General features: G+C 59.7%; 5 protein-coding genes across 13 annotated transcripts; 1 reads left to right on the top strand and 4 right to left on the bottom strand.

Moving 5' to 3' along the window:
• Window positions 1-9,536: 9,536 nt before the first annotated feature.
• ENTREP3 (endosomal transmembrane epsin interactor 3) lies at window positions 9,537-15,941 on the bottom strand. Of its 3 annotated transcripts, none has more exons than XM_059146425.1 (12): window positions 15,164-15,941; window positions 14,896-14,952; window positions 14,595-14,705; window positions 14,380-14,499; window positions 14,110-14,217; window positions 13,421-13,593; window positions 13,180-13,306; window positions 12,765-12,834; window positions 12,053-12,625; window positions 11,426-11,494; window positions 11,086-11,339; window positions 9,537-10,994 (listed from the first exon to the last, which is right to left on the bottom strand). In XM_059146425.1, the coding sequence occupies exons 1-12, from the start codon at window positions 15,386-15,388 to the stop codon at window positions 10,821-10,823; spliced, it is 2,061 nt and encodes a 686-aa protein (XP_059002408.1). In that variant the 5' UTR covers window positions 15,389-15,941; the 3' UTR covers window positions 9,537-10,820. The 3 variants fall into 3 exon arrangements, with proteins under 3 accessions (XP_059002408.1, XP_059002410.1, XP_059002409.1); XM_059146427.1 differs by having other exon boundaries at window positions 11,086-11,306; XM_059146426.1 differs by having other exon boundaries at window positions 13,180-13,279; window positions 15,164-15,940.
• Window positions 15,942-16,423: 482 nt separating this feature from the next.
• SCAMP3 (secretory carrier membrane protein 3) lies at window positions 16,424-21,064 on the bottom strand. The gene is made up of 9 exons (XM_059146442.1): window positions 20,869-21,064; window positions 20,465-20,542; window positions 19,722-19,844; window positions 19,516-19,636; window positions 18,629-18,757; window positions 17,871-18,030; window positions 17,667-17,768; window positions 17,009-17,126; window positions 16,424-16,880 (listed from the first exon to the last, which is right to left on the bottom strand). Exons 1-9 carry the CDS (start codon window positions 20,932-20,934, stop codon window positions 16,734-16,736), a joined length of 1,044 nt encoding a protein of 347 aa, XP_059002425.1. The 5' UTR covers window positions 20,935-21,064; the 3' UTR covers window positions 16,424-16,733.
• Window positions 21,065-21,518: 454 nt separating this feature from the next.
• On the bottom strand, window positions 21,519-30,571 carry CLK2 (CDC like kinase 2). Of its 6 annotated transcripts, none has more exons than XM_059146435.1 (13): window positions 30,270-30,571; window positions 28,548-28,717; window positions 27,633-27,861; window positions 26,869-26,956; window positions 26,453-26,519; window positions 25,951-26,067; window positions 25,008-25,174; window positions 24,182-24,276; window positions 23,531-23,660; window positions 23,337-23,419; window positions 23,124-23,203; window positions 22,837-22,927; window positions 21,519-22,052 (listed from the first exon to the last, which is right to left on the bottom strand). In XM_059146435.1, exons 2-13 carry the CDS (start codon window positions 28,715-28,717, stop codon window positions 21,867-21,869), a joined length of 1,503 nt encoding a protein of 500 aa, XP_059002418.1. In that variant the 5' UTR covers window positions 30,270-30,571; the 3' UTR covers window positions 21,519-21,866. The 6 variants fall into 6 exon arrangements, with proteins under 6 accessions (XP_059002418.1, XP_059002419.1, XP_059002420.1 ...); XM_059146436.1 differs by having other exon boundaries at window positions 26,869-26,953; XM_059146437.1 differs by having other exon boundaries at window positions 27,633-27,858; window positions 30,270-30,570.
• A 1,689-nt stretch (window positions 30,572-32,260) lies between these two features.
• On the top strand, window positions 32,261-41,745 carry HCN3 (hyperpolarization activated cyclic nucleotide gated potassium channel 3). Its single transcript, XM_059146424.1, has 8 exons — window positions 32,261-32,671; window positions 35,765-36,194; window positions 37,046-37,207; window positions 37,518-37,736; window positions 38,131-38,277; window positions 38,623-38,863; window positions 39,630-39,794; window positions 40,212-41,745. Exons 1-8 carry the CDS (start codon window positions 32,388-32,390, stop codon window positions 40,907-40,909), a joined length of 2,346 nt encoding a protein of 781 aa, XP_059002407.1. The 5' UTR covers window positions 32,261-32,387; the 3' UTR covers window positions 40,910-41,745.
• On the bottom strand, window positions 41,733-49,760 carry PKLR (pyruvate kinase L/R). Of its 2 annotated transcripts, none has more exons than XM_059146428.1 (11): window positions 49,618-49,760; window positions 48,419-48,601; window positions 46,475-46,566; window positions 46,237-46,368; window positions 45,937-46,123; window positions 45,302-45,572; window positions 45,030-45,180; window positions 44,589-44,741; window positions 44,342-44,508; window positions 43,502-43,683; window positions 41,733-42,914 (listed from the first exon to the last, which is right to left on the bottom strand). In XM_059146428.1, the coding sequence occupies exons 1-11, from the start codon at window positions 49,715-49,717 to the stop codon at window positions 42,808-42,810; spliced, it is 1,725 nt and encodes a 574-aa protein (XP_059002411.1). In that variant the 5' UTR covers window positions 49,718-49,760; the 3' UTR covers window positions 41,733-42,807. The 2 variants fall into 2 exon arrangements, with proteins under 2 accessions (XP_059002411.1, XP_059002412.1); XM_059146429.1 differs by lacking the exon at window positions 49,618-49,760 and adding an exon at window positions 49,052-49,097 and having other exon boundaries at window positions 41,735-42,914.
• Window positions 49,761-56,417: the final 6,657 nt, after the last annotated feature.

Here is a 56,417-nt window from a genome sequence, read left to right as displayed (position 1 = left end):
GTTCTTACCCTTCACTTTGTAAAAATTCTCCCGCAGGGGGCGCCCGCCCGGCCCAGGCAGTGGAGCCTGTGAGTCTCGATCTCGGGGTCGTAGGTTCGAGCCCCAAGCCCTGTGAAGAGATTGCTAAAGAAAAATAAATTAATACAATAAAATAAAAAATCTTTAAGAATGAAAAATAAATAATATTGGTTATAATAAGAGTTCGTATTTATGGAGTACTTATTCCGTGCTACTTTATGGGTTTTTTATTTTTTTATTTTTTTTTAAAGATTTTATTTATTTATTTGACAGAGAGAGATCACAAGTAGGCAGAGAGGCAGGCAGAGAGAGAGAGGGAAGCAGGCTCCCTGCTGAGCAGAGAGCCCGATGCGGGACTCGATCCCAGGACCCTGAGATCATGACCCGAGCCGAAGGCAGCAGCCTAACCCACTGAGCCACCCAGGTGCCCCTTTATGGATTTTTAAAAAGATTTTACTTATTTGAGGGGTGCCTGGGTGGCTCAGTGGGTTAAAGCCTCTGCCTTTGGCTCAGGTCATGATCCCAGCACCCTGGAATCGAGCCCCGCATCAGGCTCTCTGGTCAGCAGGGAGCCTGCTTCCTCCTCTCTGTCTGCTTCTCTGCCTACTTGTGATCTCTCTCTGTCAAATAAATAAATAAAATCATATATATATATATATATATATATATATATATATATATATATATATATTTTTTTTTTTTTTTTTTTAACTTATTCGACAGAGAGTACCAGCAGGGGGAGCGGCGCGGAGAGGGGGAAGCATACCCTTGCTAAGCAGGGAGCTGGACGTGAGGCTCGATCCCAGGACCCAGAGATCATGAACTGAGCGGGAGGCAGATGCTAAACCCACTGAGCCCCCAGGCACCCCCTGTGCTACTTCATGTTCACCGTCTCCTTTGGTTCTCACAAGGCTTATACTACAACTTCCCCCGTCTTACGTTATTTATTGATTGGATTCTATTTACCTAATTATTTTAGAGACAGAGAGAGAGTTGTGGGCGCCTCAACAGGCTCCCTACTGAGCCCAGATCCTGATGCGGGGCTTGATCCCATGACCCCGAGATCATCACCTGAGCCAAAATCACAAGTCAGGCACTTAATGGACTGAGTCACCCAGGTACCCCCCATTTCACCCATTTTAAGGACGAGGAACTTAAGACTCTGAAAGGTCATTAAATTGCCCAAAGTAGGGGCGCCTGCGTGCCTCACAGGGTTAAGCCTTTGCCTTCCATTCAGGTTGTGATCTCAGGGTCCTGGCATCAGGCCCCACATCCGGCCCTCTGCTAAGCGGGGAGCCTGATTCCTCCTCTTTCTCTCTCTCTACCTGCCTCTGTCTCTGCCTACTTGTGATCTGTCTGTCAAATAAATAAATAAATAAATAAATATTTTAAAATAAATAAATAAATAGAATCTTTAAAAAAAAAAATTGCCCAAGGGCACCTGGGTGGCTCAGTGGGTTAAAGCCTCCGCCTTCGGCCCAGGTCATGATCCCAGGGTCTTGGGATCCAGCCCGGCGTCAGGTGCTCAGCTCAGCGGGGAGCCTGCTTCCTTTCCTCTCTCTCGGCCTCTCTGCCTGCTTGTGATCTGTCTGTCTGTTAAATAAATAATAAAATTTTTTTAAAAATTGCCGAAAGTCCAGTGGCCACTCAGTAGTAGAAGCTGGATTCATGTCCAGAATCCCACGACACACAGCACGTATGTCCTGAGTGCCTCTGGTGTGCCACACTCTGTGCCAGGTGCTGGTTATTTTCAAAAGTCGGAACTGTTGCCATTGCTTTAGGTCATCACAAGGTGAAGCCCAAGTCGGCTTCTGATGCTGCGCGGAAGCATCTCAGGGTCCTTTTCTCCAAAACCGTCGGACAAGGCCTGAGGCTGCATAGTGAACCTGCCTCGGGAATTCCCCAGCAGCAGGACCGACAGACTCTCGGTTGGGAGGGGCAGCTTAGCTGCAGCCTGAGCCCTCCCCCTGCCCCCAGCAAATATTTCCTAACCCGTGCTTCTTTCCTGAGCTGGAATGAATGTAAAGATAAGAGAACTCACTTATAGGGCACCTGGGTAGCTCAGTTAGTTCAATGCCTGCCTTTGGCTAGGGCCCTGATCTCAGGGTCCTGGGATTGAGTCCCATGTTAGGCTCCTCTGCTTCTCCATCTGCCTGCAGCTCCCCACCTCCCCCCCAGCTCTCTTTCTCAAATAAATAAAATCTTCTTTTTAAAGAACTTACTTCCACATATACTTTAAAATAATCAATACAGTTACCTTAATTGGAATAAAAAGAAAGAATAATGGGACAAATTTGGGGGGGGGGACAAATTTTTATTATAAAATATGTTTTCAATAAGTGAATGCTTAGGCCCCATCATCTAGAAGACATAATGTAGTCAGATCTTGCAGAAACCAAATGGAATAAATTGGGATTTAATAGAAGCAAAACAGAGCACAAGTTAACAAATAATTTATAGGGGCACCTGGGTGGCTCAGTGGGTTAACCCTCTTGGGGTCCTGGGATCGAGCCCCACATCAGGCTCTATGCTCAGCGGGGCCTGCTTTCACCTCTCTATCTGCCTGCTGTATCTTAATCCTTTAAATTCTTTAAATATTGGGGCGCCTGGGTGGCTCAGTGGATTAAGCCGCTGCCTTCGGCTCAGGTCATGATCTCAGTGTCCTGGGATCGAGCCCCGCATCAGGCTATTTGCTCAGCAGAAGCCTGCTTCTCTCTCTCTCTCTCTCTCTGCCTGACTCTCCGCCTACTTGTGATCTCTCTCTCTGTCAAATGAATGAATAAAATCTTTAAAAATAAATAAATAAATAAATAAATTCTTTAAATATTAAGTTTTATATTTATTATATCATATATATTAAATATATTAAAAACAAATTTATTAAAATTTAAATATTAAAAATTAATATATTTAAATTCTTAAAATAATTTACATGTAATATATGTCATTTTCACAATATGTAATTATCATTGTGCTACAAAAACATAAAACATATGTTAAATCACAATGTTTAAGGGGCCCCTGACTAGCTCAGTCAGGGGACTGTGCAACTCTTGATGTTGGGGTTGTAAGTTCAGACCCCACATTGGGTACAGAGACGACTTAAAAATAAAATCTTCAGGGGCACCTGGGTGGCTCAGTGGGTTAAGCCGCTGTCTTCGGCTCAGGTCATGATCTCGGGGTCCTGGGATCAAGTCCCGAATCGGGCTCTCTGCTCAGCAGGGAGCCTGCTTCCCCCTCTCTCTCTCTGCCTGCCTCTTCGACTACTTGTGATTTCTCTCTGTCAAATAAATAAATAAAATCTTTAAAAAATAAAATAAAATAAAATAAAATCTTCAGACGTCTGGGGGGCTCAGTCGGTAAGGCAGCTGCCTTCAGCCTGGGTCCTGGAATCCCAGGGTCCTGGAATCCAGCCTCACAGGGCTGCTGCTCAACAGGGAGCCAGCTTCTCCTCCAGCCACTCCCCCCGCTTGTGCTCGCTCTCTCTCTGACAAATAAATAAATAAAATCTTTGAAAAAAAATTTTTTTAAGTAAGAATTGGCTTTAAAAAAATAAAAATAAAAGAATAAAATCTTTAAAAAGGGGGGAGGTGCCTGGGTGGCTCAGTGGGTTATAGTCTCTGCCTTCAGCTCAGGTCATGATCTCAGGGTTCTGGGTTAGGGCTAGGGTTAAAAAAAGAAGAAGAAGAAGAAGAAGAAGAGGGACTTTTGTGGTATGCAGACTACACCTCAATGAAGCGCGTAAGAGAATCCCAGCTGGCTCGGTGCTTTTGCAGGACCCCCCAGGACACCGCCGCTCTTCTCAAGCAGTGTGTACTCTCCCGGTAAACCGCGGAGAGCACAGATCCAGTAATTTCGGGTTGACGCACTGTCTCTGCGCTTCCTTCTCCATGATGATCTTCTAAATTACGGGGCTTCCCCGCAAAAGTCCTCATGTAAAACGTCCTTTTATTATGAGATGATACAGTCCTGCCTGAATTTTATTCTGGTTTTTATTTTGACTATGTCGTTGAGCAGAACATCCCAAAGCCAGGTCGCAGGAGCGATGGACTTTCGCCGCGCGGGACAGTGAGGCGCGGGCCCGGGTGCCCGCCCTCTGCGCTCCCGCCTCCGCGTCCGCAGAAGGCCTCCTGAGGGCGGTCCCCACGAGAGACAGCAGTTTTCGGAGCGTCCCCTAGGGGGCGACGGAGGCCCGCCCGTGACGGGGGGCGCGCGAGGGGGCCGCAGACACGCACTCCTCGGCCGCCTTCGCACCGCACTTTTGAAGGACGTACCTCAAGTTCCAGAGAGGACGTCCGGGGACGTCCGGGATGCAGGCCCTGGCGCTGGAGGTGGCAGGGACCGAGCCACGGGCTCCTTGCCCTGGAGGCCTCAGACCAGCTCCCAAGAGGGGGGACGCGTTCCCAGCCCCAGGTCACCAGCACTGTCAGGTCCAAGACAGGCCTTTTCTCATTCCACACTCACTAGGCTGTGGCTTCATCCTTGGGTTCATGTGATGAAACAACCCCTTTGCCCCCAGCCTCACTGCGATATAACTGATATATCACAGTGGATGAGCTCGGGGTGACCATGCGAGGATTGGACATGGGTATATACTGCAACATGATGACAGCAATAAAGTCTGATTAACCAACTCTTCAGAGACACCCAGAGCCTTCCTGGTGAGGCCCGGGGCAGTGGGAAAGTACCTGTACCCTGCAGGTTATCCTCTAAGTTCTCTCGAGAACGGCAGCCAGGCTTTCCTAAGTGCTCATCGCAGCCACGCACCCCACAACTGCACAGGCGACACTCTCCAACATCGTAAGCGGCAGAGTCGAGCCTCGGTTCAGGGCTGTCCCACTCGAAAGGCCAGGCAGCACCCCCCCAACACACCCCCCACTCCCCGGTACTCAGCCCTGTGCCACCAGTCTCCTGGAAAGCTGGTACAAGACTGCGGAGCCAATTTCTTTGAAACCTCAAAGCTCTTCCATCAGAGGCGAGTGCACAGTGGGCCTCGCTGCCTGCTGAATGAATGCGTTAGGTTAGCAAGGCTTCTTCAAGGCTCTTCCAGGCTCGGAAGCTCAGTGTTTCGTGCTGTCCTGGGTGTGGGCTGAAGCAAAGGAGTCCAGGGCTGGGGGCAGGAGGGGGCTCAATGAACACTGACCAGCCCGCACCATCTAACAGAGAGATGCGGTTGAGGCCACGGGAAGGACGGGTTCACACACCGAGTACCCATGAACTTGTCTGCAGGTCCGGTCCTGCTCCGAGCCTCCCGTGCAAGGTTGGGATGAGGCTCACAGAAGATAAGGATGTCCGTGAACCATTAAGTTCCATGGAAAACTCATGGAGGAATCTGTACTTTATTGCAACTCAGCCTCCGGGGACGGTCCCAGGAGTCCTCGGCCCCAATGCCCTCCGTCCACCTTTGCTCCCCGCAGCTGCCACCATTCCTCTCGTCCGCTTAAAGCAAGACAAGATGGAAGAGTGTTGTAGTGAGGCCCTGGGACTATTCAGGCCTTAAATCCTTGCTCCTTTACTCACTAGACCTGAGATACTGGGAAGAGACTTGACGTCTCAGAGCTTTGGTTTCCTCATCTCCAAAAAACTCTTGCCTCAAGCGTTGTTGCGAGGGTTTAATGCAACAATACCCACAATACGAGGGAGCAGGGACCGAGTTGCCACATCTCACACTGCCTGTATCCCACAAGCCATCTCTGGACCCTCTCTGCTCCAGAACTGCTCCTGCCAAGGTCACTATTTTTTTTTTTTTAATATTTTTATTTATTTGACCACAAGTAGGCAGAGAGGCAGGCAGAGAGAGAAGAGGAAGCAGGCTCCCCGCTGAGCAGAGAGCCCGATGTGGGGCTCGATCCCAGGACCCTGGGATCATGACCTGAGCCGAAAGCAGAGGCTTTAACCCACTGAGCCACCCAGGCGCCCCCCAAGGTCACTATTGATCTCTGCGTTGCTGAGTCCAGTGAGCAATGTTCCGTCGTTATCTGATGGATTCTTCACCTCAATGGACACACTACTCCCCCATTCTTGAAACACACTCTTGTTTTCATGACTCCACACTCTTCTTCAGCTGTGCCTTCTCCTTTGCGGCATTACCACTTCTTTCTATGGGTGTCCTTTTGGGGTTTGTCATAGACTTCTCCTCTTGTGTCGTACTCTCTCCGGGAGACAATCCCATGGCTTTGATTACTTCTTAGTTGCTGTTGGTTCCAAACTCTCCACCTCCAATCCCAATCTTTCTCCTGGGATTGACTCTGTGACGGCACTCTGCCCTCCAGACCTGTGCTCTGGGCGTCTCATGGACAGGTCAGCAAGACCATCATGAGATGGTTCTCTTCTCCAGCCAAATTCACTCTTCCCCCTGTGTTCTCTTCCCCCATGAATGCCGCCCCTTCCTCCCAGAACTGGGGCTCATCCTTGACTCTGTCCTCTCTCCGTACCCAAATCCCCATTATTTCTTCTCTAAACTCCCAAAACATCTCTCTTGGTCTCCTAACCTCCAGTTTTCTCTTCCAGTCTATCCCCCCCCCAAATTGGATGTTCTAACTAAAATACAAATTCTGGGGTGCCTGGGTGGCTCAGTGGGTTAAGCTGCTGCCTTCGGCTCAGGTCATGATCTCAGAGTCCTGGGATCGAGTCTCGCATCGGGCTCTCTGCTCAGCAGGGAGCCTGCTTCCCTCTCTCTCTGCCTGCCTCTCCATCTACTTGTGATTTCTCTCTGTCAAATAAATAAATAAATAAAATCTTTTAAAAAATAATAAAATAAAATAAAATACAAATTCTGAAGGATCCTCTCTCTTTCTCGCCTAAAATCCATTAGTGATTCCACACTACCCTTAAGAGAGGTTGTGGGACCTTGCCCCACCCTCATTTGTCACCTGCCCATTTGCACCTTATGCTCTAACCACATTCCTCCAGTAGGCCATATTTCATCTCACCTTTTCATATTTCATGCTCTCCCTTTGGCCATGAGTACTTTCTTCTTCTCGTCTCTTGAAAAACAAAAACAAAAAAGGGAACAGCTACTCATTTTCATCACGGAAGCCTGAGTCCCTGCCATCAGAATCATCTTCCTGACACTTCTGACTGGGTAGGAGGCATCCTTGCTATGTGCTCCCCAATTCACCTATCCAACAAATAGTAATTGAACATCTGCTATGTGCCAGACTCTCTTCTAGGTCCTGGGGATACAGTACTGAATGGGATGATAAAGTCCTTGGCCCCAGGGGCTTATATTCAAGTGGGGATGGAACACAAAAAACCTAGCTTCAGATGGCCATGAGAATTACGAAGCAAAATAAAGGGCAGAGTGTGCTGGACAGAACCAGGGAGCGGACGAGTAAGGAGTCTGGAGGCAAAGGTTGGTTGCCAGAGTCTCTGGGCCTTGGTGACCACAGCAGTGAGTCTAAGTTTTGTTCTAAGATGGAAATTCACTGGAGAGTTTGGTGCAGGGACGTGCCAAGATTAGATTTATATTTTCAAAATATCACTTTGGCTGCTGTGTAGAAATCAGACTGCGAAGGGGAGACCAGCCTCCTCCTCCTCGTTCTCCAACTCTTCCGCGTGCAACGCTCCTCCCTCCCGTCGGACCCCTTAGTGCTGGGGCTTGTGGCCTGAGCTCGAGCCCTACAGGGCCGGTGCAGTACACACAGCTGCAGTGACTCGTACCAGGGGTTGCTTTGACCGTGGCTCAGCCCACTAGGGTAGGGACCGCTGTGTCCCGGTGCCCCGCCCCGTCCCGGGAGGCTCTGGGTTCCCCGTTTCCGCCCTCCCACGGCGCCCCATCCCCCTCCGACACCCCCCCCCCCGAGTCCCCGGCCCCGCCCCACCGCCGGAGGCTGTCTAATCCTCCGCCCCGCCCCACCCCGCAGCGTTCCCTGCGGCGCGGGGTCCCGGACCCCGTTCCATCCCGGCGGCCCCCGCCGTGGCTGGCGCCGGCTCCTTGCTCAGTGGGAGCTTGTCCAATGGCTACAGAATGGATACATTTATACGAATGATACAGACTTTCTCCGCACCCCACGTGGATGGAGAGAGTTTAAAGATTTCATCCCCCGCGCCCGGGGGCTCGGTGGGCTCAGCGTCCGCCTTCGGCTCAGGTCCGGATCCCCGGGCTGTGAGGTCGAGCGCCGCACCCGCTCCCTGCTCGGCGGGGCCCGCTCCTCCCTCTGCCCCACCCCGCTGTTCTCTCTCCGGGAGCCTCAGAGGCCATTCCTACTATTAACAAGAACGAACGCAGAGAGCGGAGAGCGAGTCCGACCGCGCGACACCCAGCACGCCTACCGCCGAGGCGAACGGGGAGCCCCGCACCGCCCGCACTGCGGAGAGGCCGGGCGAGGACACCGCCCAGCCCAGCCCGAGCCCAGCCCGCGAGCAGCCCCGCCACGCGCCGCGCAGCCCGTCCACGCGCAGCCCCTCGATGCGCAGCCGCGGGCGGAGTCTCGAATCGCGGGGGGGAGGGGGGGACGGGACGCCGGCCCCTTCCGCACGCCTATTGGTCGTCCTGGGGACCGACTACTCTCGCTGACCAGCCGAGTCCAGGTGCGGCGCAAGCGTCGTCTGGAGCCTACGCGAACAAGGGCGCGGACGGCGAGAAGTGCGCATGCGCCTGGGCGTCCAGCGGCCGTAACGGGCGGGGCCGGGGGCTTCCCGCCGGGGAGGCGCCCGTCGAGGCGGCGCTGCGTCCGCGAGCACGCTCCTCCGGGGGCCTCGGGTCAGGGAACGTTCAGTGCTCGGAAGCTGCCTCGCTGGGAAGCCCCGTCTCAGCTCCTCCTACCCCGTGCTGTGGGCCGGCCGCGCCCTGACCCGCCCTGCGGCTGCTGAATTAAAGGCCGGGCCGCCCGACGCCGTCCGCGGGCTGCGCGCCTCCCCCGCCGGCCCTCCGGTCTGCCCCCGGTAGCCCGCTGGTAGAGCCGGCCAGTGACTAGACTGGCACGCGGCGATCCTGGTCCTCGCGAGTGCTCGGCGGGGAGCGCCGCGGCACTGACCCAGTGACCGGGAGCCCTGCGCGGAGGCGCGGAGGGCGCCTCCGCAGGGCGCCGCGGGCCGAGCAGGTGCCGAGCCCTGGCGTGAGGCCGGGTGGCTGCAGCGGCGTGAGACGGGCCGTGCCTGACCACGGTCTGCTCAGGAGCCTGCAGCGGACTCCCGGGCCAGCGGGAGGCCGGCGGACTGCGGCAGAACCTTGCGGCGACGTGACTTTCGCTCTACCGAGCGGAGAAGAGAGGTTTAGGAAGGAGACCAGTCGGAAGGCTGGGAGAGGGGGGCTCGAGCCTGTCTAGGTAGCTGGTGAGGACTGGGTGCGTTGGAGGAGGGAAAGCATAAAACCAGGATGATTCCCAAGCTTTTGGAATGTGCCTCCGGGTGAATAGAGGTGCTGTTGATTGAGATGGGGACAGGCGCCCGGGGTGGGATTCAGGGTTCATCTGTGGCCGCCGTGAGTCTGAGGCGTTCATTGGACATCCCGACAGATGTGTCAAGTTGGAGGTCAGAGGAGAATCAGGGAGAAGAGTTCCACGTGGGCAGGCAGATGGTATTTCATTTTTTTTTTTAATTTTAAGATTTTATTTGACAGAGAGAGACACACACACACAGAGCACAAGCAGGTGGAGTGGGAGAGGTAGAAGCAGACTCCCCGCGGAGCAGGGAGCCCTATGTGGGGCTCGATCCCAGAACCCTGGGATCATGACCGGGCAGAAGGCAGGCAGACGCTTAACAACTGAGCTACCCAGGCGCCCCAGGGCAGATAGTATTTAAACCATGGGTTTGAGTAGTGCTATTTGCAGATGGAAACTAGAAGAGGACCAAGGGGGAAATCCCGGGGTTTTCCAGCACTGAACGATCCAGCTGAGTTGTGGGAGCTGGCAAAAGAAACCAAAAGGGTCGAGAGGAAACGTAGGGCTATGATGTCTTCAAAGACAGGAAAGGGCAAAATTGAAGAGAAAAGATGCTTAAATGTTTCTCAGAAGTCAAGTGACATGCAGGCAGAGAAGTGGCCATTGGGTCTGATACCTTCTTGGTTACTGAAGGCTTTTTCAAGGGTAATGCCTGGGGAGAGATGGGGATGGAGCCTGATGGGAGTGTTCTGAGAAGAGCAGGAAAGGCAGAGAGAAAACATTTTGCTCCGAAAAGGAGCAGAGATCTAGATAGCTGGAAATAAATGTCTTGAGAGAGTTTTCTTAACCACGAGAGATGCCAGAACAAATTTCCCATGGTGGAAAAGGCTGGTGCAGAAGAGAAGGCGAAAACTGAAATTTTTTGAAGGCCTATTTAGTGTATTAAGAGCTTTACAAACATTCATCTTCACGATGTTTTACGGATCAGGCAGTTGAGGTTAAATAATTTGCCCAAGGCCATGCAGGTAGACGTGGCAGAGCTGAGAGCCACCCAGGTTTCTTGGACTCTTCACGCCTCACCACCCCAGTGCATAGGCACACAGCTCCCTATGCAGAAGCACTGGGGCATACCTTTGCCCCAGCCAGAGTGCCCCTGTCCAGTCGGAGGGCTCTCTCACACTGGGGGTGGGGCTTTTTTTTTTCCCTCTTCGGATGCTGTAAGCAGGAGCCTCTCCCCCAGACAGCCTCAATACCCAGATACCCATGCAGCATAGGAGAGAAGCTCTCCCAGTCCTGAGGGCCAGAGACAAGCAGCAGGAGCTCCCAGAGGTAGGCGGCAAAAGGATACTTCTGGGCATGTTCAGCGGGTTTCTTTTGTGTCAGCCAGCGCGTGGGGTGCTGGGGGTTGTTGGTCCCACCAGCTGGTGCCTGTGCCCCCAGCATTCACCTGGATCTGTTCAGAGGGTCAGGAAGCCCAGGTCAGAGCCCAGTCTCCCGGCTGCCCCCATTGAGGCTGAGGCTGTGGGGGCGAGGACCACGCTCCAGTCGGCGGCCAGACAGGAGGCGCCGCAGTGAAGAACCAGAGCTCAGGTCGCCACAGCTCCGAAGGTGGAGGCTCTCTCGGCCTGGCCGACCCCATGGGCTCCGGGGCACCTAGAGGGGGACACAAAACCGGGCATGAGTGTGGCTTAGCCTAAAGCTCCCGGCTTTCCTGGGTATCTTCCCAGACTCCCCTAACTCCTACCTGCTTAAACCCATGGGCCCCATTCCCACTGGGGTCTGGGGCCTTCTTGGACATCTGGAAGAAACGAGAGACCAAGCCTCGGCCTGGCCAGCTGCTCTTAAGATCCCCGAGGGAGTGGGCAGGTGCAGGGCCGGAGGGCAGGGGGACCTTTTGAAAGGTGGGCACGGGGCGCCGTTTCTCAGCTGAGCGGGCGCGTAGCAGCTTGGGTGAAGGGCAGCGGGCTAGACGGAAGAGGCAGGCTTCAGAGCAGAGCCCTGGAGAGAGAGAAGGAAGGGAGGTGCACGGAGGGCCAGGCAGCACTCCCCTAACCCACCCTCTGGGTGCCAAGCACACGCCTGACCTGTATCTGCAGAGGAAAGGGAGGCGGCCTCTTCCTCGAGCACTTTGGTATAAAGGTCCCTGAAGTCAGCTGTGGGGGGAGGCAGGGAGTGGAAATGCCGGGTCGACAGGTCCTCCCAGGAGAGACTCAACCCCCCAGGAGCCTCCCCAGCCCCACACCCCACCCTCAACCCAAACGTCACGTCTGCCCATGTCTGCCGGAAACCCAATGGCGCAGCCCAGCAAGACGGGGACTAAGGCGGTCTCATGGTGGCTGCATCCCCCCCACCTCGGCCCCCTAGAAGAGCATGAGGCCAGGGCTGAAATGCTGTCAGGTCCCCTCATTCCTCAGGCACTCCAGCACCTAGGCTGAGGGGCTGCTCCTGTGCCCAGGGAGCAGGTGGGTGGCCTGGGAGAGGGTGGGTAATGGGGCCCGGGTGGGAGCTGTGGAAGCTTCTTCCTCTTTCTGCCGCTCAGCTGCTGACGGTGTGGTTTTAGAAGGGGAACGCTCAGAAGTGTCTCCTGCGGGAGTGAACTCAGCCCTTCTTGGGGCTGTTCTAAGCCCTGCAGGCACCACCGGCCCTCTAACTCCCCGGCCTGCCCTCTCCTGACCCTCGGGGCTGTGTGTGCAGGGGTGGGGCGTGCTCACCGGTGTCGCTGGAGGTGGTGATGCCTGGGTCACTGTGAGACCGCGGCAGCAGCAGCAGCGGGGGCTGCGGGAGAGCCGGATGGGGAGGCCGGTGCCCAGGCGGCGGTGGCGGCGTGAGGGAACCTGAGCTGTCGCTGAAGCGGCGAGCAGGGGCGCGGACGGGAGGGGCCGCGGTGGGCCGGCTGCCTCCGGGGCCGCCTCCCCGGGGGACCCGCCGCCGCAGCTCCGGGAAGCAGGGTCCCACCCAGGGCGGCCAGCCCTCCAGCCGGTGGCAGCTGCGGGCAGCCGTGGGGGCTCCCAGGGCGGGCGGGGCCTCGGGGGCTGAGCAGGAGTAGGAGCGGGCGGCCCTGGGGGGCCGCCGCGGCAGGGGGCTGTCCTCGAAGGGGCCGCGCAGGCCGCAGTCCAGGCTGAGGCAGTAGCCGGCGCGGCTGCGCTGGATGGAGCGGAAGAGCACGTAGTCCACGGAGCGCACGGAGCCCTGCAGCTCCAGCAGGCACGAGTCCTCCGACGGGCTTGAGCCCCCGGGCAGGTCCCCGATGGCCGACAGCACCAGAGACCCACTGTCCATGGACACTGGGGGCGGCAGGGGGGCGTGTGGGGGCGGCTGTCTGTCCACAGCCCTCCGGAGACCTCAGAGCCCAGCACCCCCACCGAGCTCTGCCCTCCCAGGCAGCCCAGCCCTTGCCCCCCGCTCCCCGCTTTTTTTGCTCACCATCCACGATGGAGGCCACGCGCTCGCAGACGCAGGAGCTGTCGTGAAGCTGGGGATCAAAGAGAGTGGCCTGCAGGAAACCCGATGGTCAGGTGGCTGGCCCTACAGCCGGTGCGGCCATCCCCTCCAACCCCCCCACGCGGTGTGCAGGACAGGGCTCTGAAGACCTAGCGTTCAGGCCAGCTTTGCCACCCTGCACAGGTCAGTTATGGGGGCCCGAGTTTCCACATCTGGAAGAAATGAATAATAGTTCCTGCGCGCCCACCCCCACCCCGCCCCAACTCTAGGGAAAACCAGATGGCGGGTGCCACAAACACAGTGAGGACTACTGTCTTCTTTGTCCAGGGACAGCAGCTCCCTCAGCTTTTCAGGCTCTGTCGCCAGCTCCCCAGACCACGCCGAGCACTATTCTCACCTGGCTGTCTCCTCGTAGCCCCATGACGGCCTCATAGGAAGGAGGACAATCCGTAGGATACAAAGGTACCGGACTGTCCATGGAGCCGTTGTAGGTGATGCTGGCAGGAAGACGGGGAGGACAAAGCCTGGAAAAGCCCTCCGACTGCACAAACCTCCCCCTGCCCCCTGCCCCCAGCAAGCCAGGCTGCAGCCCCTGCCCCCTTGCTTAGTTCCCCTGGCAGGACTCTGCCCGGCCTCACCTCTGCGCATCTGTTTCCGAGCTGCAGGTATACTCCGGGGGGTAGTAGGGCGGAGGGGGCACTGGCGGTATGAATTCTTCTAAGTCCAGAGTGGTGTGAAGGACAGGCGCTGCAGGCACCGATGTACAGCCCAGGGGCCCCAGGGGGCCTGAGACAGAGCGCTCGGGGGCCAGCTGCTGGGACACAAGCGGCTCAGTGGGCCTGGTTTCTGGGAATGCAGCTTCTAGGCTCCCAGATGCCGCCACATTGTCCTGGGCCTGCCCCTCCCCCCCCCCCGTGCCCATGCCACAGCCAGCTCCCCTTCTCCCTCCGCCCCAGTTATCTAGAAAGTCTTCCACTTCATGGCCCCGCCTACCCCCAGAATCGCCACCTGTTCTCTGCCCCCACTAGAACACCAACCCTCTATCCTTGGCCCTATCTGGGATCTTCTGGACTCCACCCGATCTGCAGTCCCATTGTTTAATGTCCACTCTCTGGGCTGCCTGGCATCACAGATTTCTCCCACTCCCCATCCTTCCTCGAACCCCCCCTACATGTCCCTACACCAGACATGCCTAATAAATGACCCACAGCCCCCCGTGCTCAGAAGCCAGCCCAGTAGCCGCCGTCCCCTCAAGCCCAGTCGCAGCACACACACGCACCCGCCCCGCATCACACCTGCTTGGCTGTGACCCTGGCCCGCCTCTCACCATGTGCACAAGGTCCAGGGAGAAGATCTGGACGCAGCACACGACGGCAGAGAGGGTACAGGTGACGGCACCACAAATGGTGAGCCCACAGACACTGAACAGCAGGTTCTGAAAGCGAGAGGGGAGGCAGGGTGTGAGCGGGCCCTGGGGAGGGGTGCATCCCACAAGTTCTGGACCTGTGAGGACTCCAGAAGGGGAGGCAAAGGTGAAACCCAGAGGGATGGGGTCAGGGGGAGAAAGGAATGGTTGAATTGGGGAGGGCGCACTCACCTTGAGGGCTCCTCGGGCTTCGTCACAGGTGGAGTTAGGGGCGACTTTCAACTCCTGCCCTGACTCTGGACAGGGCCGGAGTAGGGGGACAGAGGGGCAGCACACACAGACCTTTCCTTCCTGAGCGGCAGGGTGGAGGGCGCAGTCAGGACAAACCCAGGCGTCCCGCACACCTCCCACCACCCGGTCTCCCCGCCCGCCCTCCTCAGGCTCACCATGGAGCAGTCTTGGAAGTCTCGGGCTAGCTGGGCATTCTTGCAGGAGAGCACAGAGCCGGCCATGCTGAGCATGACACAGAGCACCGAAAGCAGGGAGAAGAAGGAGATCTGGGGGAAGCAGGGGCACATTCAGGGCTGGGGCCTGGGAAGGGGGTACCTCTGCCGCGGATGGGACCACCCCTCACACACAGTTATGCCCGGCTGGCATGAACCGCACCGCCCGTTCCCTCCCTTCTTGGGGGCATGTGCTGGAGCTGGGCACCTGCCTCCCCGGGGGGCACCAGACCCTAACACCTACCACTAAAGTGAACGGCCGCTTCCAAGACACAACGCCAACCACCCCGGAGAACGCCAGCTGGGGACAGAGTGGGCACAGGCTCAGCCTGGCAAGGGGGAGGCACATGAGTGAGCCCCTCACCACAGGGTGTGCCCAGCCCTGTAAGAAGACAGCCACCCCGAAGAGGGAGGAGAGGCCGGCATTTGCATCAGCCGCTAGTGTGTATCGCAGGGGCCCCAGGAACCTGCCCCCTCCCCCACCCCCCGCCAGGACTGTGCACCCAACTCACCGAGAACCCAGCCCAAGATGGGCAGGACCTCTTGATGCTCTCGGTGGTGGTGACAGAGGAGGCCACCATGCTGAAGGTGACCACCAGGACGCCCAGGAGCACCTGGGCTAGCCCCAGCATGAGCAGGGCCTGCAGCCAGGGTCGGTGGAGGCGAAGGTGGGTAAGGCCCCGGGTGCTGGGTCGGCTGGTCAGCGAGCGGCTGGAGTCACTGGGCGACGGCATCATGCCTGCTGCCCGGTTGCCGGCGCCTCGCTCGGCCTCCCCCGGCGCTTGGGAGCATCTCAGAGGCGCCCAAGGCCCCGTCCTCCCTCCTCTCCACTCTCTTTGCTCTAGAGCCCACCAACCGGATGGGTCCCCTGGGGCATGGCCCAGGGCCTCCAGCTGGGCGGGGGCCCAAGGGAGGGGCGTCGCGGGGGGGTCGCGGGGGGCTCCCTCCCCACCGCGGGCACCGGGCGGGCACCGTGCCCGGGACGGCGATGAGGACGCGGGGGCGCCGGCTCATCGCATCTCCCTGGAGAACGGGGGCGCCGAGAAGGGCAGGTCCAGGCGTGAGGAGAAGCCGCGGTCGGGAACCCGGGGGAAGGGCGGGGAGGGTAAAGGCGAGGAGGGTGGGAAGAAGAGGGGAGGGGTCCTGGGGTCTGAGACAGTCCGGCGGGGAGAAGCCGGGGCGCAGCCGGCTGCGGGGCCGCCCTCCCCGCTCCGCCCCAACACGCTGCGCTCCCCAGCCTGGGCGGCAGCAGGTCCGGCCCGGCGGCGGGGGCGGGGCGGGGGCGGGACTGCGCGGTGCACCCCGGGAGCCGGCGTCGGCCCGCAGGCCCGGTGCAGGGGGGCGGGCGGCGGGGCCGGAGTGGGGCGGGGCTGCGAACGGCTGCCCGGGAGCTGGCGTCCGTCCGCGAGCCCGGTGCCAGGGGGCGGGCGGGGGGGGGCAGGAGTGGGGCGGGGGGAGCCGGCGTGCGCCCTCGGGCCGGGTGCAGGGGGCCGGGCGCGGGGCAGGAGTAGGGCGGGGCTATACGGGCCGGGTTAAGGCGGGTGGGGGGGTCTCCGCGGGCCTTCCGGGGTCCGGGGTGCGACCCCAGCCCCGCCCAGCCTCTGGGGCCCCGGGCCCGCGCCCCGCCCTTCAGCAGCCCCTGCGGGCCCCGCAGCCCTGCTCGCCGCGGCCCGCCCCCTCCGGGGTCACGTTCTGCTTCCGCCCCCGTCTCCGCCACGCTCCCTTCTCTCTTCCAGCGCCCTCGCTCCCAATAAAGACCCCGGAAACGGGGACTGGTTCCAGTTCCTCTTCTCTTTATTTAAATAACCGAAGCACAGCCTTGGCACAGCGGAGGGGAGCCGGGTGGGGTGTGTAAGGGCTGGCAGTAGTGTGGCCTAATCGGGGGGTGGCGGGGGAAGCGAGACGGGGTTAGTGGCTCCCCGCACCCCGAAGTCAGGGTCAGCAGTCGTGGCTGCGGGCTTGGGGGCACCAGAGAGGAGACCCCAAGTCGTGACGTCTCACCGAGTCCCGGAGACGTCCAGGACGGGGTGGGGGTGGGGGGCGGGGGGAGCGCCCTCCAGCGGCAGGGCCGGGGGTCGGGGGTCACGGGGCTCTGAAGGCATTCTCGGCAGCCCCAGCGGCTGCGTTGGCGGCGGCGGTGCGCACGGCGGGGTTGGAGAAGACCCCGGCCGCGAACTCCTGCTGAGCCTTCTGGAAGCTGGCCCCGGTGCGGCGGTACAAGGAGTGGATCTGCAGGAGACGGCAGGGATGACCCCACCCTCCCAGAGCTGGCTCCCGGCCGGGCGCCGCGCCCTCCTGGGCCTCCAGAGTGCCCCTCCCAGGCCCCCGGGGCCCATGACCTTGGCGCAGCCCCTCACCCGCTTGAGCATCACGATCCCCAGCACCGCGACGCCGGTGAAAAACAGGGCCACCAGCAGCATGAGCGCGGCCGCCGCCTTGTTGGCGTTCAGCACCACCAGCGCCGAGATCCAGCCACTGCCAGAGGGGACAGCGCCGGCTGTCAAGAGGGGCGCCCCCCCACCCCACGTCGGTCCTCCCAGCCTCTCCGGGGTCAGCAAGTGGGCCCCATCCTACCCAACCCACCAGGGTTCCCCCCACCCCCTGACCGTCAGTCTGGCACTTTCCAAGCACAACAATCCCACACCTGATCCACTCTCTTCAAAGTTTAATTCCTGTTTCCCCGCAGTTTTCCTACCTCTCCAGGCCCCTCCAAGACATCCTCAGTCCAAACAGACCTCTCTGTGGAGGAGGCCCCACCCCCTCTTCAGAAGCGCTCTTGGGCGCTTCCTCCAGGAAGCCCCCTCTGATTGACCACGGGTACTTTTCCTCCCCCACACCTAGGCTATCGAGAATTCTGACTGGGTAGGTCCTGTCTCTTGCGTTCAACAAGCACCTTCTGGGGATCAAAACCACATTTCCTTCTTCTGAGCAACTCCTACCCCAGGACCTTGTGCTGACTCGGTCTAGAGGAACGAGGGGAGGGATGGGGGGGGGCTGGAGGGCAGCCTCACAGACCTGAACCCCCAACCTGGGATGCCAATGGCCTGGAGAACAAAGAGCACATCCTGGACGAAGAAAATGAAGAAGAAAACGAAGAAATTGAATGAACTGTCACTCCTGCGGGCAGGAAAAGCCGGGAGAGTGGGAGAAGAGTCAGGGCTGGAGCAGGAGCCGCGGGGCCCATCCCAGGTTCTCCGCCAGCCCCGCCCCTCAGCTTACCGGAAGGCCTTATACATGGGGCGGTACCAGCACATGAAGGAGCAGGGAGTGAAAAGGAGGACCCAGAGGATGGAGAGTCCAAAGCCCGAGCCATTGCTGGTCTCCACACAGAAGCTGGCCAGGCAGGCAAGAAAATTCAGGAGAAGAGCCAACGTGCTGCCTGAGGGATGGACGTACAGGACAATGAGCGTGGCCAGCAATCACAAGACCCTCAGCAAACGCTGCAGAGTACGGAAGAGAAGCTTCTGCCTCCACAGAATCCTCCACTCAGCCGCGGAGACAGAGCCCTATCGCACACGATCACCTCTGCAAAGACATTTAGAAACGGGGAAAGGACAAGACCGTGTGTTTTCCAGAAGGTGGAAGAACACGTTCTGAATAGTATGAAAGGAGTCACCCAGGAAAATTCCTGGAGAAACTAGCCTTCAGCTCAAGAGAGCAGAGATGAGGGGCGCCTGGGTGGCTTGGTGGGTTGGAGCACCCCCCTCTGCCTTCCGCTCGGGTCATGATCTCAGGGTCCTGGGATCGAGCCCCGCATCGGGCTCTCTGCTCAGCAGGGAGCCTGCTTCCTCCTCTCTCTGCCTGCCTCTCTGCCTACTTGTGATCTCTGTCTGTCAAATAAATAAATAAAATCTTAAAAAAAAAAAAAAAAAAAGAGCAGAGATGAAATGCTGAGTTCTAGGCCAGTGGGCTTGAGGGCAGGAAAGATAAGGTCCCTTCCTTTACTGTTCCTCTAAAACAGGCTTCTCACTACTCACACATCCAGAGGTAGTACATGGTAGACACGGTCTTCTGAAATTCTTGGGGGATCTCCATGGAGATGTCCTGGAAAAAGCAGGGCTGGACCGGGCAAAAAGAAGGCAGAGGGGGCCAATTGTTCTGTCCAGCTATAAGGCGGGGAGAGAGCAGGAGGACCTGAGGCGTGAGGCAGAGGCCCACCGAGGAGCCGCCCTCCCTTTCACCCCAGGTTCTCTCTCCATTCTCCAACGCGGTCCGAGGAGCCGTGGGACGGAAGCAAAGCCGGTGCTGCCGGTGTTCACTGCTACTTACAACTGCTAAGCACTATGCCCAGCCCTCTGCAGGGATGACCTTATTTAACTGCCACAAAGTCCTGTCAAACAGGTACAAACGTTACCTTTGTTTTATAAGTAAGGAAACCAAAGCACTCAAGATCAAGGAACGTATCTAAGAGCTCATGCGCAGTAAATAATAGCGCCTAAATTCACATTCGGCAATGTGGCTCCAGAGCCCACATTCTTAGGGTTATTTTGTTCCTTCAAAAGTGTCAGGGCACCCGGGGGGCTCCGTTGGTTAAAGGACTGCCTTCGGTTCAGGTCATGATCCTGGAGTCAGGGGATCGAGTCCTGCATTGGGCTCCCTGCTCAGCGGGGAGTCTGCTTCTCCCTCTGATGCTCCCCCTTCATGTTCTCCCTCTCTCAAATAAATCTCGGGGTCCTGGGATCGAGCCCCACGTTGGGCTCTCTGCTCAGCAGGGAATCGGCTTCTCCCTCTCCCCCTCCCCCTGCTTGTGTTCCCTCTCTCCCTGTGTCTCTCTCTGTCAAATGAATAAATAAGATCTTTGAGAAAAAAAAGTGTCAAATGCCTCGCCATCCTCCTCAGTGCCCCCACCCCAGAACCCGCTTACCAGCGGCGCCCCCCAGCGCGGCGTGCTGCAGTTCCCGCTCCCTCCGGTCCAACTCCTCTGCCTTCCGGTTGAGCTCCTCCTGCTTCTTCAGCAGCTCAGCAGTGGCTGCCGCAGCCGAAGCCTGCCCAGGACCCCAGCGGGAGACGTGAGTCCTGGGCGCAGACCAGCTCCCCACACCCCCACTCCCATCTCGGCCCCCTATTTACCTGGGTGCTGTAGGAGCCGTAATTTTTGGGTTCTGTAGGGCTGAGCTTTCTCGAGGATTGCAACGAGGGAGCCGAGGGTGGAGGCAATGGGGCAGGGGCAGGAGGCTCATAGGCGGGTGGGGGCTGTTGATTTTGGAAAAGACTTTAGGGACCACCTAGTCCCTTCCAATGCAGGTGTCTAGAGCCTGCTTGAGGACCTTGAGATCCTGAACCCGTTCCCCAGGCTCCCGGCCAAGAGAGCGAAACCTCTGGTGGAGAACTAGCTCTTCTCTAAGCTGCGGCAGCCTTCATCAGCCCCCACATCCTTTCCCTTGACCAGGACTCAAGGCACTCACCCACCAAACCGCCCCCTTCACTTTTTAAAGCTCTTAGAATTTTCTATTCTGTGGGACAAACAGGTCTGGTCCTCCTCATTTCTTCCCTCCAAATGCACCCCTAAGCATAACTGGTTTTTCCCTCAACTCCTACCAGCCCCATTCTGTATTTTCCTCGGAGAAGCCGCCCCAGACACAAGCCTTGGTCCAGGCGTCGCCAGTCTGCAAGTCCTCCTAGGACGGAGGCTTAGAGCTCAAACGGGATTGTTCGCCCTCGTGTCCCCAGAAGGGTTAGGCAAGCCAAGGCAGACTGGCCTCTCTCCCGGGGCTAAGACCGTTTGCATGCAGAGAAGTGCCCTGTACCCGAAGGAGCGGGCTTACAGGCGCATCCTCCCCTTCCCTGCCATCCTGTGCCGCCCAGAGCCTCACCTCTCGGGTCTCAAAAGGGTTGTAGACGTCAAGGGTGGCATACTGCGGGCTGGGTCGGTGCTGGATCACAGCTGGGTCCTGTGGGCAGAGCTGGGCTCAGTTGGCACCTGGTGCCTCTGGGGGAACTCGCTGGGGCCTCTTCTGACGCCCGTGGCTGCGAACACTGCACGTCGGAGGCCACGCTGCTGTCCCAACGCCTGCCCCCAATCCCTCACCCCGCACTGCCAGCACCGGCTCCTTATAGGGGCAGGGCCCGCCCCCCAGGGTGCCTACTGGTCTGGAGTCCCCGTCACCCCCACGTGGCGGCCCTTCCCCAGAACAAACGTCAGGGCCGGGAGGACAAGCGGGCCCGTCCAGAACCGAGCAGAGTCCACCGAGCTAGCCGGAGAAGGCCCGCGCGTCACCTGAAAGGGGTTGTCAAGCTCGCCGGGCCCGGCGAAGGGGTTCCCGCCGTCTCTGCTCTGAGCCATGTTTGCAACTGCGGCCTGGGCCGCCCCTGCCCTCCACGCCCCTGCGCGGCGGCGGCGGCGGCTCCCTGCGCTCCTCGCGGTCCACCCGCTCGGCTGCGCACGGATTGGCCGCGAAGGCCGGAAGGGCCCCGAGGGTCCCCGCAGCGGCGGCGCGCTGCGCCTGCGCCTCGGCTCCCGGCGGCGACGGGGCGCCCACGTGACCCAGGGCCCGCCTCCCCGCCCACCGACGAACTACAACTCCCGGCAGGCCCCGCGGCGGGGTCCCGGCCCGCTCCGGCGAGCCGGCCGGCAGGAGCCCCGCGTCCGACGCCGGCCGCTCTCCTTCCGCGGGGCCTTCGGCAGGGCTGGGCTCCCGCCCGGTGGGCGCCGCCGCCGGAACTCCCCCGGCTCAGCTCACCTGTTGGGAGAAGCAGCCCCTGCGCCCCCACCCCCCGAATCACCAGACTTCAGCCGCGGGCGGTGGGCTGGTGGGGCGTGGGCCACTCGGAGGAGGAGATGGACCCCCTCATCCGCAAGTTGGGAGGGCTGCCAATCTTCCCATCCCTGCAGCCCGGCGCCCCACACCTCGAACTCAAGGGGTGGGGTCCGATGAAGCACGTCATTTTTATTTCACAAAGACTGTACAAAATTCCTTATAAAACATGGGAGAGGTGCCACCTGGTTACTGCCTCCTGCCCCCATCCAACGCCGCTGTGCGGAGGCAGGGGAGGCCGGGAAGTGTGCGGGACGGAACAGCGTTCTGTACAAGGCTGGGGAGGGCGCAACAGGTACGAGTCCTTCCGTATTTACACTATTTCACATATTCACAGGTATACAGGGAGCCAGGAGGAAGGGGCGGGCTCCGGCTCTGTTCTCTTGTATAAAAAAGCACCAGTGTCCTGGACTGGACACCCACTGCTGGAGGAGATGCAGGGGGGCCCAGGGCCTGATCGTCACCGACTGATATCCCGACTGGAGTCCCACAACTTGGTGTTGGGTGGCTCAGCCCGAAGGCGGGTGAAGAAAGGATGCTGAAGAGCTTCACCCAAGGTCAACCGCTTGGCAGGTTCATACTCTAGCATGCTTTCAATCAGATCGAAGAGCTGGTGGTGTTCCTCTGCCTCTGAGGTCAGATACCGCTGGTGGTGGAGGGCAGGAAAAAGGTGAGGCACGATGCCCTACAAGGAAGTGCTGCCTTTCCCTTCAAGGCCCTCGCATCCAACCTCCGAGGACACGGTCACGAATACTGCCTTCCCACGAGCACACCGTGACCAGCATTTCTGACGTCACCGCTCCGCATACCTTCCACCTGCACCATCACTTCCTTCACACTCCCGGAGAGTTCTACCTGCGCATCCTGGTCAACTTCATGCTGCTCTCTAGCTTCTCACCAACATGCAAGCTCTTCAAAGGGAGTTTCCTTTCCTGTCTGACCTCAAGGAGCCAGGACATGGCTTTGGTCTCCAGTTGGCTCAAGAAAGGCCTGTCTAGGGCACCTGGGTGGCTCAGTGGGTTAAGCCGCTGCCTTCGGCTCAGGTCATGATCTCAGGGTCCTGGGATCGAGTCCCGCATCGGGCTCTCTGCTCAGCAGGGAGCCTGCTTCCTCCTCTCTCTCTCTCTGCCTGCCTCTCTGCCTACTTGTGATCTCTCTCTGTCAAATAAATAAATAAATAAATCTAAAAAAAAAAAAAAAAAAAAATTAAAAAAAAAAAAAAAAAAAAAAAAAAAAAAAAAGAAAGGCCTGTCTAACCTCCTTCCCTTCACAAAACCACTCCCTCTTCTCTCTCCTACTGACCAAAGGGGCCTTCTTTCAGCTTCCCCCCTTCCTTCCTAACAACACTGCTCACGAGGGGCCGCGCAGAGGCAAAGCCCCGGGAAGGGAATGGCCTGTAGGGGGAGGCACCACCTCACCCCGTGGCTCACCCGCAACGGTTTGCAGTTTTCTCGAACATAGCGCCCAGCTGACGTGTTCTCATCCCAGTCCAGGCGACCCCGGTAGAAATACTTCTGCTTCCTACAGAGGAAAGGAAGGTTGAGGGTCAGGAGTCTCCTTCTGTTGTGGGGTACTGCCCTAAATCCCCCATCTGAGTCGCTGGGGCGGTGGGGGGAGGGGGAGGTTTCAAAGAAAACAGAAAATGATGTGAAACAGAGCGATTTTGTGGAGATAAAGGAAGAGTTTAAAATACCCTGCCCCGCCCCGCAAGGTTCACCTTGTCTTTCGGATCATCCGGGAAGGGATGGGCCCCAAGATCCTTTCCATCATGGCTAGATGCTCTCTGTTGTCATGGGTCTGGGAAACAAAGAACCGAGCGTGGCACTGGGAACCGGCTGCTGAGGGCCAGCTTCCAGACAGCGGGGTGGAGGGAGCAGACAAGACCAGGTCGGAGACCGCCGGGGGGCTACAGAAGGTGCCCTCCACTCACCTGGAACAGTGTGAAGCCAACGTAGTACTCGAAGATGATGCAGCCTATGCTCCACACGTCACAAGGCTGCGACCAGCCCAGCTCTGGGTGGGGACATGAGGGACAAGGTGTTAGGGTGATTAGGGGGCCCTCCCCTCCCCACCACCCACGCTCCCATACTTGGACAACCATGGTCCCCCACTCGCCCCGCTCACCGAGGATGACCTCCGGTGCCCGGTAATGGCGAGTGGAGACGATGGTGCTGTGATGCTCGTGGTCAAAGGTGGCGCTGCCGAAGTCCACCACCCGCACCGCTGTGCTCTTCACGCTGCGCTCATCTCGCTTCTAGGAGCAGAGCAGGAAGGGGTTGGACCCCAGCCACCTCGGATCAAGACTCTTACCTCAATTCTCTAAAGTGCTTTCAGATCTGAAAGAAGCACCTTGACCTCCTGCTTGCTCCCGTACGCACTGAGAACCCGCTTTACAGCTTCCCCCGTGTCCCGCAGGTAATTTAGAAAAGGCAGAGCACGAAGGGATGATGGTGACACAGCACGCAAGCCCCTGTGCGTCTGACTTTTCCCGAGTGACTGGTATACAGGGTTTCTGAAAATAGGTCAAGAGAACTGAGCTTCCCTCACAGAGAAGAAAGTCTAAACCGAGAATCTTAGAAGCATCTGAACTCTACTGGAAGGTTAGCAGAGGTCCTCCTCCCAAGTTTTCCTCCAACTTAAGTCTTCGACTTCTCCCTTCACCCTACTCTGCTACTCTGGTTTCCCCGGTGCCAGACACGGAGAGAACACGGGAGGAAGCGGAGGGGAGGGAACGGGGCGAGGAGAAAGAAGTGGCACGCTGCCGGCCCCGCTCACCTTCTCTAGATTGTAGGTGAGCTCATAGTCTGAATTCACAAACAGAATATTTTCAGGCTTGAGGTCCGTATGGGTCAGCTTGTTGTCATGGAGGACTGCAAGGGAGAAGGCCAGGTCAAGGTTGGTCCAGGCGGCCAGGGCTGAGCGGCACCCGCGATCCCAAGTCTGACCAAGAGGCCCAGGGCTGCTCGGCGCTCCCGGCTCCACCTCCAGGTGAGATGCCTGCTCTAAGACACCCTGCGCTCCTCGGCTAAGACCCGAACGTAACCCTCAACTGACGCACACGGGTCTGCCACGCGCGCTGTTTCCGTCTTCTGACGTACGTGCCTGACATCCTGTGAATTCAACTCTGTAAAACCGCTTAGTCGTGAAAACCCCAGAGGAACCAAGTACTTGTCTGGATCCCCCACCGGGCCCCTCAGTCGCACTAGTCCCTGCTGCCACCTGCTCTGCTGGAAACGGAGAGCACCTCAGTGAGGACAAGCATAAACCTCTAGCGGGGGAAGTCTCTGTCTCTGTGCTCGCAGCCTGACTGAACACTTTCCCGAGGAAGGGAAATGAGAAAAAAAAAAAAAAGACGGAGTTCAGTGCTTTGATTTCCAAAGCTTTCTGCCCTGGCTCCTGCTCGAAAGGAGCCGGGTAAGGCTCCTCAGGGATGGTGAGGACACGGGTCACGGAGTCAAGTGAGGGAGCTGTCAACGCGACGGTAAGAGAAGTGCAGACAATCAGGTTGACAGGTAAAGGGCTCCGCCAGTGTAAAGGGACACAGAGGAGGTCCCGCAGAGGGAGGGGCTGCCCCAAGTCCGCCCCGGCCCGCCGCACTCACACTGGACAGCCTGGCACAGCTGGAAGGCCATGTGGCGCACTTGGTGGATGGGGTAGGGCAGGTAGTTGTTGTCTTTGAGGAAATCGAAGGTGCTAAGGCCCAGAAGCTCGAAAGAGATGCACATGTGGCCATGGTAGTCAAACCAGTCGAACATCTGCACACAGAGGCTGAGAAGAGAGACAGGGGAGGGGAGGTCTGTGGAGCTCCCGCGTGCCCAGCACCCCTCCGGCAAGGAGGGGCCGCAAAGCTGCTGATTCCACACGCTTGTGTGAAACACGCCAGTTCGCACCACTACCAAAACGCAGCTCTGCGGCAGGATGGCCTTGCCGGCAGACCCGAGGAGAGAGATCCTACCTGCCAAACTTCAAACCATTCCTGCATCGTTTTAAATAGTTAAAACTGGCTGAAGAGTGGGGTTCCAGGCTCCAGCGTGGACCCTGAATTGTCAAACTGTCATTCCCAAACCCTGACCCCAGCTCCCACTCCCAGATTCATTGACCACCAGCCACCAGCGGGTCCACGTTCATACTGTCCTCTTGCCTCTTTGCTTCATGCCTTATTCTACACTTAGCTTACAGAAGTCCATGGACAGAAGCAGTACATACAAAGGTCTGGGGCCTCATCAGCACAGAAAGCTCAAATGATTTTTTGGTAGAAATGTGAATTCCCAGTCCCAGGGCCATTTCCAGGGCACAGCCCCACAGAGGGCATCCTGGGCTAGGCCCAAACTGCAGAGCACTCTGACCGCCCCGGGAACAAAACAAAGGGATTGCAGCATGTCAGACCCTCCCTTCCAGCCCTACCGTTCTGCTAGTCTAAGATGACGAACAAAGAACGGATGGATGAGAAGGTCTAGGACCCCCTGCCGAAACGAGACCGGGGAGGTCCTCCGGTGTAGGAGCGGGGCCTCTCAGACTCCCCATCTACTCCTGTGCTTGCTTACTTCTTGTTGTCAGGGTCCTTCTCGTTGATTTTCTCCAGGACGTTGATTTCAAGTCGCGCTGCTTCCTTGTACTTTTCCACATTCTTAATGATCTTCAGGGCAACTCGAGCCCCACCCCTGTAGGATGGCACAAGAGGCATTTGCTGGGTCGTCAAAAACATCTCAGATGGAATAGGACAGTCCGAGCACTACGAAATCCTACCTCTGGCTTATCAGCAAAAAAGCCCCAGATGACCCTCATTACCTCTATTTTTTTTTTCCTTTTTAAAAAAGATCTTATTTATTTGACAGAGAGAGATCACAAGTAAACAGAGAGGCAGGCAGAGGGAGAGAGAGCGGGAAGCAGGCTCTCTGCTGAACAGAGAGCCCGCTCGATCCCAGGACCCTGAGATCATGATCTGAGCCAAAGGCAGCGGCTTAACCCACGGAGCCCCCCAGGCGCCCCCCCACTCCCCCTTTATGCCTCGCAGACACAGAGCAGGGAGGAAGGAGCTGTAGCTACCTGCGATGGTCGACACACTGCACAACTCGGCCAAAGGTCCCTTCTCCCAAAGTGCTTACAATTTCATCTGAAATGAAAAAGAGCAGGGTCGGGGAGAGGGAGGGAGAGAAGGTGGGGAATGAGCTGAGTAGGAAGAAGCAGGGATACAGCAACCTGGGGTGAGGAGATGAAGGAAGGGGAACAGATACAGATGGTCACAGGGGAGAACACCCCTGCGTGACTCCCACCACCTTTAACCCAGGGGCCATGAGAGCTGGGAGTGGACAGCAGAGGTCAATTCTCAACAGCAACTCAAACCACCCAGATAAACAACACCACTGAGGAAAGGCAAGAGGCCGTGACTTGGGTTGGCTCGGGACGTTAGGATGGCTATGGGACCATTACAGGCTATAGGATTGTTACGATTTGGCTTGTACATCGCTCTTGTAGCCAGTCCCCGACGTGGTAGATGAGGTGGCCCTCAGCGTCGTCCTCTACACTCTTGGCTCTCCGGCTGCTGTGCTGCTGTCGGGGGGCGGGGGGGGTCGGAGCAAGCCAGGTGTCGGAGCGGGGGCCGGAGGGAGGCGGGGTGGGTGGTGGAGGGGTCACCGGTCACAGGCGCCCAGCCAGGGGGGACAGACGATGATGGGGGACAGTGGAAGGGAACACGTCAGATGCAGTAAGGCGGATTGGGGTGAGAAGAGAGAGCGGCGCACAATCCCAGGTCCCCAAACCCAAAACGGGAACAGGGAGAGGAATGGGCAGAGCAGAGAAGTGGTGTCGTTGCCAGTGTCCCCCACAACCCCATGCTCTACACAACGCCCTTCCAGACAGGCACAGATCTCCCTTTGCCCCCACCCAAGCCCACCTACTGAGGGGGCCACAGAGCCCAGAGCTTGTGGGGAAAAAGGCTATTCACAAGCAAGGTCCCCACGAGAGAGCAGAAGCCTCTGGGACACAGGAGCCACTCTCCCACAGTCAGCCCAGCATGGCAAGGCGGGCACTGGGGTTCACAAATGCTCTGTGCCCATCCAGGGCCAGAGCAGGTCCAGGGCCCTCCAAGAGCTGGAGGGCTTCCAAGAGAGGCGACAGACTCGGCACCCACGCCAGCGTTCATGCCCCCACACTCGGCCAAGAACTTACCAGGGTCCTAGAGGGCTGAAGAGGAGTGGGGAGAGGAGGGGCCCAGGCCAGCACTCACCGAAGACGAGCGGCTGAAAGTCCGGCTGCGCCGCCTCCGCCGCCGGTGTTTCCTGCGGCTGCTGCGCTGGCTGCGGTAGCTGCTGTCCTCTCGGTGGTACTCGTACGAATGCCGGTAGTCGGGCTCACAGTAGGCCTCTCCCCGGTCCCGGCTGCAACCGTTGCGCCGATAGCTGCCGTAGTAGCGCCGGTCGTAGAGCCTCCGGTCCGAGGAGCGATCGTCGTAACTGCTGGGGGACAACACACAGCCACTAGCTGCGCCGGCTCTGGCCACAGTCCTCACATGGGACGGGACAAGTGGCGATACCAGAAAACCTGCTCTCAGCCACTCTGAGGACCAAGGACCAGAGACGGAAGAGGAGGACCCCGCAGCGCCATGTCACCCAGACCTCTGGACAGATTCTGACAGAACTATCGCCTCTGGGGGCCTCCCCTCCGTTCCCCTACAACGAATGGAGCAAAGAGCCATTTCTGTCCTAACATCCGGTTCTGCTCCAAACTGCCCCTCCCCTGCCCCTCCTACAGAACACGCTGCTGTTACTGAAACCACACAGACCTGACTTTGTCTTTTCTGTTAGGTCAGTAGCTCCCTCTAGACCCTCGCCTTCTGTGTGTGCCTCCTTTCCCTCGGCCCGAGACACTTCTCCCGTGTCCTTCAGACGAGCTTAGATGGCATATTCTCGAGGAAACTTCCCTGAATTACTCATCCTGCCCTGCTCCCATCAAACCTGCTGGACGCTTCCTCAGCCCCTACGATCTGCTTCCTCTACACAGACACACACAGAGCACAACTGGCCGCCTCCGGTAACAGTCTCGAATATCACCTTATCCAACTGCTCAGTGTGTAACCGTGAAATCTTCGTTTAATAAACGAGTGAGTGACCCTGAGCCCGAGGTTCCCCTCCTGAAACCTCACCTCCGGGAACGGACATGGTAGCTGTCTTCCCGCCGGCGCCGCCGTGTCCGGTCACTGCTACTGGACCAGGAGCGGCTTCTTCGTCTCTTATGTTTTCGGCTCCGATAGTGCTCATGGTAACTGCCCCGGCTGCCTCGCTCTGAGGAATGGTACCTTCGGGGATGAGGCATCTGGAAGGGAAGGAAAAACAGAAATAGTGGAGAAAAGCTCTGCATTTTCAGGATTCTGCTCCGAGGCCTGGCTGTTCCAGAGACGCTGAGCTGCCTTGAGCCCTTTTACTCCTTTTACAACCTACAGCTTCCTCGGCCTTCCTGTGCTCGTAACTTCTCCTGAGCGGAGTGTGGTATGGATCGTCTGCGAATGCTGGTGGGAGACTCCAGGAGTGCCCACCCCCACCTCAGCCAGCCCCTTCATCTCATTGTTCCCACTGATTCTCCTCAAACGAGGCTCCAGGAAGAACTTCAGGTCTGGGCCCCAGCTCATTAGAGGGGAGGCTGTGCAACTGGTGGAGACGGCCAGCTTGACCTTGGCTGGCAGCTACACTACATCTGTGCCACTCCACGCTTCCTCACAGCTCGACAGAGTAGCATCTTAGGATACATCGTCGTGAAAAATGTTCTACAGTTATTAGGACCGGATCTCTGTCTTCCCAAGCAGGCCACGCGGCACTCTGTGGGCAGGAACGCAGTTTACCAGGCTTCTGCAGAGAGCGATATCCACCAAATACAAGGAAGTTCCTCCGAAAGTGCCAAGGGCTTTCGGTCTGACCTCTTGAACTGCCCTCATCACCTCTCCCATCACTGGCCAGCTCCCCCTTAGAAGTTTGTAATAGCGGAGGCCCCAGGCTGCAGTCGGCTCCCCAGGCTCCCCATCTGGCTCCTCCCCCTCGTGTTTAGGAATTACTGAATAACCGTGTTTAATTAGCATCAGGCCTCCTTCCAGCTCGTTACTGGAACCGAAGGACCACCGTGCACAAGCGCTTTTGTCCTTAAAGGAAAGAACCACGGACAAATCACCCTCACCAACGGAAGAGGAGGACAGGAGAACAAAATTCCATTACATACACCCAGGGACGCAAGTCTTGGGGGGCCATTAGGTGTGCAAAGGCTTAATGACTTCAACATCTGGCTTTCATTCCAGGCGCTACTGCCCGACCTAGCACCGAGGAGGGGGACACCGGATCCGGCGCGGGGCTAACTAGGCCTGCAGCGAAGGTGCGGGCGCAGGGCTGCGGGTACTCCCACCTGGCGGGGCGCAGCCTCGTAACCGTCCCGCCGCGCAACACCCCGCGCCGAAGTTCCTCACAGCCGCCCCCCACCCCGAGGCGGCTGCACTTGACCTTTCCCAACTCCACGCCTCCCCACCCTCCTTGCCCACTCGGAAAACCCGGGACGACTCCCCGAGTCCAACTCTGCCTGCGCCCCCAGCCCGGGTCCAACTTTGGGGCTGCGCCCCCTTCCGTCCTGGAGCCCCTCCCATCCCGTCGGTCGCCCCCTCCGACTCCCGCCCCTCCCGCGCTCCCTCAGGGCCTCCCGGGTCCACTCGGGGCAGGCCGGTCTCGCTCCTCACCTCCCCTCTGCTCACCCCCGCCGCCCCGCAGGGCCCTCCCCGCCTCCTCTCCCCGCGCCCCGCGGCCGGGCCCCCGACCCCACTCTGCCCCCGCCCGCTTCGCGGTCGCCATCTTCCCGCGCGGCCCCGCGGCCCGCAAGCCCGCGCGCTCACCGTTCTGGCGGCGAGGCCCGTGCGCTTGTCCCACAGGAAGTCCGTGATGGCGGCGGCACTGCGGCCGGAGTCCCGGCACCCCCGCGGCGACGAAGTGCGGCTCCACCCCCCCGACCCGAGACCCGGGGACCTCCCGCCTCGTTCCCGGGCTCCGCTCCAGTCCCGCCCGCCCCGGCTCCGTCCCCGCCCCCAGGGTCCTCTCGGCGCCGCTCGCACCGCCCCCGCCCGGGGCCCGATCCCAGCTCGGTCTCCCGCTCTGGCCTCTCCGATCCGCCGCCGCCACCGCGAGCGCGCACGCACGCACGCACGACACACGCACGCACGCACGCACGCACCACCTCCCAGCGACCCCGGGGTCCCGCCCCCAGGGCGGCGCGCACGCCGCCGCGTCCTCGCGTAGCTGGCGGGCGCGGCCGTGGGAGCGCCGGGGCGGGGCTCGGGGGCGGGGCTCGGGGCGGGGCTCGGGGCGGGGCTCGGGTGATCCTGCGGGCGGGCGGCCCTGGGGCCTGGCTTCCCTCTCCGTCCTGGGTGCGTGCCCTGGTCGGGACCCTGTGCGGCTGACTCCGCGCGCCGTGCGGGCTGGAGAGGAACCCGGACGTTGTGGTGTAGGGGGCGCCGGCGCTCCGCACACTTTTTGAAGCTTGGTGTGAGGTCTGACTCTCCCGCCGAGTCTGCAGATACCCAGTACTCAGAGCCGTCGGGCCACCTAACCGCAGCACAGGGCCTCCCCGCTTTTGCCCTGGACAAGGGGGATGCCCGTGAGAGTCGGGGTGCAGCCGTGGAGGAGAGGCTGAGAGACGGAGGGACGGAGAAGCAGGTGCTGGGAGGGCAAGTCCCGCGTCCGCTCTTAGCCCCCAACTCACAGGTCGCACACGAGGGTACGCGAGTGGTTAACCAGCTGAACTGAAAAAGGAAAAAAAGGATAGTCAGATGCGATGCGATGAGTTAGCCAGAAGTGGTTTAGGGAAGGTTCCCGAAAATAAGAGAGGAAGCGTAAAGAAGGGGCTGACGGGACAGACCGGAGGGTCCCTTCCTCTTCCGCTAACACCCTCCCAGACCGTCCGTGCGCGCAGCAGGCACTGACTGCGTGTCCGGCAGGTGCCTGGCCCCTGTTCTTCAGAGCCCTCGGGTGCAGTGGGAGAGAAAGCCTCGTGGCCACCGCCATCGGGCGTGCTGTAGGAAGCCTAGACCAGACCCCGGCTGGGAAAAGGAGACTTGGCAACGTGTTTCTGGGTTTCCTAGAGGAATGCCCCGGGAGCCAGCCGTCAGGAGGCGCTGGACAGGAATGCCCCGCAGAAGAGTATTTGCAGAGGGCTGGGGGCAAGGCAGAGCACAGCATTTCAGCACGACCGACCGGAGGCCCGGCTTCCCAGGAGCGCCATCAAAGCGAGGGGAGGAATTCGAGATGTTTAGGAGCTTCTAGCTCTTGTGTGTGTATGCGGGCATGGGCGAGACGGGCTTTGTGGCTGGGACCCGGGTATTCATCTTTGTGTCCTCAGCGTCCACCCCGTGACGGGTAGGGTTACTCTTGGTGAAGGCTGGCGCGTGGACCCCGGAAATGAAACACTAGGGGGAGAGGGATGGAGGAGACGGAAAGAAAGGAATATGCCTGGGAGAGTGCTGAGAAAGAAGGTGAAATGCCCGAAGTCCGGGAGTAAGAGCGGCCATTCCCGCCTCTTCCACTGGTCCCCAATGCCTCGCCCGGGGACCTTCAACTACCTTCCAGTTTTCCCGCCACTCGGGCGGCTCCGCCTCCCTGGCGCTTATTGGCTAAAACCCCACGGACGCTAGGCCACGCCCCCTCCGTGACTTTGGCTCGCGTTTCCCCGCAGCCTCCTCCTCCTCCTGCGCTTCGAGCTGCGCCCCCGCCTGCCAGGCCACGCCCACGCCCACGCCGGAGTCTTCCCAGGAGGCGGGCTTCGTTGGCCCCGCCCCCTCCGGAGGCGGCTCCCGCCAGGGGGCGCCGCGCAGCCCGCCCGCAGCCAGCGGGCGAGTCTGGCGCACACACCCCCTCCGCCCGGCGCGCCGGCAGCTCGGAGCCCGTACTCGGGGAGGGGCCGGGGTCCCGGATGGCCGCGGCCGGGTCTACGAGGCCAAGCCTGTAAGCCAACGGGCATCATGGAGGCAGAGCAGCGGCCGAGGACGGGGGCCGACGAACTGGCGACCCCTGAGCTGGAGACGGCGCCTTCTGCTGCCCCCGCGCCGGCGGCCGCGGCCTCGGGACCGCTCCCCGGGCCCGCCTCGGGGCCCGAGCCCAAGAGGAGGCGGCTCGGGACGCTGCTCCAGCCCACGGTCAACAAGTTCTCCCTTCGCGTGTTTGGCAGCCACAAAGCAGTGGAAATCGAGCAGGAGAGGGTCAAGTCAGCGGGGGCTTGGATCATCCACCCCTACAGCGACTTCCGGTACTGGGGGCCCGGCAAGGAGGGCGGGGGACACAGAGCCCACCCCCAGGGGCCTCGACACGGGGGCAGGGTCCGCCCCCCCTCCACGGACACTCCATTTCCGGCCCAGGGGTCCTGGGGTGGGATGACAGAGTCACTTCCCCCGATCTAGCCTGGGAATTCTTGGGCGAGGGATTCCCAGCAGGGAGGCCCTCGGTGCCCTGACACCAGAGCAGACACCAGGGAACCCGGCACTCCCCCTGGACCACACGATCTACGGGAGTCAGGGACCACTGCCTCCTGCAGTCCTGTCTGCTGGGGATCTGGGAAATTATGTCATGTTCCACGGCTCGGGGTCAGCCTGAGGGAGAAGCCGAGCTCCCGTATCTCCCACCTCGCACTTGCACCCGCAGCACCCGCACAGGTCAGCAGGGCCGGCTACCTGGAGGATGGGGGGGTGGGCGGGGGGCAGCAGCCGTTCTTGTCGCTGTCCCTGGTACTGAAGGCGGGATGCCCGCAGGGCAGGGCCGGGACTCCGAGCGATGGAGGCAGCAGGGCTGGGGCACCGCCGCCCTCGCAGGTGACTGTCAGAGAGACGTAGGGACGGACGGTGGAGGTGGGGCTATTTCATAGTCCCCAGCAGGCTGTACCTCTACATCAAGGTCGCTAGGGGAGGAGAGCAGCCCTGTCCTTGGGGAAAATGAAGGACAGCTTTTGGAGGAGGCAAGGATGTGTCCAAAGCAGTAAGGTGGGGAGCAGAATGAGCAGGAAGGGTGAGGCGTGAATCAGGAGCCTGGAACACAGTAGGAGACCTGGACAGCACTTGGAGTCCACAACCACACACTCTCCCTAAATGCTCCTCTTTCTCCCATTGTTCCTTCCTCTCCCCTCTTGACTGCCTTATTCCCACCTCACCGGGGCACCTGTTCTAGCCTCCGGTGGTCTCCCTCCCCTCCTCCACGTCACCCTCAGATGTCACCCCAGAAGCCATTTACCCCCTTATTATCATGCTTCCTCCCTGTCCTCTCTCCTGCATCACCCGCTAGGCTTGTGACTGCCTGTGAGTCAGGCTGTGAAGATTCTGCACGGCTGGGCGAGCCCTCCTCGCCTCTCCTCCCCAGGCTCACAGTACAGGATTTCTCCAGTGGCCCAGGAGGTGGAGGAAGAGGGGCTCAAGGATTTGTCCTTGACGGAAAGCACACATTCTGAGGGGCTTCCTGGAGGCCTGCATTTCGGAGCCCCCATGTTTCTTTCGGAAGCTGAAAAGATTGATTTTGTAGTCAGACTCAGAAGGGGCTGGGCCCTGGTTTGATGCTGTGATTAGGTGTGTCCTGCAATTAAAACCACCATAGCTGGGGTACTTGGGTGGCCCCCAGTTAAGTGTCCAACTCTTGGTTTCGGCTCAGGTCATAATCTGAGTCGTGAGATCGAGCTCCACATCAGGCTCCACACTCAGTCTGCTTAAGACTCTCTCTTCCTCTCCCTCTGCCCCTCCCCTGCCTCTCTCTTTCTCAAATACGTAAATAGATCTTTAAAAATAGAAATAAAACCACCATAGCTAATGGGGGCCCTAGAAAGTCCAGTGATCTCTGAATGAAGGCTTCACCTAGCTTCCTCCTGACCTCTTCTTCCCACAATCCCACCGCAGCTGTGTGGCCCTCTCCTGCCAGTACCCTTGCCTGGGCTCAGCCAGGGCGCTAGCCAGCATGGAGGGATTAGGGAAGGAAAGGAGTGCAGAGCTTTAAGCTTTGCTGCCTGGGGATCTCCTATGGAGCCTCTCTAGGCAACCCTGTCTGAAGGGCTGGGGTGGGGGGTGGACCATCCCTAAAAAGCTCAGTTCAGAGAGAAAGCAGAACAGAGCACCCCACCCAGGGACATAGGCAAGCAGATCCCAGCAGAGAACCAGGAACCATGGGTCCAGCTGTGTTGGGAAGGAGGGTTGGGGCAGGAAGGGCGTGAAGTCTTAGACCAGCAATGGGCAGAGAGTTGGAGATGGAAGAAGCAGCAACCTCTTCAGAAATCTGGGAACAAAAGGTGGGTGAGTCACAAAACCAGCTAGTGCTTCTACAGCACTGTCTTATCCATTGTCTCAGGGGGTATGTTTTCGACAATGCTATGGGGTTAGCACAGGGTACTTTATCTTTTTTTAACTTTAAAAATATTTAACGATAGTGACATAAAGCACGTACATGGTAAGACATTACGTATATATTATACATGTTAGAGAGATACGTGTGTGTGTAGTGGGATATATATAGTAAAGATACCTTTCCAGGAGGTACAGATACAGTGGACATTCTACATAGTGGTACAGTGTATGCTGGAATATTCTATTGCATATATACTCAAAATACATGTGTGTGCACACACATATACACACACGTACATACACTCAAGTATACATGTACATACACTCAAGTATACATAACCACAAAACACTCCTGTGTGTAACAGCCGCCCAACAAGGAGAGACTACCTTGCCCATACCCAGAAGCTCCCTTACTGCTCTCACAACCCCTGCCCTAACCTACTATTCTAATTTCTGTGACACTCATATCCTTACTTTTTTTTTTTATAGTTTCACCACTTTTCTGTGAATCTCTAAATAATGCAGTTTAGTCTTGCCTGTGTTTGACGTTTGTGCAAGTGGGACCCCCCAGTATGTATCGTTTTGTTTTCTCTTTTGCTGAGCGCTAGAGCAGTGCGGTGCACTGGTGCTGTGGGCTGTGTCTGTGGGTCATCCCCGGGAAAGAGTATATCACTGTCTATGACTCCACGCTGTTTAGTCTGGTTACCCACATTTTTGTACCAATGAACGTTTCGGATTAATTCCAGATTTCATGCTGCTGCAGACAACCCTGTGTGTCTCTCCTGGACCACATGCTTCCCTGGAGCGTCAGTTACTTAAAATGGAACCCCTGGGTTGCAGGGAATGCAAATGTGTAAGGTTATTAGATAATACCAAACTGTTTTCCCACATGGTGGTCCCACCTTCTGCCCCCACCAGCTGTGAAGGGTCATCACGTTCCCCAGCCTTGGCCGCGCCGGCCTCGCTGCTGTCTGTCTGGCTGGGGCAACCTCGCGGTCTCACTCCCCGTCCCGCCCCCACCTTAGGTTTTACTGGGACCTGACCATGCTCCTGCTGATGGTGGGGAACCTCATTGTGCTGCCTGTGGGCATCACCTTCTTCAAGGAGGAGAACTCCCCGCCTTGGATCGTCTTCAACGTCCTCTCCGACACCTTCTTCCTGCTCGACCTGGTGCTCAACTTCCGCACGGGCATCGTGGTTGAGGAGGGCGCTGAAATCCTGCTGGCCCCACAGGCCATCCGGTCGCGCTACCTGCGCACCTGGTTCCTGGTCGACCTCATCTCGTCCATCCCGGTGGACTACATCTTCCTGGTGGTGGAGCTGGAGCCCCGACTGGACGCCGAGGTTTACAAGACGGCGCGCGCCCTGCGCATCGTACGCTTCACCAAGATCCTCAGCCTGCTGCGGCTGCTCCGCCTCTCCCGACTCATCCGCTACATCCACCAGTGGGAGGAGGTGGGGCGGGGAGGTGGGCAGGGGGGTTCGCGGACTCCGCAGGGACTGCGCTATGGGTGGGGCTCCTGGTGACTTCATGGGGGGAGGCGGCTGGGCGGGCTGTCTCCAGATGGTGGGGCAGAAGCAGGCACAAGGAGGGTTGGCCCCCCACGCCCCTGAGGGGAGGAGGGTGGAGCACAGCTGCGGAGGAAGGCCTGCGGGTTAGCTGGCCCCTGGCAGGGCAGGAGGGACTGGGAGAGGAGCAGGACGCGGGAGGGCCTGGAGTTGCAGCTTCAAGGGGGCAGAGTTCAGTGGCTCAGAGAGTGGGCCCTGCAATCTCATTGCCTGCGATCCTAACCCCGTTTGACTATTTACTATAGGAGACTCGGTTTCCTCTTCTGTAAGATGAAGATGTTAAATAGACTTATGTATGAGAAGGCTGTAAGGATTCAAGGCAGTAAAGCTGGTAAAGCTCCTGGCACCGGGCCTGGAGCCCAGCAAGTTCTCCGCTAGTGTTCTGGGAGGGGAAGGGGGCTGTCAGCGTGGACGCCTGCGTGCACGCCTTAGGGGCATTGCGCTGAGAAACACCCTCTTTCTCTCTCCCAGAGGGCACAGCCTGGGCAGCTTGTGCAGTAGAGTTTTTTGAGTTTCTGCTGTGACACTGATTCTGGGCATGGGACCGGCACCGATTTCCCGTATCTGTAAGATGAGCGTAGTAACACAGCTGACTTCCGTTGGGCTGTGGGGCTCTGTAGGAGTGAATAACAGTCGTGCTTAAGGAAATTCGTGGGGGCTGGGGCTAGGCAGAAGAGGAGGACCAGCGGGGCCGGGGGGGGGTCCTGCCCACAGCAGCCGCTGCTCGGACTCCTCAGATCTTTCACATGACCTATGACCTGGCCAGTGCCGTGGTGCGAATCGGCAACCTCATTGGAATGATGCTGCTGCTGTGCCACTGGGACGGCTGTCTGCAGTTCCTGGTCCCCATGCTGCAGGACTTCCCTCCCGACTGCTGGGTCGCCATCAACCACATGGTGGTGAGGACTCCCCGCAGCTCTGTCGCTTGTGGGCCTTCTCTGGGCTCTTCCGCCCAAACACCAGGGTCAGGAGGCGGGAGACGATAGAGTAAGGAGGTGGGGGGGTGAGAAGGGGGAAGGGGGGGCTACCTAGAGGAGGAGCTTTCCTGTTGTGGGGAGCAGCCACGGAGGGCTCCTCCTGCTACGGAGAGGCCGCGTCTGCCCCGGAAGCCCCCAGAACCAAGTGGGGGGGGCAGGCGGAAGGACCCAAGGATGGAGGGTGCAGGAGGAGACTGAGGCGCCTAGCTGGGTGACGCGCTCTGCCCTCCAGAACCACTCGTGGGGGCGTCAGTATTCCCACGCCCTGTTCAAAGCCATGAGCCACATGCTGTGCATCGGGTACGGGCAGCAGGCACCTGTGGGCGCGCCCGATGTCTGGCTGACCATGCTCAGCATGACCGTGGGCGCCACCTGTTACGCCATGTTCATCGGCCACGCCACGGCGCTCATCCAGTCCCTGGACTCTTCCCGGCGTCAGTACCAGGAGAAGGTCAGCAGGGGCGGGAGAAGGAAGGGGTGGGCATGGCGGCCCGGCAGAGCGGGGGACAGCCCCGCCTGAGGCCGATTCTGACACATGCCCCTGTTGGGTCTCCATGTCCCTTCCCTGCCTTGTGTCCCTTTGTGCCATGCCCCCGTGTGTAACTGTTTCCTTGTTTGGACCTATGTCCCTGTCCTTGGACCTTTGTCTGCCTACGTCTGGGTTTTCCTGGGACTGTGCCGTGTGTCTTCCCCATGGCCGGCCGTCTGCCCTCGTGTCTCTGTTTCACCCCTCTGGATCTGCCCGGTGCCTGTGGTCATCCTTCCACGTGCCCGCCCCCCCCGACCCGCGGCCTGCCCTGCACCGGCTGTGACCGCCGCCCACGGGCCTCTGGCTGGCCCTCCAGTACAAGCAGGTGGAGCAGTACATGTCCTTCCACAAGCTGCCGGCCGACACCCGGCAGCGCATCCATGACTACTACGAGCACCGCTACCAGGGAAAGATGTTTGATGAGGAGAGCATCCTGGGGGAGCTGAGCGAGCCGCTGCGGGAGGTGGGTGGGGCCTGTGGGGCGCCCTCCGGGCTAGGCCTGCTGGCCAGGGCCTGCGGAGGACCTCATCAGAGCCAGGACTGGGGAAGGCTTATGGGGACTAGGGTCTTTCTGGAAGGTCTTACGGGGAGGGGCCGCAGAGATCTCTGTTTGGGGGGACGGTCCTGCAGGGGCTTATGGGAGAGCTTGGAAGGCAGGAGCTTAGGGCTTGTCCCAGGCTGACTGCAGAGTCCCTGTCCTTTGGCAGACCATGGCCCCAGGGGTGGGGCCTCTGGGAATGCATGAGCTCAAGGGGGGCACCTCGGCGCAGGGGGCACCTCCAGCTTGACAGGCCCCTCCCCTGTCCAGGAGATTATCAACTTCACGTGCCGGGGCCTGGTGGCCCACATGCCGCTGTTCGCTCACGCTGACCCCAGCTTCGTCACGGCCGTGCTCACCAAGCTGCGCTTTGAGGTCTTCCAGCCGGGGGACCTCGTGGTGCGTGAGGGCTCCGTGGGCAGGAAGATGTACTTCATCCAGCATGGGCTGCTCAGTGTGCTGGCGCGCGGCGCTCGGGACACCCGCCTCACTGACGGATCCTACTTTGGGGGTCAGCAGGCCTCGGGGAGGTTGGGGGGACTGGAGCAGAAGCCAGAGGGCGATTGCTTCCCTGGATCAGGGTCCCTGCCTGGCTGTGTGCAGAATCCCCAGGCCTGCTTACCCAGAGTCTCGGGGCCTGGGGCTCCACGGCTCTAACTCGCCTTCTAAGGGAGTCTGGTGCGTGGCCAGCTTCACAATTTTTGGGCCAGTGGGCCTTGTCGAACCCCAAAGCAGTGAAACCCAAGGACCTTAGGAGATGGCGGAAAGACAGGAATAGAGCTGGTCCAGGGGCTTGAGTTCCGGAGCTCCCGGGGGATATGCCCCCACGCCACCCCACGCCACCATGCAAGGGTCAGGCCGGGGCACTGGGGGCCGTTCCACCAGAGGCTGCCCAGGGCCACTTGAGCCTCTGCCCTGTCTCGGACCCCAAACCACCTGCTGCCCTCTGGCCCCGCCGTGTTGCCCTTTGCCCGTGGGCACTGCTTTCCTCGGTTGCCCTTGGACTTCATCCGCTGCCCCTGGCCTTCCCCTTGGGCCAGAGCAGGGGAGTGGGTATGAATTAAGTGGAGCGGGATCACCAGGCACGTGGGGGCCGGAAAGACCCACCGTTAATCAGCTTCAGTCTGGAGAGAGTGTGAGGGATTGTAACGTCGCCTGTGCGGAGAAAGACAATCCTTGGGGTGTTTAGGGACCTTGGTGTGGGTGGGGAGGAGCCTGAGGAGCGAGAGGGAATCCTGGGGCCGGTGGTTCTGAGGACCTTCTCCCACCTCGGACAGAGATCTGTCTGCTGACGCGGGGCCGACGCACAGCCAGTGTCCGGGCGGACACCTACTGCCGCCTCTACTCGCTCAGCGTGGACCATTTCAACGCGGTGCTGGAGGAGTTCCCCATGATGCGGCGGGCCTTCGAGACCGTGGCCGTGGATCGGCTGCGCCGTATCGGTGAGGCTGGCCTGCCTGCCCCTGGGGTCCTGGCTGTACCCCCGCCCCACCCTATAGCAAGGCACCCCTGCCTCCCAGGGTCCGGGCTCTAGGGCATCAGCGTCACACCCCAGCCCACCCTGTTCTCAGCAGATGCCCCCAGGAGACCTTCAACACCGTGCCTTACTGTCCTTGTCACTCAGTGTCTCCTGCCCCTGGAGATGTGGCCCCGAGTCCCCGTGCGGAGAGTCCTCCTTCCCCGAGTACCTGTCCCCAACCCGCACCATCTCGGATATGTACTCTTGTACTCTGGGCCCTGACCCTCTTTCTCCATCCCCGCCCCCCCCCCCCCCCGCGGTCCTCCTCCTGCTCTCCGGTACCCGACCTTCCCCTTGGACTCCTTCCCTCTCCTCCCCCTCCCGCTGGGACCCCGTCTAGGCAAGAAGAACTCCGTGCTGCAGCGGAAGCGTTCTGAGCCCAGTCCAGGGAGCAGCGGGGGTACCATGGAGCAGCACTTGGTGCAACACGACAGGGACATGGCCCGGGGCGTTCGGGGCCTAGCCCCGGGCACAGGAGCCCGGCTCAGCGGGAAGCCGGTGCTGTGGGAGCCACTGGTGCACGCACCCCTGCAGGCAGCCGCAGTGACCTCCAGTGTGGCCATCGCCCTAACCCACCAGCGGGGCCCTCTGCCCCTCTCCCCTGACTCTCCGGCCGCCCTCCTTGCTCGCTCTCGACGCTCTGCAGGCTCCCCAGCCTCCCCACTAGTGCCTGTCCGAGCTGGCCCTCTGCTGGCCCGGGGTCCGTGGGCCTCTACCTCCCGCCTGCCCGTCCCACCTGCCCGAACCCTCCATGCCAGCCTGTCCCGGGCCGGACGCTCCCAGGTGTCCTTGCTGGGTCCCCCCCCAGGGGGAGGTGGACGGCGACTAGGACTTCGGGGCCGCCCACTCTCAGCCTCCCAACCCTCTCTGCCTCAACGGGCAGCCGGGGACGGCTCTCCTGGGCGCAAAGGCTCAGGAAGTGAACGCCTGTCCTCCTCAGGGCTCCTGGCCAAGCTTCCAGGGACAGCCCAGCCCCCCAGGCCATCAGTGCCTGAGCCAGCTGCCCCTCGGGGCCCCCAGCTCTCTGCCAACATGTGAAAGCCCTGAATGAGCTCTTGGGGGCAGCGGTGTGTACCCAAGGGCAGAGGCCTCTTGGGAAAGGCCATGGAGACCTAAAACGTGGCCCTGTGGAAATATCTCCCTTTGCTACCAAGAAGATGGTCTCTGTCCTCAGCTCAGGCCCCCTGCAGCCTGTCTGAGGTCCTCCTAACCCATTCGCCCACCATCAAGGTACTGAGCGCCTACCATGCTCAAGAACTGGTCTTCACTGCCAAGTACAATGACTCCAAGGCCTCTGAGGAGGGTGTTCCCCGGGCATGGTCCTGCCAGGTGCAGGCTCAGGCCCAGGTCCCCAACTCACCAAGCACAGCCCCTTGCCACCACCGTCACTGCCAAGCAACTACAAGTCTCTGTTTCCCACCAGTGAGTGGCCCTGCAGGTGCTGTCGGCTGCGTCTGTGCTCTGTGTCCCCATCACAGCTGGGCACCGTCAGCCCCCCGTGCCTCTGCTGCTGTCGACAGACATCTTGGCTCCCCAGTCTGGGCCTCTGCCTTCACTGCCATGTGCGGGCCCTCCCCCTCCCTACCTCCCCAACGGAGAACTCGTCTCCTGTCAAGTCCCTTGCATTAGCTGCCCCCGGGCTAGAACTGTCTTTTTGTAGACGGGGTGGGGGGGTCTCCTCCCTGTGCCCCTGTCCCGCTGGGGTCCCCCTCGAGGCTAAGGGGTGGTAGGCACCTCCCTCTTTATGTGCCGGCCTGGATCTCCCCAGGCAGGGGCACGTGGCTGAAATCCTCAGATGGCATCTTTCTTTCTTTCCTCCCTCCTGTCCTTTCTTGTTTATTATTATTCAATCACATAATAATTGTATTTATTCATTTGCTAGTTTCATTCATCATTAGTTCATCTTATTCAGCCTTCCGGTGTCCTTCCCCCCCCACTTCTCCTTATAGGGACAGAGGAAGGAGCAGGGCCCCCATGCCAGCTCTTGTGGTCCTGGCTCAGCGCCAGCACCGGGCAGCAATCCTTAGCCTTCTCCCAACCTAGGGAGCGACCTAGGGAGTGGCCGGAGAGCTACCCCAGCGGGCGGGGAGGACTCTTGCTACTTTTAGGGGTTTTAGCCCCTCTGAGTTTACTGCCGGTGCAAGACTGAGGGGAGGACCCGAGGTATCCGAGGCTGGGGAAGGGTAGGCGCGCCAGTACCAGGAGAAGGCTCTTGCCCCTGTCCTCTGTCCCCATGTCTGTTCTACAGTATCAGCGAATGGGGACCAGGACCCGAAATCTTTCCGTTTGAGTAGAGTGTCCTGGGGTTATCATTGCTCCCAAACAGCTGGGTTGAAAAGGAAAATAGAGCTACTCGTTTGGGCTCCTGTTTGGTGTGGGGGAGCACAGCATGAAGCAGTTTCTGGTGCAGGACAAGGCCGCAGGGTATCGGGAAGCAAGGCCTGAGGTGGGCAGGGAGGGGCCTGCAAAGCCCACAGAGCTTGTGGAGATGAGCCCCGCCCCCGTCTCAGGCTCCCCGGTGCTCATCCAGCCTCGCTTCCCCAGAAGGGTGGCGCTTGATGTCACTGTCCGTCACAATGGAGGAAGAGGGGGAGCTGTCCCCGGGGCAGGGGGGTGCTCAGATCGTCATGGGGGCCACATCAGAGAATATCAGAATGCACGATAGTGATCTTGTGGGGACTGCCCTATGCCCCTCGCCTCACCCCCCCCCCCCCGGGTACAGGAAGCCCAGGGGAATCAAATTAACCAGCTAAGCTAGGATTAGGGGATCAGAGCATCTTAGGGCCCAGCTGAGAGCTCGGGGCGCAGGGGCTACTGCTGCCAGATGTCCTGTGCTGCTCTGGACACAGCCCTCCAGGGCCTGCGTGAAGGGGCAGGGAGCAAGTGTGGCCCGGGCAGGGGGTCTGTGGGGGGAGGGGGCTGGCTTGCAGGGTGTCTCAGGATACGCTCAGAACTCGCATGATGTTGGTGTAGCCAGACCCAGGTCTCCAGCCTGTCACCACGATCACCAGGTCCCCCACGCGCAGGAAGCCGCGGAGCTTTCCTGGCAGGGGCACAGAGAGAAGGTGACAGTCAGACACTGAGGGACGGTGGCCAGCCCTGTTGTGAGAAGCGGCTACCGCCCTCCATCTCCTCCAGGGCAGCCCTGAGGGGCCCTGGTGATGCTGTGGGGACCGCAACCCCTGCACGACGCTAGAGCAGGCGTGTCCCGGGCTGGCATGGGCTGTGCGGCTAAGGAGCCACACTGTCCACCTCTGTGGCTATGCTGGAAGAAGAGGTGGCGTATGATCAGTCAGGAAATCAGTTTCGTTCCAGCCTGGGGATGGGGGCCCGGCTCCCCCTTGGGCTCTCACCTCTTACTCTGGCCGCCTGTGCGGGCAGCAGCCAGGCTGACCTCTCCTCTACTGCCCCCCTCCTCAACATGCCCCCCGGCCCCTGCCTCCTCCCCAGCCTGTCCCCCGAACCCCGGAGGCCAGGACATCTCTGTGTCTTTGTGAACCTCTCAGAGAGACTCTGGCACCAGAGGAGAGAGGCAAGGCTCTTTGAGTGGGTGTGGAAGGTGAGGTCAGGAGACTGAAGATGCCAGTCCAGGGCCGGGAGAGCAGAGGGTAGGAAACATAGACGGCTCACCACTTTCAATGCCAAATTGGACCCGGCGATCCACATCGTCCGCCCAGATGGTCTCTGGAGGTTCACTGTAGAGCAAGGGGAACACCCCCCGGCACAGGTGGGCCTGCCGAGCAGCCTGGGCAGAGCGGGTGACAGCAATGACCGCTGCCCGAGGTCGGTACCGAGACAGCAGCTGTGCTGAGCTGAAGGGGTTGGAGAAGATCTCAGAACCGGGAAAGGGGGTGGAACCAGGAAACGGGTTTGGGTTTCGGGACCCAGGAGTAGCAAACAAGCTGTGTGGCCCTGCGTGATCGATCGATCATAGTCCTCGGGGCCCTGATTTTCCCACCTGTATAATGGGCATAAGAGGGCCTACTCTCCTCACCACACAAGGCAGATCAGAGACAATGAAGGATAGAGCAGAGCAGATAATAAGAAGTTTCTTGAGAGGCATAAAGCCCTTCTGAGAAGGTACCTAGACCTAGTACTTAACTCACAAATGTCTCTTGTTAATCCTTGAAACCCCATGAGAAAACGGAGACCTGCAGGGGATCATAGCTGATTTCAGAGCAAAGACCTGGACTAAGGCCTTCTGGGCCCTTCTGCAACACCTCAGCACTGCAGGGCTCGTGGGCTAAAAGCAGGGCCCTAAAGTGTCCTGACGCCCTTGCAGCCCCCTGGAGCTCACTGGGGCACTTCCCCATGCCCCAAGATCTGCCTCTCCTGGCCTCCAGCTACCTCTCCTCGTGCCACAGAATGATGCTCTTTGTCTCCTACGTCAAGACAAAACCCAAACCTGGGGCCCATCCCAGCCTGCCCCTGGCCCAAGCTGTGTCTTGGTGTTGCCAGGGTCCATCTCACCGGCCAGTTGTGGTCAGCACGACGATGGCAGCCGCACAGCACTTGAAGGCGGCCTCCACGGCGCCTATGGCTGTGACCTCAGTGGGATCGCGGCTCAGGGGTGCGGCCCGGCGCAGCTCCTCAAACAGCTGCCGGTGATACACTGCAGCCTCTGCCTCCCGAGCTATCTGCAAGCACCCAGAAGTCAGCTGGGGGCGGGGCCCTGGGCGTGGGAGGGGCTTGGGGCCCTGGCACCCGGAGCTCCTACCGCGTGCTGCATTTTCACTGCATCCACTGGGAATAGGCCCTTGGCGGTCTCCCCCGACAGCATGATGCAGTCCGCTCCGTCCAGCACAGCGTTGGCCACGTCACTCGTCTCTGCCCGGGTGGGCCGCGGCTTGGTGATCATGCTCTCCAGCATCTGGGGGACATCGGGGGATCCGAGCTAGAGACTCCCATCTGACCTGGGACCCTGCCCCAGCTACTTCTCTGCCACCCTCAGAGGGCCCCGAAAGCCAGGGTCATGGTCACAAAGTATGCGATTCTGGTTCCTTATCTGAAAATGAGGCTCAAAGAATCTCTTCCCAACTTCGTTGTTTGAGGATCAAACATGGGACAGCAGAGCGTACTTAGACCTGAGGTGTGGGTCCCCACCCTCAGGCATCCCTAACACCGAGAAGGCCCGGGGCCCCGAGGGCTCACTCCAGACCTGTGTGGCGCAGACGACCGGCTTGCCCGCCAAGTTGCACCGTCCGATCATCATCTTCTGGGCAAGGAAAACCTTCTCGGCTGGGATCTCAATGCCCAGGTCACCCCGCGCCACCATGATGCCATCGCTCACCTCCAGGATTTCATCAAACCTGAGCGGTTGGGGGAGTCAGGGCTGGGGAAGAGCCAGGAGATTCCAGGGAGAGGAAGACTGGAGAAGAGGAGGGTGGTGGGGAGGGCTAGGGCCTGCGAGGGACAAAAGCCAAGCCTCACTTCTTCACGCCTTCGTGGTTCTCAATTTTGCTAATGATCTTGATGTGACGTCCTTCGGGCCCCAGAGCAGCCCGGATGGCGGCCACGTCACTGGCTTTCCGCACAAAGGAGGCAAAGACGATGTCCACGTTATGCTGCACCCCAAAACGGAGGTCCAGAACGTCCTGCTCAGACAGTCCGGGCAGGTCCACCTCGGCACCTGGCAAGTTCACACCCTTCCGGCTGCCCAGGAGGCCGCCGCTCTCCACCTGGGTCTCCAGCCCATCTGGACCTGCAGGCATGGAAAGAGCCCGCTCAGGTCAGGGGTGAGCCAGGGGCACGGTCCGGGAGAGGGAACCCGGGTGTTGGGACCCCAGGAGATCAGGAACCCACGTCCTAGTGTCTCTCCACCCTCGGCCAGGCCTGCGTCCGGAACAGGCCCGGGGTGGAGGTCTGTCCAAGAGATAAACCCGGCAGTCCAGCCCCCCCCCCCCCCCGCCAGGGTTGAGCCCACAAGTCTGGACCCCAGGAGCTTGGGGGACAGGAGGGGAAGGGTGCTGGCCAGGGGAGAGGGCAGCGGGTCTACCGGGCTAGGGGACCCAGGGAAGGGAGTATGCCCGCGTCCCCGCTTGGCTGGGGCAAAGGCTCATCCGCACCGATTTTCTTGACCTGGAGGGAGATGAGCCCGTCGTCTATGTAGATGCGGCCCCCCACCGACACGACCTTGACAATATTGGGGTAGTCCACCCACACGATGCTCGCGTCCCCCCGCGTCCGGAACGCCGGGTCCACCGTCACCAGCACCCGGGAGCCCTTCACTAGCTCCACCTCGGCCTCCGGGCCCTAGGGGCGGGGCCAGAGTGGCCTTGAGACCCGCCTCGTGCCCCGCCCCCGTCCCGCCCCTCGCACAGCAGGGGTCACCCCGGGAAGCCCGCGGCGCGGGGTCCGACTCTCACCCCCCGCAGGACGCCGGTGCGTATTTCCGGTCCCTTGGTGTCCAGGGCGATGGCCACCGGCCGGTAGCCAAGCGGAGAAGTCGCAAAGCTCTCCGCCGCCTCCCGGATGTTGGCGATGGACTGAGCGTGGTACTGGGGGGAGCGGGCAGCGACGTCTGGGGAAGTCGGCCAGGACCCCCACCACCCCCGGCCGCCCGCGAGCTTAGCCCCGCCCCCTCCCCTCAGCCCCGCCCCGGACCTCGTGGGAGCCGTGCGAGAAGTTGAGGCGCGCGATGTTCATCCCGGCCTTGATCATCTCCTTGAGGCGGTCTACCGCGTGCGAGGCCGGCCCTGCAGCGGGGACGGGGAGGCCGCTCAGACCAACGTCTGCCCGTCCGCGGCCGCCCCGCTGCCCGGCCTTTACTCCGGCGCGACCTCCGCGCACAGGTCAGCCAGCACCTGCTTGCCCGGGGGCGTGCGGGGCCCGGGGCCGGGCGTCCTGCGCGCGGCTGAGCCGGCCGTGTGGGCAGCGGGTGGCCGCGGCGGAGGGGGAGCCCCCCGGCGCGTGAGGGGCCCGGCAGGAGGTACCGTGCCCGGTGAGGGCATCTGGGGTCCGTCTGGGCCCGCAGAGCGGAGAGGCCGTACGCACGGCGGAGCGGCGGCGGAGCTGGCCGCGCCGCTGGGGGCCCGCCGGACCCGCCTCCAGTCCCTGCCCAAGGCCCGCGCGCGTGAGGCCCCTTTCTCAGCTGCTGGAAGGCCGAGTGGGCACGGCGCCGGCCTGTGGCCCCAGCGGGCGCCCCGCTGTCGGTCACGGCCGTCAGCACGGACCCCGCGGCTCCTTCGTCATGACAGAGCCCGAGCCCCAGGACCCTCCGTGCTCGCGGCTCCGGCCTCGCTCCGGCCCGCTTCTCCCGGGCTCTCCCTCCCGCCCGGCGCGGGCCTCTCTGCTGCCGCTCTTCCTGCCGGGGTCGCCAAGAACCTGTGCGCCGCGGCTGGATGCAGGGATCGCTTCTCGGTGCGCATCCCGGCCGGCGGGTCCACAGCTCCGGACCCCGCGCTGGCCGCGCCTCCCTCACCGGCGCGCAGGGCTTCCCCACCCCGCCCCCCACACTAGCTGCCTCATTCTCCCTCTGTCGTTTCCCCTTCGCTCTCTGGGTGGTCTCACCTAGTTTCAGGGCTTTAAGTACCATCTACATGCTGATGACTCCCACATGGGTATCTCCAGCTCAAACCTCTGCCCCAAACCCAGACTTGTGTATCTGATCACATCTGAAACGGCATGTGCGAAGCCCAGCTCCTGATCTCCTCCGCCCGAAACCTCTGCACGAAGATCTTTGCTGCTCCGTTGATGATGCGTCCTTCTAGTGCCTCACGCTGAAAGCCTTGGGCCCCTCTCTGCTCCCCTCCCCATGCAAACCATCTGGAAATCCAAACAACTCCATCTTCCAAATGCACTCGGAATCTGATACCGTCTGACCACCGCCACTGCCCCCGCACCTGGTCTGAGCCAGAAATGCCACCGCAGCCATTCCTGCCCTGGCCCCAGGGCTGCCCCAACCTCTTCCTAGGCGGTCCGTCACAGCATAAGAGCGAGTCACTCTCCCAGCACTGGCAGCCCTCTCCCACTTCTCCGAGGAAAACCGAACTCAAACTCTAAGAATGGCTTGTAAGCCCTGACCTACTCCCTACAATGTTTTCATTTTGCTACTCTTTCCCCCAGGTGGTTTCTAATGGTTCCAGCCTCTTCGACTCGGGGCCCTTGCACTGGCCGCTTCCTTGTCTGGAACCCAATCCCCAACCTTGAGCGCGGCCTCAGCTCCTTCACGCCTTTGCTCAGATCTAATTTTCTGAACAACCTCGAACCTCTACTGCCCCTTGCAATGCTGTGTTCCTTGCGTCTATAGTTCTTACCACTTTCTCACATATTAAACAATCTTTTTCTTTTTAAGTTAGTATGTGTGGCATTTGTTGTCTCCCCCAGCTAGACAGTCAGCCCCTCAAGGATGGGGATCTTTGTTTACATGACCGATCAGCTCCCAGGGACCCAAACCTTGGCTACCAGACGCCCCACCAGTATTTGCTGAATGAATGACTCTGTTAAACACAGAGTGGTCTCAGAAGAGACAGTAGGTGGGGAAGCATCTTGAGAAACCTTTGCGGGATCCTCTGAGGGTTTCTCTGATTCTGGGCTGGGGGCACTCACCAATGGTGGCAATGATGCTCGTGCTGCGGGCTGCCACGGGCTCCGAGTCAATGTCCAGCAGGCAAAGGTGCTCGAGGAAGGTGTCTGCCATCGCGGCCGACAGCTGCTGCCGCTGGAAGAAGGCTGTGCCCAGCTCGTGGGTCAGCTGGGCCACGCTGGCCCGCCGCAGGTACCCCGCTGGCCCTGCAGTGGAAGAGGGCTGTGTGGGCCGCTGCCACACCCCACTCCCTTCACCTCAGCACACTCCAAGTCCCCTCTGTCCGAGCCAGGTTTCACGGAGCCCTTCCTAGAAGACGGCACTACACAGACGTTATCCGAGAGACGGGCTTCACATCCAGGCCTGGCCGGCTCTAGGCTCTGGCTCTTGACCAGCCAGCTCTCCGAGCCCTCCCAGCCCCGACCCCTGCCCTTCAGCTGCTGCCTTCCCACAGCCTCAGCCCTTCGCTCTAGTCTGGAGCTGCTGCTCACGCTTGCCCTGTCCCCTTTCCTAAGCTCCCCGTTTTCTTCCTTCTAATTGGCTGGCTTCCGGACCCCCTCCTCTGAGTTTCCCCAGTCCTTTCAAGGCCGCTCCAGTCCTAGGATCCCTGTGGCTTGCCCCGGCCCCGCCCGGAGGAGGCCCGGTCCCAGCCATACCCTCCATGGCCCTGAGCCCCTGTCCCTGGGGGTCTGCTCCACGCTGTCCGGCCAAGGGAGCGGTCCTTTCTGCTGGTTAAAATGTCACGACCAGGGGCCAGAGTCCAGGCAGCACGGGAGTGCCTCGTGGCTCCCAGGCTGCAGGACAAGCACCCCCCCCCCAGCCCCGCCTACAGAGGCAGAGAAGAGGCTCAGACCAGAGCCCAAAACTGAACACAGGGGACACTCCAGTGAGCAGAGACCCCCACCCCCACCACTGAGGCCCTCTTGTCCAGCAGCAGACATTGGTCATGTGTGTCCCACCCCCGCTCCTGACTTCCACCCTCATTCCCCACCCTGTTCACTGCCCCCCCCTTTTTTAAATATTTTATTCATTTATTTGACAGAGAGAGAGAGATCACAAGTAGGCAGAGAGGCAGACAGAGAGAGGGGGAAGCAGGCTCCCCTCTGAGCAGAGAGCCTGATGTGGGGCTCGATCCCAGCGCCCTGAGATCACGACCTGAGCCGAAGGCAGAGGCTTTAACCCACTGAGCCACCCAGGTGCCCCTGGCTTCCCCTTTCCTTACCTCCTGGAGCCCCGATCAGGATGGACTTTGCTAAGTCCCTTTGGGACTTAGAGATCCTTGAGCAAAGCTCTTGGGCGTGTATGTTCTCCTGGCTGGACATGCTTACAAAGCGAGAGGCTGTGGAGAGAGGGGGCGAGAGGACCGAACTGCTGGTCTTATCTAAGGGAGACAGAGAAAAGAGAAGGGGCACACCCAGCGGGCTGTCCCTGTGGCCACAGAGTCCCGCCCCCCAACTTGCTGGCTCACCGCCCCATCTTCTGGCATACCCCCTCTGTCATCCATTTTTTCTGATAAGTTTCCAATTCATTCACGCTGTCATCAGCCTGAATAGAGATTTTGGTGACACGGCCCCCTTTCCTTTGTACTTTGTTGAAGTTAGTCCGAGATCAACGTAGGAAGGAGGGGGTGACGGTGGGGACTGGAGCCTGAAGGAAGGGGAAGGCAGCCCCGTGAGAATGTGGTGGGGTTCTCTGGAAGGCTTTTGACAGCATCACTGCCACTGTCACACAGGCCCCGTTCGCTCGCTGGCCAGTATTTGCTGAACACCTATTCTTCCGGGTCCCAAGGAGGCAATGATGAGCAAAACAGGGCCTTTATCCCTCTAAGGGATTTCCAGTGTGGGGACACTGACAATGGATAAGCACCGCTGGGGCACCTGGCCGGCTCAGTAGCAAGAGTGTGCGACTCTTGATCTCAGGGTCCTGAGTTCAAGCCCCAAGTTGGGAATAAGAGATGATAGATAGAAACCTTAAAAAAATAAATAAATAAAACAAGCACCAAAACAATGAACATACAATCACAAACTTGGTGTTTTTGTAAGGTTTTCTTTTTCTTTTCTCTTTTTAAAAAGATTTTGTTTATTTATTTGACAGAGAGATCACAGGTAGGCAGAGAGAGAGAGGGGAAAGCAGGCTCCCCGCTGAGCAGAGAGCCTGATGTGGGGCTCCATCCCAGGAGCCTGGGATCATGACCTGAACCGAAGGCAGAGGCTTAACCCATTGAGCCACCCAGCTACCCCTAAGGTTTTCTTTTCTTTTCTTTTCTTTTTCTTTTTTTTTTTTTTAAGAGAAAGAGCACTCTTGTATGTGTGTGAGGGGAGGGGCAGGGGGAGAGAATCTCAAGCCGGTTCCCTGCTGAGCCCTGAGCCCAGGCTGGAAGCAGGGATCTGTGATCTCACAACCCTGAGATCCCGGCCTGAGCCACCCAGGTGTGCCCATAAGCACAAGCTTTGTAAGTGCTGTTAAGGACGGGACTTGACCGGGGCACAGAACAGCAGAGCCACCTGGGAGAAGAGAGAGACCCGTGTTGTAGATGAGGCGGACTGGGAAGGCCTCTGACATGGGGTAGTATCTCCGCTGACACTGGAAGGACTAGAAGGATCTGGTGGGGACAACTTGAAGGGAGCAGTTTTCTGTGGGGTTAGGGGTCTATCTGCGGCGTCTCTGAGGAAGGAAAAGGCCCAGTGCGACAGAGAGAGAAGGCTGCTCTGGGACGGCGGCCTGCAGGGAGCAGGCGGCAGGCTCCGGGCGCGCGCGGGCGCTGTCCCTGTGAGGCTGGACACTGGAAGCAGGAACTTGGAGGGCACCAGGTTCAGCCAGCGGCTGACAATACCCAGCACTTGCTCTAGATCCCTCCAGCTGGCAGGTGGAGATCATAGAGCAGCAGTGAGACCGGAGGCTGCAGGAGTGATCTAGGCAGCAGGCGACAGCCTAATGGCAGCAGTAGGCACAGTGAGAGGGAGACAGATCGGAGGGGTCTCTGGAGAAGGGCGCAGAGGGCAGAGGGACAGATCGGGGAGCGGGGGAGGGAGGCTTCCATCCCCTGGAGGGCGCTGGTCTGGTACGATCAGCTGGGGAGATGGCAGTGCCACTTACTGAGACCCGGGGAAGGACAGGTTCGCAGCGGAAACACGCAAGGTTTCAGTTCTAGGAAGGCTACGTTCAAGATGCCAATCAATCAGAATCAACAGGCAGACAGTAGGACCTGTCCACCGAGCACTTGTGGCGGGCTGGGACAGTGTTCTACATCTCCCGCGCAGCTTCTCTATCACCATGACAACCGGGAAGGAAAGGGGGACGGAGAGCTGGTTTGACAGCGAGGGAGCTGAGGCTAGGACAGTGGGCGAGGCATCTTCTGCCACTCCAGATCCTTTCTCCACCTTGTCCACTCTGTCTGGGGCTGGGAGGCTGAAGGCCTTGCCCAGGGCTTCTGTTGGGCTTGGCCAAGGGCACCAGTAGAAGATGAGGCAAGAGGAGAGGAAGGCTGGGGTTTTTCCCTCTCCTTCTGGCAGCCAGGTTGTTGGAGGTCACAGCTCCTGCCAGGGACCCTCTCCAGATTCTAGGACCCATTCTCTCCCCATGCTCTGGGCTCCTAAAGGTGGTACTAAGCCCACTGTTATGTAATGCTGTATCCCTGGGGGTTTAGCAGCATCTGTGCACACCGTGGGATATAATCCTGTTAGGAAGCATTACTCAGTGTATCTGATTTGAGAGAGCCCTCGGTTTCTGATGGAACCCTGCCTGATATGCTTCGTCTGGGGCTAAAACCCTTGTGGGCAGCAGAGCTGGCAGTCCGATTCAGTGTGGTTGCTAGGGCTGAGCCGTAACCACTAACCTCCATCCTGACCCTCAGACTCTGAGCGGAACAGAAAGAGGTTAGATAGCAGGAAGGACTTACAAGAGGAATGAGCCTGGGATCCTAGGCTCTGTTTATAGAAGACAGAACAAATAAAGATAGTTGAAAGATGTAACCAGAGGGAATGTAGTAGACTTTAGGGATCGGGGAATTAGGCCTTGTGCTTGTGGCTTGGGGAGGGACATGGGATGTTTAAGGTTGGCCTGGGGATTTCAATCTCATTCAAAGACCTTTTGGGAGGAGCAGAATCCCAGAGAGCCAAGCCCGGAGGAGCTAACAGACAGTGCGGTTGGTGCCCCAAAGCAGCCCCTGTCCTATCCAAAAGTTTTGACCTCAAATGAGGTCAAAGAGGAGAAGCCCTGGGGCTGACCCTGGGTCCACAGTGACCACACCACGTGAGGGCTGCTCTGCACTTTGTCCCGGGGTCACGCAGCCCTGTGCAGGTGGCTCGTGGGTGACAAAGCTGGAGGGACCAGCAGGCCTACAGGATCCAGGCCTCCGCTTCGTGTCACGAGGGCCCCCGCAGGCTTCGGCGCGCACAGAGCGGCCCCACCGCGCCAGACGCGCACAGGCGCGCGCTTGCATGCGTTCTCGGCTCGTGCCCTGCCCCGCGCGGGCTTCCGAGAGCCCGACCGGCCCGACGGGGCAGAGATAGGCCTGCTGCCCTTAGAGTTCGAGAAGTGCGCCTTCGGGGCGCAGTGGGGACAGGAGGAGGGGAGGGTTGTGGGTGACGGAGGAGCTCCCAGGGTGCTTTCACGGAGGCCGCGTCAGAGCTGAAGGGAGGCAGGGGCGGACTGGCCAGCGCCGGCACACGCGCCCTACTGGGACACACGGACACAGGGACACACGCCAGCGGCCGCCGCCGCGCCGCACGCACGACAGCAGGCGGCCTGCAGGGGGCGCCCGAGAGCCGCCCCAGGGGCGCCGAGCGCGCCCGCCCCCGGCTCGGCCCCGCCCCCGGCTCGGCCCCGCCCCCGGCTCGGCCCCGCCCCCGGCTCGGCCCCCTCCCGCGCGCCCGGCCCCGCCCCTGCGCGCCCAGGCCCCCCAGCTTCCCCCCGCGCGGCTCTGGGCGGACGGTCCTGGGGGTGCGGGGGCCGTGCGCCTGGCCACTCGCCTCCGACCGCCCCGCCCGCGGCCTCATTCGGGGGTGGCCCTGCGTGTGCGCTTCCAGCAGGTCCCTGGACTTTGTGCACGTGCCCTCATGGTGATTTGCGCGGACACTTGGGCAATATTCAAGCCTCAGAGGTGCAGCCGCTCCAGGACCCCCGCCGTGCTACCAAAATTTCTGTATCTTCTCTCAGAAACGGATCACGCAGTCACAAACAATATATGCCCCCTTTTATAATATAGGAACATTTTACTTTGTTTTATTTTTATTTTTTTAGTTTTGTTTATTTGACAGAGATCACAAGTAGGCAGAGAGGCAGGCAGGGGTGGGGGGGGCAGGCTCCCCGCTGAGCAAAGAGCCAGATGCAGGGCTCGATCCCACCACCCTGGGATCATGACCTGAGCCACCCAGGCGTCCCTATTTATTGCTATTATTTTTAGTAATCTGTGTCCGATGTGGGGCTCAAACTCACAGCCCGTCGGAAATCAAGGGCCGCCTGCTGTACTGAGGCGTCAGGGCTTCCGGAAGCTTCCCTGTCAATGCAGGTGGTGGCTGGGTACGAACACCGCATTCTGTGACACCCCCCCCCGCCCCCCGCCCCCATGGGCTTCTCGCATAGGAACGGAGGCCTTCCTTTGGGGCACCATTTCGATTCCCTGAAATCCGCGGTGGGAACTCTCACTTGCAGGAGAGGAAACTGCCCAGAGTCAGCACCCAGGTCTCTTTTGGTGTTTTGAAAAATTGTAGTAAAATATCCGTAAGAAGAATCGGACTGTTTACCAGTTTTAGGCATATGGTTGAGTGGCTTCCAGTACATTCACCATGTTGGGCGACCACAATAGTAGTTCCAACATGGTTCTCTCCAACTCAACCAGAAACTGCGTCCCCATCCAGCGCGAAGTCCCTGCTCCCCCCGCCCCCCAGGCCCCAGTGACTGCCGTTCTGTCTTCTGTGTCCGTGGATTTGCGGACTCAGGACCTTGTGGAACTGGAGTCACTCGCTGTCTCCTCCTGACTCACTTATGCCACTTGGCGTGTTTCCGCGGCTGCTCCAGACTGCAGCGTCTCTCCAGACGTCTCCTCTTCTTCGGACCGAATAATGCTCCATTGGGTCCGGGCCACACCTTGTTTATCCCTCTTTCTGGGAACCGGCCCTCTGTCTGTCTCCACCTTCCGGCTGTGGTGAGTGGCGCTGCATGGACGGGTGTGTGGGCCCATGGAACCTTCTGGAAAGGCCCGCCACCCTCCCCGCAGCTCTGGTCTTGCCTGTGGGGCCGGGCGGACAGCTCCACCCTAGGGAGAAGAGAGACGGTGGGAGAGCCTCACATGGGGACAGGGTCTGGAGAGGGGGTAGAGGGCACAAACCTGGTTCGTGGCTTGACCCCACCAATCCCAGAGTGCAGGCTGAAGGCCTCAGGAGGCCCTGCTCCTTCCCAGTCCTCCCCCACGAAGCCAGTCATGCTGGCCCTGGTGACGTGGGAAGCAAAAGACAGAAGGGAAATGATTAAATCTCACTGCCCTCGGCTCATTGACAAGACCTTGAAACAGGGAAGAGTGACCTCCCTCTGGGGACTCAGCTGCCTTGCGCTGAACTTTGCTGAGGGCAAAGGCAACCTTAGCCCAACTGCCTGGACCTTGTAAGTCCGCGGTAACATACCCGAGATTCCTCTGGAAACCTCCGCTACCGCTCCCCGCCGAACCCTCCCTAACCTTCTCCCGGCTCGGACGCCTGATGCCTCCCGTGCAGCTTTCTGCCCGCGGGGCCTGTCCCTGTGATTTCATAAAACTACCTTTTTGCACCAAAGACATCTCAAGAATTTTCTTGCCTGGGGGCTTCGAACCCTAACAGTCTCTCCTGCATCACCCCATGTTTCTCAAACAAGGAAAAAAGCCTCCACCGGAGAGGGGGCTGCTCTGAGCTCCCTCCATGAACAGAGGGCGCCGTTGCCCCTGTGGGCCCTGTGGCTCCCTCGCTTCTGTCCGGGCACCGCTCCTGGTGAGGCCTTCCGGGAGCACCCATGGAGCACAGCTTCCATGTGCTTTGCTGTCCTGTCCAGCTCAGCTTTTTTTATTTTTTATTTTTTTAAAGACTTAGTTATTTATTTGACAGAGAGACAGCGAGAGAGGGGACACAAGCAGGGGCAGAGGGGGAGGGAGAAGCAGGCTTCCCGCTGAGCAGGGAGCCCGTGGGGCTGGATCCCAGGACCTCATGACCTAAGCCAAAGGCAGATGCCTAGTGACCGAGGTGCCCCCAGGTGCTCCCCTCACCCAGCTTTTATACACCGGACTTATTCCCTGCACCCTCCCCCCGCACCTAGAAAGTCAGTTCCAGAATTAGGCATTTTGTTTCTGTTGCCCACTGGTATATTCCTGGTGCCTGGTAGGGGATCAGTGAGTAACTTTGAACGGGGAGGGGCCCAGCTCTCGGGGCGACTCAGCTGGCTCCAGCCTCTTTCCAGATCTGCACCCCCCCCCCGCTCCAATCCGGCCCCCTCTCTCCTGCGCCTCGTACTGTGGCAGCGAGTCTGTGTCTTCTCCCTTCCTTACCTGCACCCCAACCCGCCCCAACTCCACCCGACCCACCTCAACTGTTTCTGAACCGCAGGGAGACTGGGAGCCTCTCGCTATCCACAGCTCACTCGGTCACCAAAATCTGTAGATTCCAGATGTTTTCCAAAGCCACGCCCTCTCCATCGCCACTGCTTCAGGCTGTGCCTTTGCATGTACAGTTCCCTGCACCTCGCTGCCCTTCCTCATCCCCTCTGTTCAGCGACATTCCTGTCCAGTCCCTTGGGTCTCACTCCCCTCTCCGTCATTACAGGGGCTTCTCTTGTCCTTCAGGTCGAATGGAAGATACTCACCGGCAGAGGTGTCCGGCTGGCTCGGGCGTAGAACTTGTGGCTTTTGATCTCGGGGTTGTGAGTTCAACCCCGCGTTGGGTAGAGAGCGTACTTTAAAAATAAATAAAACAAAATACTCATCAATAGCCACGAAAACCATCAAGTCTGGCACACAGAAGTGGGGCCACGGAGTGCCACTGCTCTGGTAGGAGGCAGGAG

Source organism: Mustela lutreola, chromosome 14 (genome assembly GCF_030435805.1).
Source record: "Mustela lutreola isolate mMusLut2 chromosome 14, mMusLut2.pri, whole genome shotgun sequence".
NCBI lineage: Eukaryota > Metazoa > Chordata > Mammalia > Carnivora > Mustelidae > Mustela > Mustela lutreola.
Note: the sequence above shows the minus strand (reverse complement) of the source record. Positions and strands in the feature narration are given on the sequence as shown.

Bases quoted from the DNA above. Each gene is read 5' to 3' on its own strand.
- ENTREP3 (XM_059146425.1), bottom strand. From the start codon at position 15,388: ATGATGCCGTCGCCCAGTGACTCCAGCCGCTCGCTGACCAGCCGACCC. The intron at 14,218-14,379 runs GTGAGTGCGCCC...TCTCGCTTTCAG, and splicing joins AAGCCCGAGGAGCCCTCAAG to AACCTGCTGTTCAGTGTCTG. The intron at 13,594-14,109 runs GTGAGAGGCGGG...GTGTCCCAGCAG, and splicing joins CCCTGGACCTTGTGCACATG to CTGGCCCCCGAGCGCTCTGT.
- SCAMP3 (XM_059146442.1), bottom strand. From the start codon at position 20,934: ATGGCTCAGAGCAGAGACGGCGGGAACCCCTTCGCCGGGCCCGGCGAG. The intron at 20,543-20,868 runs GTGACGCGCGGG...CTCTGCCCACAG, and splicing joins AGCTTGACAACCCCTTTCAG to GACCCAGCTGTGATCCAGCA. The intron at 17,127-17,666 runs GTCTGTGAGGCT...CCCCTCTGGCAG, and splicing joins ATCCCAGGTTGGGGGTTCAG to TGGCTGGATCTCGGCGCTGG.
- CLK2 (XM_059146435.1), bottom strand. From the start codon at position 28,717: ATGCCTCATCCCCGAAGGTACCATTCCTCAGAGCGAGGCAGCCGGGGC. The intron at 26,957-27,632 runs GTGAGTGCTGGC...GCCCCCCGACAG, and splicing joins CTTTCAGCCGCTCGTCTTCG to CAGCACAGCAGCCGGAGAGC. The intron at 24,277-25,007 runs GTGAGTGCGGCG...TCTCCCTTGCAG, and splicing joins GCTGTGCCAGGCTGTCCAGT to TCCTCCATGACAACAAGCTG.
- HCN3 (XM_059146424.1), top strand. From the start codon at position 32,388: ATGGAGGCAGAGCAGCGGCCGAGGACGGGGGCCGACGAACTGGCGACC. The intron at 38,278-38,622 runs GTGGGTGGGGCC...TCCCCTGTCCAG, and splicing joins TGAGCGAGCCGCTGCGGGAG to GAGATTATCAACTTCACGTG. The intron at 39,795-40,211 runs GTGAGGCTGGCC...GACCCCGTCTAG, and splicing joins GGATCGGCTGCGCCGTATCG to GCAAGAAGAACTCCGTGCTG.
- PKLR (XM_059146428.1), bottom strand. From the start codon at position 49,717: ATGTCCAGCCAGGAGAACATACACGCCCAAGAGCTTTGCTCAAGGATC. The intron at 46,124-46,236 runs GTGAGAGTCGGA...CCCCGCCCCTAG, and splicing joins GCACCGGCGTCCTGCGGGGG to GGCCCGGAGGCCGAGGTGGA. The intron at 44,742-45,029 runs GTCTGGAGTGAG...GATGTCCCCCAG, and splicing joins CGGTCGTCTGCGCCACACAG to ATGCTGGAGAGCATGATCAC.